The following is a 72,089-nucleotide window of genomic DNA, read 5'->3' as shown; positions in this document are numbered from 1 at the left end:
ACACGACCCTCTACACTGCCCAAACACCACTGCACTGCCCTAACCCCTAAAACACCAGCCCCACACGACCCCCTAAGTCGCCCGAACACCACTGCATTCCCCTAAACCCTGAAAAACCACCCCTCTGCACGACCCCCTAAACTGCCCGAACACCACTGCACTGCCCTAAACCCTGAAACACCACCCCTGCACGACCCCCTACACTGCCCGAAAACCACTGAAATGCCCTAATCACTGAAACTCCAGCTCCCATGCAACCCCCTACACTGCCCGAACACCACTGCACTGCCCTAAACCCTGAAACACCAACCCCAGCATGACACCCTACACTGCCCGATCACCACTTCACTGCCCGAAACCCTGAAACACCACCCCAGGACGAACCCCTAAACTGCCCGAACACCACTGCACTGCCCTAAACCCTGTAACACCTCCCACAGCATGACCTCCTACCCTGCCCGAACACAACTGCCCTGCCCTAAATGCTGAAACACTACCCCCAACAAGACCCCCTACACTGCCCGAACACCACTGCACTACCCTAACCCCTGAAACATCACCTCCAGCAAGACTCCCTACACTGCCCAAACACCACTGCAGTGCCCTAAACCCTGAAACACTACCACCAGCAAGACCCCCTATACTGCCCAAACACATCTGCACTGCCCTAACCCCTGAAGCACCAGCCCCAGCATGACCCCTTACACAGCCCGAACACCACTGCACTGCCCTAAATGCTAAAACACCACCCCACCACGATCCCCTACACTGCCCGAAAACCGCTGCTCTGCCCAAAAACCTGAAACACCAGCCCCAGCACGACCCCTACACTGCCCGAACACCACTCCACTGCCCTAAACCCTGAAACACCAGCCCCAGCATGACACCTACACAGTCCGAACACCACTGCCATCCCCTAAACCCTGAAACACTAGCAAGCACTACCCCCTATACTGCCCAAAAACCACTGCCCTGCCCTAAACCCTGAAACACCAGCCCCCGCACTACCCCCATAACTGCCCTAACACCACTTCAGTGCCCTAAACCCTGAAAAACTACCCCTCTGCACGACCCCCTAAACTTCCCGAACACCACTGCACTCCCCTAAACCCTGAAACACCAGCCCATGCATGACCCCCTACACTGCCCGAACACCACTGCACTGACCTAAACCCTGAAACACCACCCCCCTGCATGACCCCCTACACTGCCCGAAAACCAATGCCCTAAACCCTGAAACACCAGCCACGTGTGACCCCCAACACTGCCCGAAAACCACTGAACTGCCCTAATCCCTGAAACATCAGCCCCCATGCGACCCCCTACACTGCCCGAACACCACTGCACTGCCCTAAACCCTGAAACACCACCCTCAGCATTACACCCTACTCTGCCCGAACACCACTTCACTGCCCTAAACCCTGAAACACCACCCCCAGTATGACCCCCGACATTGCCCGAACACCACTGCACTGCCCTAAATCCTGTAACACCTCCCCCAGCACGACCTCCTACACTGCCCGAACACAACTGCACTGCCCTAAACCCTGAAACACTAATCCCAACAAGACCCCCTACACTGCCCGAACAACACTGCACTGCCCTAACCCCTGAAACATCACCTCCAGCAAGACCCCCTACACTGCCCGAACACCACTGCCCTAAATGCTGTAACACCACCCCCAGCACGATTCCCTACACTGCCCAAACACCACTGCAGTCCCCTAAACCCTGAAACACTACCTCCAGCAAGACCCCCTACACTGCCCGAACACCACTGCCCTAAACGCTGTAACACCACCCCCAGCAAGATTCCCTACACTGCCCAAACACCACTGCAGTTCCCTAAACCCTGAAACACTACCACCAGCAAGACCCCCTACACTGCCCAAACACAACTGCACTGCCCTAACAACTGAAGCACCAGCCCCAGCATGACCCCCTACACTGCCCGAACACCACTGCACTGCCCTAGACTCTAAAACACCACCCCCAGCATGACCCCCTACACTGCCAGAACACCACTGCTCTGCCCAATACCCTGAAACACCAGCCAAAAGCATGACCCCCTACACTGTCCGAACACCACTGCACTCCCCTAAACCCTGAATCACCAGCGAGCATGACCCCCTATACAGCCCAAACACCACTGCCCTGCCCTAAACCCTGAAACACCAGCCCCAGCACGACCCCCTACACTGCCCGATCACCACTGCAATGCCCTAAACCCTGAAACATCAGCATCAGGACGACCCCCAACACTGCCCGAACACCACTGCACTGCCCTAAACCCTGAAACACCAGCCCCCGCACGACCCCCATAACTGCCCGAACACCACTGCATTGCCCTAAACCCTGAAAAACCACCCCTCTGCACGACCCCCTAAACTTCCCGAACACCACTGCACTGCCCTAATCCCTGAAACACCAGCCCCCGCACGACCCCCTACACTGCCCGAACACCACTCCACTGCCCTAAACCCTGAAACACCACCCCCATGCACGGCCCCCTACAAAGCCCGAAAACCAATGCCCTAAAACCCTGAAACACCAGCCATGTGCGACCCCCAACAGTGCCCGAAAACCAATGAACTGCCCTAATCCCTGAAACATCAGCCCCCATGCGACCCCCTACACAGCCCGAACACCACTGCACTGCCCTAAACCCTGAAACACCACCCCCAGCATTACACCCTTCTCTGCCCGAACATCACTTCACTGCCCTAAACCCTGAAACACCACCCCCAGCATGACCCTCTACACTGCCCGAACACCACTGCACTGCCCTAAACCCTGTAACACCTCCCACAGCACGACCTCCTACACTGTCCGAACACAACTGCACTGCCCTAAACCCTGAAACACTACCCCCAGCAAGACCCCCTACACTGCCCGAACAAAACTACACTGCCCTAACCCCTGAAACATCACCTCCAGCAAGACCCCCTACACTGCCCGAATACCACTGCCCTAAAAGCTGATACACCACCCTCAGCAAGACTCCCTACACAGCCCAAACACCACTGCACTGCCCTAAAACCTGAAACACCAACCCCAGCATGACCCCCAACACTGCCCGATCACCACTGCTGTGCACTAAACCCTAAAACACCACCCCCAGCATGTCCCCCTACACTGCCCGAACACCACTGCACTGCCCAAAACCCTGAAACACCACCACTAGCATGACCCCCTGCACTGCCCGAACACCACTGCACTGCCCGAAACCCTGAAACACCACCCCAGTACGATCCCCTACACAGCCCGAACACCACTATACTGCCCTAAACCCTGAAACACCAGCCCCCACACGACCCTCTACACTGCCCGAACACCACTGCACTGCCCTAAACCCTAAAACACCACCCCCACACGACCCCCTAAATCGCCCGAACACCACTGCATTCCCCTAAACCCTGAAAAACAACCCCTCTGCACGACCCAGGCATTTACGATTGGCTCCTGAGGCGAAAAGCCGGGAGCAGGGGCAAACTACTTTTTAAAATTATTGTGTTTTTATATTGTGTTTTTAACTGGCATCTTCACCTACCAGCATCTCTTGGCTTCCCACAAACAGCGCTACTCGCTGCAACGATTCCCTTCCTTCAGCCGCCATTCCCGAGGGCGAGGCGAGACACGCCCCCTCGGCTGGCCACGCCCCCCCGCCATACCTACAAATAGAGCGCGCCGGTGCCAGGCGTCGCATTTACAATTGGCTCCTGAGGCGAAAAGCCGGGAGCAGGGGCAAACTACTTTTTAAAATTATTGTGTTTTTATATTGTGTTTTTAACTGGCATCTTCACCTACCAGCATCTCTTGGCTTCCCACAAACAGCGCTACTCGCTGCAACGATTCCCTTCCTTCAGCCGCCATTCCCGAGGGCGAGGCGAGACACGCCCCCTCCGCTGGCCACGCCCCCCCACCATACCTACAAATAGAGCGCGCCGGTGCCAGGCGTCGCATTTACAATTGGCTCCTGAGGCACAAAGCCGGGAGCAGGGGCAAACTACTTTTTAAAATTATTGTGTTTTTATATTGTGTTTTTAACTGGCATCTTCACCTACCAGCATCTCTTGGCTTCCCACAAACAGCGCTACTCGCTGCAACGATTCCCTTCCTTCAGCCGCCATTCCCGAGGGCGAGGCGAGACACGCCCCCTCGGCTGGCCACGCCCCCTCCAACCTCCCGACCCACCGGCATAAAGCATGTGTCTTAGTAGGAAGCGCAGCGGACGAGCGCAGCGGGCGCGACTTTTGCGCGCCGAAGGCGCGCCTAAGGCAAGCCCGTCTGCGCCCGTCCGCGGCCGGACAGGGCTAGGGGCACGACATTATGCCAAAATGATGTCTTATTCCTCAAAAGAACTCATTGCCCTTCAAGGCCACTGGCCACTTCCCGATCCCACCCGCAGGCTCGTCTCCGCATTAGGCCTCGCTTCTTCCTCTTCCTCCCCTACGACACCACACCCTCCGTTGCATACCCCCCCGTCACCATGTCCCCTCCCACCCGACCCTCACCCCACTACCCCGCCTTTGTCTGTATTCCTACTCAACACCAGGTCAGCGGTCAAGCACCACCACGAGCTGTTCGTCCTACTCGATTCAGAGAAACCTGACCTACTGCTCCTGACCGAAACCTGGTATTGTGATTCCTCCCTTCCTGTTCTCCTGGCCACCCTACCCCCCTCCTATGTGGCCTTACGTGCCGACCGCCCAGCAGGCAGGGCCGGTGGTGGGGTCGCCTTAATCGCCCGGTCGGAATTGAACTTTCAATCACTTCCCTTTTCCCCTATCCTCTCTGCTGACTTTTTGGTTGTCCGTTCTCTTCTATCCTCCCCTCCTATTATTTGCCTTTTAATGTACCGCCCTCCTCAGCCTTCGCCCTCATTCCTACCGGCATTTCAAGACCTGTTGGCCAACTTGGTGGTCAACTATGCCTCGGTCTTGGTGCTGGGAGACTTCAATTATTGGCCCTCAGACCCACATGAGTGTACGGCCTCTAAAGAATTCACAGAATCTCTCCTGTCTCTCAACTTTGCTCCGCATATAACTGTCCCTACTCACTCCCATGGGCATATACTCGACCAGGTCTGGTCCCTCAACCTCCCAGTGGCTTCGGCAGCAGTCTCTCCCTGCCCCTGGTCTGACCATGCCCTCATTTCCCTCTCCATTCTCCGCAACCCGGTATCAAAAACTCCGCATGCCAAAAACACCTGCGCGCGGAACTGGAACAAACTGGATTTTCCCTCCCTGACCTCCCTGCTTCGAAACTCCACTCCCACCCTCTCCGGCTTATCATCTACCTCTCAAGCCAAGGCCATAAACACCTGGCTGGCTAGTGGCTGTGATTCAGTGGCTCCCTTATGTCGCATTTCCATCCGTCGACCTAAGGATTCCAACAGATGGTTTAACGACCACCTGAAAGAGCTTAAACTGAGCGTCCGACGGGCGGAGAGGCAATGGAGGAAAAATTACTGTCCTTTATCAAAAACTCACTTCCTCACATCACTGGCCAAATATAAAATAGCAATTCTCGCCGCAAAAACCACCCATTTCTCTGCAAAAATAACGTCCGCTGAAAATAAACCCAGGGAAATTTTTGGCATAGTGAATGACCTGGCATTCTCAGATCGAACCTTACCCCAAATCCCCCCCTCCCAGCCTCTTTGTGATCAACTTAACGCCTAATTCCTGGATAAGATTGTTACCATCAAGGCCAACATTCCACCACCTTCACCTGCATTCGTTGATCCTTCCCCTCCCACCGTTCAATGCCCTCTCACCTCCATTCCCCCCCTTTCTCAGGAATCATTTCTGGAGATCCTTCCCAAAGTGAAGTCGGGGTCTCCGGCGGATGTCTGCCCGGCACGTATTCTGCAGCAAATTTACTCCTGCTGTTCTGAACCCCCCATCGCCTTCCTCAACAGCTCCCTAGCACAGGGTGTAGTGCCCCCCCGCGCTAAAGGCAGCTACTATAGTACCCATTTTGAAGAAACCTGGCGCGGACCCTTCCATCTCGGCCAACTATCGCCCCATCTCCTTGCTGCCCTTCTTGGGCAAGGTGATGGAACGCCACGTCACCGTGGTACTCAGCGCCCATATTGAGACCAATGGGGGTCTGGCATCTCGCCAGGCCGGTTTCCGTCCCAGACATTCGACTGAATCGGTTGTGGTCTCAGTCCTAGACAACCTCAGAAAGGGTATGGATGATAACAAACACCAGGCACTGGTCCTCCTTGACTTGTCCGCCGCCTTTGACACGGTGGACCATACCATCTTACTGTCCCGTGTCAGGGCGGCTGGAATCGGGGGATCAGCCCTGGTTTGGCTCTCCTCCTTTCTGAGGGACCGCACCCAGGCAGTGCGGCTAGGCGTCTTCTCTGCCACTCCCCTCCCTGTCACTTGCGGCGTTCCCCAGGGATCCTCTCTTTCCCCCCTGCTTTTTAATCTCTATATCTTCCCTCTTATCTTCGCGCTTCAGCAGCTGGAGGTCACCGTGTACAACTACGCGGATGATCTCCAGCTCATCTTTGATCTGTCCTCGTCTCCCCTTTCTGTCTCTAATTTCCAGTCTACCATGACATTCATCAGGGACTGGATGAACCACAACCACCTTAAGCTGAACCCGGATAAAACCGAGTTGGTTCTCACCGGTGGTTCATCCAGCCCCTGGAACTCTCTTTTTTGGCCCCCCTCTCTTGGGCCCGCACCTTCCCCCTCAACCACGGTCAAAACACAGGGTGTCAAAATGAATAATCAGCTCACCCTTCACCCACAAATCAGCTCCGTGGTCTCCTCTTGTTTCCTCACTCTCCGCACCATCCGCTCTGTTTCCCGCTTCTTTTCCCCTCAGCCACTCAAGATCATCATGGCCGCCCTGGTGATATCAAAACTGGATTATGCCAACGCCCTCTATCATGGCATTCCAGCTTACAGCCTGCGAAGACTTCAGTCAATCCAGAACCAGGCGGCCCGGCTGGTTTACGGCCTCCCACGCTATCACCATTCCACCCCCCTTCTCAGGGAGCTTCACTGGCTTCCCGTAAAAGAACGCTCCCTTTTTAAGACGGGCTGCATGGTCTTCCAGGCCCGCCAAGGCACTGCCCCCGCCTTCATCTCTTCTTTAATAAAACCCTATGTTCCCACAAGAGAGCTCCGGTCTTCCTCTAAGTCCCTTCTTCAGATCCCCCGCTTCACACGTAAAAAGTGGGGTGGGGCCAACTTCTCCACCTTGGCTCCAACACTCTGGAACTCCCTTCCTGACCATCTCCGTTCTGCTACCCAGTACCTCTCTTTTCGCAAAGATTTAAAAACCTTCCTCTTCAATCAGGCTTTCCCCGCTTAGCTCTTCATTCTTATCACTCTTGTCTTTTCCCTCAGTTGCCGATCCTGCCTACTAGCGCCAAGAAACCGCATGGTGTACGCTGCGCTTTAGAAATGTTTTAAATTAGAAATTAAATTAAATTAGACCCCCTAAACTGCCCGAGCACCACTGCACTGCCCTAAACCCTGAAACACCACCCCTGCACGACCCCCTACACTGCCCGAACACCACTGCACTGTCCTAAACCCTAAAACACCACCCCACCACGACCCCTACACTGCCCGAGAACCACTGCCCTAAACCCTGAAACACCAGCCCCACGCGACCCCCAACACTGCCCGAAAACCACTGAACTGCCCTAATCACTGAAACTCCAGCTCCCATGCGACCCCCTACACTGCCCGAACACCACTGCACTGCCCTAAACCCTGAAACACCACCCCCAGCATGACACCCTACACTGCCCGATCACCACTTCACTTCCCTAAACCCTGAAACACCACCCCCAGCACGACCCCCTAAACTGCCCGAACACCACTGCACTGCCCTAAACCCTGTAACACCTCCCCCAGCATGACCTCGTACACTGCCCGAACATAACTGCCCTGCCCTAAACGCTGAAACACTACCCCCAACAAGACCCCCTACACTGCCCGAACACCACTGCACTACCCTAACCCCTGAAACATCACCTCCAGCAAGACCCCCTACACTGCCCAAACACATCTGCACTGCCCTAACCGTTGAAGCACCAGCCCCAGCATGACCCCCTACACTGCCCGAACACCACTGCACTGCCCTAAAAGCTAAAACACCACCCCCACCACGACCCCCTACACTGCCCGAACACCGCTGCTCTGCCCCAAACCCTGAAACACCAGCCCCAGCACAACCCCTACATTGCCCGAACACCACTCCACTGCCCTAAACCCTGAAACACCAGCCCCAGCATGACCCCCTACACAGTCCGAACACCACTGCACTCCCCTAAACCCTGAAACACCAGCAAGCACGACCCCCTATACTGCCCAAAAACCAGTGCCCTGCCCTAAACCCTGAAACACCAGCCCCAGCACCACCCCCTACACTGCCCGAACACCACTGCAATGCCTTAAACCCTGAAACATCAGCCTCAGGACGACCCCCAACACTGCCCGAACACCACTGCACTGCCCTAAACCCTGAAACACCAGCCCCGCGTGACCCCAAACACTGCCCAAAAACCACTGAACTGCCCTAATCCCTGAAACGCCAGCTCCCATGCGACCCCCTACACTGCCCGAACACTACTGCACTGCCCTAAACCCTGAAACACCACCCCCAGCATGACACCCTACACTGCCCGATCATCACTTCACTGCCCTAAACCCTGAAAAACCACCCCCAGCACGACCCCCTACACTGCCCGAACACCACTGCACTGCCTTAAACCCTGAAACATCAGCCTCAGGACGACCCCCAACACTGCCCGAACACCACTGCACTGCCCTAAACCCTGAAACACCAGCCCCGCGTGACCCCAAACACTGCCCGAAAACCACTGAACTGCCCTAATCCCTGAAACGCCAGCTCCCATGCGACCCCCTACACTGCCCGAACACTACTGCACTGCCCTAAACCCTGAAACACCACCCCCAGCATGACACCCTACACTGCCCGATCACCACTTCACTGCCCTAAACCCTGAAACACCACCCCCAGCACGACCCCCTACACTGCCCGAACACCACTGCACTGCCCTAAACCCTGAAACACCACCACCAGCACGACTCCCTACACTGCCCAAACACCACTGCACTGCCCTAAACCCTCAAACACCACACCCAGCACAACCCCCTACACTGCCCGAACACCACTGCTCTAAACCCTCAAACACCACCCCCCTGCAAGACCCCCTACACTGCACAAACACAACTGCACTGCCCTAAACCCTGAAACACCACCCCCAGCACGACCCCCTACACTGCCCGAACACCACTGCCCTAAACCCTGAAACACCACCCCCTGCAAGACCCCATACACTGCCCGAACACCAGTGCACTGCCCTTAACCCTGAAGCACCAACCCCAGGAAGACCCCCTACACTGCCCGAAAACCAATGCCCTAAACCCTGAAATACCAGCCCCGCGTGACCCCAAACACTGCCCGAAAACCCCTGAACTGCCCTAATCCCTGAAACGCCAGCTCCCATGCGACCCCCTACACTGCCCGAACACTACTGCACTGCCCTAAACCCTGAAACACCACCCCCAGCATGACACCCTACACTGCCCGATCACCACTTCACTGCCCTAAACCCTGAAACATCAGCCTCAGGACGACCCCCAACACTGCCCGAACACCACTGCACTGCCCTAAACCCTGAAACACCAGCCCCGCGTGACCCCAAACACTGCCCAAAAACCACTGAACTGCCCTAATCCCTGAAACGCCAGCTCCCATGCGACCCCCTACACTGCCCGAACACTACTGCACTGCCCTAAACCCTGAAACACCACCCCCAGCATGACACCCTACACTGCCCGATCATCACTTCACTGCCCTAAACCCTGAAACACCACCCCCAGCACGACCCCCTACACTGCCCGAACACCACTGCACTGCCTTAAACCCTGAAACATCAGCCTCAGGACGACCCCCAACACTGCCCGAACACCACTGCACTGCCCTAAACCCTGAAACACCAGCCCCGCGTGACCCCAAACACTGCCCGAAAACCACTGAACTGCCCTAATCCCTGAAACGCCAGCTCCCATGCGACCCCCTACACTGCCCGAACACTACTGCACTGCCCTAAACCCTGAAACACCACCCCCAGCATGACACCCTACACTGCCCGATCACCACTTCACTGCCCTAAACCCTGAAACACCACCCCCAGCACGACCCCCTACACTGCCCGAACACCACTGCACTGCCCTAAACCCTGAAACACCACCACCAGCACGACTCCCTACACTGCCCAAACACCACTGCACTGCCCTAAACCCTCAAACACCACACCCAGCACAACCCCCTACACTGCCCGAACACCACTGCTCTAAACCCTCAAACACCACCCCCCTGCAAGACCCCCTACACTGCACAAACACAACTGCACTGCCCTAAACCCTGAAACACCACCCCCAGCACGACCCCCTACACTGCCCGAACACCACTGCCCTAAACCCTGAAACACCACCCCCTGCAAGACCCCATACACTGCCCGAACACCAGTGCACTGCCCTTAACCCTGAAGCACCAACCCCAGGAAGACCCCCTACACTGCCCGAAAACCAATGCCCTAAACCCTGAAATACCAGCCCCGCGTGACCCCAAACACTGCCCGAAAACCACTGAACTGCCCTAATCCCTGAAACGCCAGCTCCCATGCGACCCCCTACACTGCCCGAACACTACTGCACTGCCCTAAACCCTGAAACACCACCCCCAGCATGACACCCTACACTGCCCGATCACCACTTCACTGCCCTAAACCCTGAAACACCACCCCCAGCACGACCCCCTACACTGCCCGAACACCACTGCACTGCCCTAAACCCTGAAACACCACCACCAGCACGACTCCCTACACTGCCCGAACACCACTGCACTGCCCTAAACCCTCAAACACCACCCCCAGCACAACCCCCTACACTGCCCGAACACCACTGCTCTAAACCCTGAAACACCACCCCCCTGCAAGACCCCCTACACTGCACAAACACAACTGCACTGCCCTAAACCCTGAAACACCACCCCCAGCACGACCCCCTACACTGCCCGAGAACCACTGCCCTAAACCCTGAAACTCCAGCCCCACGCGACCCTTAACACTGCCCGAAAACCACTGAACTGCCCTAATCACTGAAACTCCAGCTCCCATGCGACCCCCTACACTGCCCGAACACCACTGCACTGCCCTAAACCCTGAAACACCACCCCCAGCATGACACCCTACACTGCCCGATCACCACTTCACTTCCCTAAACCCTGAAACACCACCCCCAGCACGACCCCCTAAACTGCCCGAACACCACTGCACTGCCCTAAACCCTGTAACACCTCCCCCAGCATGACCTCCTACACTGCCCGAACATAACTGCCCTGCCCTAAACGCTGAAACACTACCCCCAACAAGACCCCCTCCACTGCCCGAACACCACTGCAGTACCCTAACCCCTGAAACATCACCTCCAGCAAGACCCCCTACACTGCCCAAACACATCTGCACTGCCCTAACCGTTGAAGCACCAGCCCCAGCATGACCCCCTACACTGCCCGAACACCACTGCACCGCCCTAAAAGCTAAAACACCACCCCCACCACGACCCCCTACACTGCCCGAACACCGCTGCTCTGCCCCAAACCCTGAAACACCAGCCCCAGCACAACCCCTACATTGCCCGAACACCACTCCACTGCCCTAAACCCTGAAACACCAGCCCCAGCATGACCACCTACACAGTCCGAACACCACTGCACTCCCCTAAACCCTGAAACACCAGCAAGCACGACCCCCTATACCGCCCAAAAACCACTGTCCTGCCCTAAACCCTGAAACACCAGCCCCAGCACCACCCCCTACACTGCCCGAACACCACTGCAATGCCTTAAACCCTGAAACATCAGCCTCAGGACGACCCCCAACACTGCCCGAACACCACTGCACTGCCCTAAACCCTGAAACACCAGCCCCGCGTGACCCCAAACACTGCCCGAAAACCACTGAACTGCCCTAATCCCTGAAACGCCAGCTCCCATGCGACCCCCTACACTGCCCGAACACTACTGCACTGCCCTAAACCCTGAAACACCACCCCCAGCATGACACCCTACACTGCCCGATCACCACTTCACTGCCCTAAACCCTGAAACACCACCCCCAGCACGACCCCCTACACTGCCCGAACACCACTGCACTGCCCTAAACCCTGAAACACCATGTGAGAAGTTGGCCTGGTATATGATGCTCACTAGTTAAAGTGATCACCTTGTACCATGCCAAGCAACCCTTATGGTGTGGTTGTAAGTCAACCTTTTCGGACTAGCTGCCCTAGTGGTAGCGTAGGCTAAGCAGTCTTTGAGGCTAAACTCGTGAAGCGTGTTAAGCCAGCTGTTTTACCAAATGTAACCCCCTTTTATACCAATGAAAGGACACCACACAGATATATATTCAAAATATATATGTATTTATTTCTCAAAGTAACCCCTAGTCTCTTTATGAGCACAGGAGCCCAAATCGTCAAACAAGATTATCACAGAATACACAGAAGTTGCACGTTATATGGATAGGCCCTGGTGGCCACTCAAACCATATACTAAAATAGTGGTATAAGTACCACGAACAGAAAAGGAAAAAGGCCTAGGGCCTCTAGAATCGCTGGGCCTACAAGGAGCTAACGTCAGTTAGTGACCAGGAGGTCCACGGGTGGCGTGTGCAGAGCAAATAGTCACACGCGTGCTCCCATAGGTTTCAATGGGTGCGTAAAAAGTACAAAGTTACTGCAAAGGAGATCTTCCGGGTTGACTAGGAACTTAAGATTTGGAACACAGGCACTAGAGATGTATTACTACACATGGGCACCGGAGTACCAGCTTTACCTCACCCACAGGAAGCTGGTGCATAGGCCTCAAAGTGCGTCGGGTTTCTTCTATCTGTTCCGTGGAGCTTGAAGACAAAGATGCTGCAGGCGGTCGGTCCGGGAGAGATGCAGTGGATCCAAGAGTGGATCAGAGATGTTGAAGACCTGTAAGCAGAGGGGACAGTGTTCACAGTCACTAGCCAGTGACCAGCGTGGCACCAGGTGGGTACCAGGCGATGTCGGGTGCAAACAGGTGATGAGGGGTAGCTTGTCTCCGCAGCCACGTGGTCCCTGAAGGTCGACGACGTCCAGGAGTCGGCTCACGAGCTGTCCCACGCAGGCTCTCGCTGTCGGCGGTGTCGGCGACTTGATCGAAGCAAACAAGCCTTGGCAAAAGCAATTGTAGGAGGATTCGGAAATCAGCTGTTGGTTCTGACCAGCAAGGTCAGAGGGATTGCTCCTTTGGAGGGGAGCAAGGGCCAGTCTGGAGCAACCAGACCAGCGGTGTTTGTTGTAGATTTCGTCGCCAAGATGGCCACTAGCCAGCGGGCCAGCAACCGGTTAGGCGCGTCGAGTGGCAAAATGCAGAAGGGCCCCACGCAGATCGTGGAGATGCTGGAGGGCTCACCTTTGGTGCTGATGCTGCTCGAGGGTTGGGCTTCTCAGGACCCAAAGCACAACTTGGAGGGAGCCTCGGTTGTTGCACTTGTCAGCTTGTCGTAGTCGTTCCAAGATGGCTGGCTCCACGTGTCTCGGTGCCTCCACGGGTCTCCTCTTTTCAGGGACTGTGGATCAGGCGGTGAGAGGTCTGGAGGTCCAGGTCTTGTCAGTCTCTGGGCTCGGGCTCCGGCGGGAGGCGGCGGCAAAGCAGACGGTGATTCGCTGGATGGTGCTTGCGTTAGCAAGGTGGTCACTCCCTGACCACAGGGGAGATTTTCTTCAGTCTTCTGTGCAGCAGAATGTCGAAGTTCCCGTCTTCTTCTTAGTTTCAAGTTGATTCCAGGATGTCTGAAGTCTTAGGACACAGCTCCTACCTTTAAGCGGATTCTAGGGGCCGGACTACCTGCTAGGTCCCTCCCTAAGGGTGGGACCAGGAAGGGGGGTGGTTACACCCCCAATCCTTTGTCCAGCTCGCCCCAGGCCCGGGACTGGTGTGCCCCAGGACCGGTTTGAACTGGCATATGCACCGAGGCTCCTTGTGAGCCACAGGCATGTCTGGTTTCTTTCAAGCCCTACCTGACCAATACACAAAATCCTGTCTGGGGTGGTGCACGCACCTCCCCTGGCAGGAAACCCTTTGTCCACACCTCCCAAGCTGGAAGGACTCCCAGCAGCAGGAGGGCAGACTTGTGTCTGTGGTGGCAGCATCCATTTTGTGGAGCTGAGGCTATGTCTGATTTTACCCGGGTTTCAGGTACTGTACATGTTGTGTCCCTCTAGAAGGGTGGAATGCTAACCCCGTCGCCAGAATTGGCGAGGGGTTAGTATTCCAATTCGTATGACACCTTACTCGACATGTTTTGATAAAGCCAAACCAAAGATAGCATTTAACCGCGAGGTTCATAATGCACTTAAGAGTATATGGTATGACGATATCTGAAAACAGTAGAAGGAAGTTGTTCCGACCACTGCAGACAGGCTCAGCTCATGCCAGAGCACCATCTCACATGGAACCAAGCACTCTGCCTTCAGGATTGTTAAGGCCTGCCATAGGAGTGACTTATAGGTTAACATGTGTCCCATTTAAGGTTAGGTATAGGTATACTACACCTAAGTAAGAGGTGGTTACACCAACTTACCCCAGCTGAGGGATCAGCCAGTTGTGTCAAATTTGTTAGGCCAGGCCAGGGGTGGCATAATACATGCTTCAGCCCCTGGTAGGCCTTAGATACACCAATGCCCTGGGTACCTAGTGTACACTGGTACAGGGGCTCACAGGGTGATCTAACCAATTGGGTATGTACCTAGGGTACATGGAGTCCATTTTAAAGAGAGAACAGCCAGGCTGAGATCCTGAATGGCAGGATCTCAGGCCAACTAAGTCGAAAAACCAGCTAGACACTAGGCAAAAATTTGGGGGTAACCATAGTCAGATATCCACCTTCCTACACAACCCCCCCCCAAACGAAGGGAGATAAGGCTGACCTTGACCAGGTAAGCCTATATTGCCCAAGTGGCCATATAAGGAGGAACCAGCACTGGCATGGTTACCCCCTGTCTCATGGTCCACTAAGCAATCCCTCACCCTAAGGGTATCAGAGGGTCTCCACCATAGGGAATCTCTACCTTTGGTGTGTCTTGGCAAAGTAAAAGGCTGGTGTTGAGATGGAGTACTGAAGTGAGTGTCCTCAAAGTGAGGTCTCAGCTTCCTCCAATCATTCTCCACCATGGATGCCTTTCTTTCCTTAACTGAGTTGCACTGTGCTCTCAGGGTCAGCCTCTGGCTACCTAAAGCTGGAGGCTGGGTCCCTTTTGTGGACTTACTGGAGGGACAGGTCAGGTCTGGGGCCCTAAGGTCCCATGTTTGCCTGTACACAACAGAATCCCTCTGGGGGAGGTCCCTAACTACCTGTAAAGGAGATCCCTCAGGAATGTTTTTACCCATCACCTGACTAGGGCTACTAGCCAGGCAATCCTCATTCTTTTGATGGGGGGGTTCTTGTGGACAGGGGCCCTCTTGGGGTCCACTGGCCTCCCTGACCTCTGCAGCCCTGGGCTGACTGAGGCAGGGTAGAGAGAGGCAGGCTACCTGCACCAGACTGGGTCCCACCTTGGAAGGGGCCACTGACATCAGAGGCTCTGCCAGGCCAGGCCTGGCTACCTCTGGGGCAGTTCCTTCACAAGGGGTGAGGTCAGCTCCCTGAGGAGGCTGACTTTTTCCTAATGTCTGGGGAGAGGGAGACTTTTCTTCCTCCCCACTACTCTCTGTTTGTGTGGAGTGATCCATAGTTTCAGGCTTCACTACACCTATGTCAGTCTGAGTATAGGCTGAGACCATTACAGCCTTGCCAACCTTTTCAGGGGGGCACTCAGTTTGTGTTTGAGCTGTGACTGTCACAGCTCTGCCAGTCTCTACAGGGAAGTCTGTCTGTGCCTGGGCTGTGGCTACCACTGCCCTTCCAACCTTTCCAGGGAGGAAATCTATTTGGACAGGGGTTGTGAATGGCACAACCCCACTACCCTTTTGTGAAAGGCCTACCATTTTAGAATGGGTGTCTTGTTCAACTCCAGCCCAAGCTGAGAGTTCTAAGTCATTCCCCAGTAAGCAGTCTACAGGCAAGGTTGGGGACACTGCCACCCTTTTAGGGCCAGTGACACCTCCCCAGCTGAGACATACCTCTGCCATGGGATGACTGTTCTGTTTGCCATCAATGTTGGTCACCTGGTAGGAGAAACCAGGCAAAAGCTGCTCAGAGGGAACTAGCCAATGGGCCACCATTGTGATGCTAGCTCCAGTGTCTCTGTAGGCCTCAGCTTTTGTACCATTGATGTAGGGCTCCTGTCTGTACCTACCCAAAGTGTTGGGACAGGCAGTGAAGTTGGCAAACCCCATGCCACCATCATAGACAAGAGTATCTGCTGCAGGGGAATTGGCTAAGCCAGGGTCCTCCTGTGTTCCCCAAGTAAACCCACCCAAATTTTTGGGGGCACTCCCACCACCTGGGCGATTACTGCTGACAGTAATAGGTGGTGTGACAGGAGTAATTGGAGGAACAGTTTTGTTTGTAGCCCTTGGGCAACTGCTGTCAGTTTTCCAATGCCCAGGAGTTTTACACTCATGGCAGTAAGGCTTTTTAGCTGTGGTAGAGGAGGGAGCTTGGGACCCACCACCCTGTGTGGAGTTTTGGGGCCCTGAGGAAGATTTCTCTTTTGCTTTATCCCCACCCTTCTCTTGAGGTTTGGTGGTATCTTTCTTTTGGTCACCACCCTGATTCTTAGGCCTGATCCTGGTCCTGACCCATTTATCTGCCCTCTTTCCCAATTCTTGGGGAGAGGTCAAATCTGAGTCTACCAGGTGTTGATGGAGGAGCTGGTTTTGACAGTTACTTAAAATCTGTTCTCTCATCATCAAATTGTACAATCCTGTATAATCAGATACCTTACTTCCCAGCAACCAACCCTCCAAAGCCTTAGTGGCACATTCAACATATTCAGACCAGTCCTGAGTCTGTGTCTTTTGGGTGTCTCTGAACATTAACCTGTACTGTTCAGTGGTTAAGCCTAACCCATCTACCAGAACACTCTTCAGGACTCTGTAGTTTCTGACATCCTCTTCTCTAACAGTGAGGAGTCTGTCTCTGCCTCTTCCTTCAAAGGAGAGCCAGAGGATTGCTGCCCACTGGTCTTCAGGAACCTGCTGTACTTTGCAGGCTCTCTCAAGAGCAGTTATCCATTTGTGGATGTCATCCCCACTTTTGTAGGGGGGCACAACCTTAGACAGGTTCCTATTGTCAAAGACCCTATCTTTGTCCTTAGGGACAATGCTGCCACCAGTGGGTATAGACCCACTCTCTCTAGGTTGCCTAGCCTTGTTCAGTTTTTCTTCCATCAGGGCTACTTCTAGCTCCTGCTTCCTGATCCTCAGCTGGGCTTCCTGCATTCTGGCCTCATGTTCCCTCCTCTGAGGGGTGGTCATCCTTTTCCTGGAGTGACCTTGAGAGCCTCTAGAGCCATGAGAAGCATTGGAGTCACCTGAGCGATTCCTTTGCCTCCCAAGCCCTGTGTTAAGTCCACTGGGGAGATCCAATGGGGTGAACCCATTGTCAGTCCCCAATAGCCTTAGTTTAGCTGGGCCAAGTATAATACTTGGCACTGGGCTAGTTCTCCCTTCATCATCACTACTTTCTGTATCCTCACCACTTTCCTCCCCTGTAGTATGGTTCTCATCTAAGGGATGGTTATTGGAACTGGGTACCTCTGTAGCATCTTCAGAAGGGGGGCCTCCTGTTCCTGACCCTAAGGGGGCTAACTGGGAAGCTTTCTTGAGTGCTCTCTGATTCTCATCATTCTGTAAGAGCTCTCTGAGCTCAGCAGAGTTTGGGTTCTTGGGCTGTTTAAGGCCTCTAAGAGTTGCCAAATGCCTGAGCTCATTCTGATTAAGGGTAGCAAAGCTGGATGTTGCCCTCTGGGGGTCACTCTCAACAGAGATGGGTACAGTGGACCCCTCTGCCCCGGCCATTGCTCTTAAGTGTGGGTGGATGTGTTGCAATCTACCTACACTTGGGTTTACCTACTAAACCTATCTAGTAGTTGTAGTCAGGGTGTGCTACTCCCTTTGCTCTACAACAACTAAGTTCAGTAGAACTTATGTATATCTAATCTTGTTTTAATATGTACCTACAGGTACCTATGTGATCTTTCAATTGGTAACCAAGAGATTACAATGGTAAAACACAGCAAGCTCAAATCCAACCGCTGCTCACCAATGTGAGAAGTTGGCCTGGTATATGATGCTCACTAGTTAAAGTGATCACCTTGTACCATGCCAAGCAACACTTATGGTGTGGTTGTAAGTCAACCTTTTCGGACTAGCTGCCCTAGTGGTAGCGTAGGCTAAGCAGTCTTTGAGGCTAAACTCGTGAAGCGTGTTAAGCCAGCTGTTTTACCAAATGTAACCCCCTTTTATACCAATGAAAGGACACCACACAGATATATATTCAAAATATATATGTATTTATTTCTCAAAGTAACCCCTAGTCTCTTTATGAGCACAGGAGCCCAAATCGTCAAACAAGATTATCACAGAATACACAGAAGTTGCACATTATATGGATAGGCCCTGGTGGCCACTCAAACCATATACTAAAATAGTGGTATAAGTACCACGAACAGAAAAGGAAAAAGGCCTAGGGCCTCTAGAATCGCTGGGCCTACAAGGAGCTAACGTCAGTTAGTGACCAGGAGGTCCACGGGTGGCGTGTGCAGAGCAAATAGTCACACGCGTGCTCCCATAGGTTTCAATGGGTGCGTAAAAAGTACAAAGTTACTGCAAAGGAGATCTTCCGGGTTGACTAGGAACTTAAGATTTGGAACACAGGCACTAGAGATGTATTACTACACATGGGCACCGGAGTACCAGCTTTACCTCACCCACAGGAAGCGGGTGCATAGGCCTCAAAGTGCGTCGGGTTTCTTCTATCTGTTCCGTGGAGCTTGAAGACAAAGATGCTGCAGGCGGTCGGTCCGGGAGAGATGCAGTGGATCCAAGAGTGGATCGGAGATGTTGAAGACCTGTAAGCAGAGGGGACAGTGTTCACAGTCACTAGCCAGTGACCAGCGTGGCACCAGGTGGGTACCAGGCGATGTCGGGTGCAAACAGGTGATGAGGGGTAGCTTGTCTCCGCAGCCACGTGGTCCCTGAAGGTCGACGACGTCCAGGAGTCGGCTCACAAGCTGTCCCACGCAGGCTCTCGCTGTCGGCGGTGTCGGCGACTTGATCGAAGCAAACAAGCCTTGGCAAAAGCAATTGTAGGAGGATTCGGAAATCAGCTGTTGGTTCTGACCAGCAAGGTCAGAGGGATTGCTCCTTTGGAGGGGAGCAAGGGCCAGTCTGGAGCAACCAGACCAGTGGTGTTTGTCGTAGATTTCGTCGCCAAGATGGCCACTAGCCAGCGGGCCAGCAACCGGTTAGGCGCGTCGAGTGGCAAAATGCAGAAGGGCCCCACGCAGATCGTGGAGATGCTGGAGGGCTCACCTTTGGTGCAGATGCTGCTCGAGGGTTGGGCTTCTCAGGACCCAAAGCACAACTTGGAGGGAGCCTCGGTTGTTGCACTTGTCAGCTTGTCGTAGTCGTTCCAAGATGGCTGGCTCCACGTGTCTCGGTGCCTCCACGGGTCTCCTCTTTTCAGGGACTGTGGATCAGGCGGTGAGAGGTCTGGAGGTCCAGGTCTTGTCAGTCTCTGGGCTCGGGCTCCGGCGGGAGGCGGCGGCAAAGCAGACGGTGATTCGCTGGATGGTGCTTGCGTTAGCAAGGTGGTCACTCCCTGACCACAGGGGAGATTTTCTTCAGTCTTCTGTGCAGCAGAATGTCGAAGTTCCCGTCTTCTTCTTAGTTTCAAGTTGATTCCAGGATGTCTGAAGTCTTAGGACACAGCTCCTACCTTTAAGCGGATTCTAGGGGCCGGACTACCTGCTAGGTCCCTCCCTAAGGGTGGGACCAGGAAGGGGGGTGGTTACACCCCCAATCCTTTGTCCAGCTCGCCCCAGGCCCGGGACTGGTGTGCCCCAGGACCGGTTTGAACTGGCATATGCACCGAGGCTCCTTGTGAGCCACATGCATGTCTGGTTTCTTTCAAGCCCTACCTGACCAATACACAAAATCCTGTCTGGGGTGGTGCACGCACCTCCCCTGGCAGGAAACCCTTTGTCCACACCTCCCAAGCTGGAAGGACTCCCAGCAGCAGGAGGGCAGACTTGTGTCTGTGGTGGCAGCATCCATTTTGTGGAGCTGAGGCTATGTCTGATTTTACCCGGGTTTCAGGTACTGTACATGTCGTGTCCCTCTAGAAGGGTGGAATGCTAACCCCGTCGCCAGAATTGGCGAGGGGTTAGTATTCCAATTCGTATGACACCTTACTCGACATGTTTTGATAAAGCCAAACCAAAGATAGCATTTAACCGCGAGGTTCATAATGCACTTAAGAGTATATGGTATGACGATATCTGAAAACAGTAGAAGGAAGTTGTTCCGACCACTGCAGACAGGCTCAGCTCATGCCAGAGCACCATCTCACATGGAACCAAGCACTCTGCCTTCAGGATTGTTAAGGCCTGCCATAGGAGTGACTTATAGGTTAACATGTGTCCCATTTAAGGTTAGGTATAGGTATACTACACCTAAGTAAGAGGTGGTTACACCAACTTACCCCAGCTGAGGGATCAGCCAGTTGTGTCAAATTTGTTAGGCCAGGCCAGGGGTGGCATAATACATGCTTCAGCCCCTGGTAGGCCTTAGATACACCAATGCCCTGGGTACCTAGTGTACACTGGTACAGGGGCTCACAGGGTGATCTAACCAATTGGGTATGTACCTAGGGTACATGGAGTCCATTTTAAAGAGAGAACAGCCAGGCTGAGATCCTGAATGGCAGGATCTCAGGCAAACTAAGTCGAAAAACCAGCTAGACACTAGGCAAAAGTTTGGGGGTAACCATAGTCAGATATCCACCTTCCTACACACCACCACCAGCACGACTCCCTAAACTGCCCAAACACCACTGCACTGCCCTAAACCCTCAAACACCACCCCCAGCACAACCCCCTACACTGCCCGAACACCACTGCTCTAAACCCTCAAACACCACCCCCCTGCAAGACCCCCTACACTGCACAAACACAACTGCACTGCCCTAAACCCTGAAACACCACCCCCAGCACGACCCCCTACACTGCCTGAACACCACTGCCCTAAACCCTGAAACACCACCCCCTGCAAGACCCCATACACTGCCCGAACACCAGTGCACTGCCCTTAACCCTGAAGCACCAACCCCAGGAAGACCCCCTACACTGCCCGAAAACCAATGCCCTAAACCCTGAAACACCAGCCCCGCGTGACCCCAAACACTGCCCGAAAACCACTGAACTGCCCTAATCCCTGAAACGCCAGCTCCCATGCAACCCCCTACACTGCCCGAACACTACTGCACTGCCCTAAACCCTGAAACACCACCCCCAGCATGACACCCTACACTGCCCGATCACCACTTCACTGCCCTAAACCCTGAAACACCACCCCCAGCACGACCCCCTACACTGCCCGAACACCACTGCACTGCCCTAAACCCTGAAACACCACCACCAGCACGACTCCCTACACTGCCCGAACACCACTGCACTGCCCTAAACCCTCAAACACCACCCCCAGCACAACCCCCTACACTGCCCGAACACCACTGCTCTAAACCCTCAAACACCACACCCCTGCAAGACCCCCTACACTGCACAAACACAACTGCACTGCCCTAAACCCTGAAACACCACCCCCAGCACGACCCCCTACACTGCCCGAACACCACTGCCCTAAACCCTGAAACACCACCCCCTGCAAGACCCCATACACTGCCCGAACACCAGTGCACTGCCCTTAACCCTGAAGCACCAACCCCAGGAAGACCCCCTACACTGCCCGAAAACCAATGCCCTAAACCATGAAACACCATCCCCGCGTGACCCCAAACACTGCCCGAAAACCACTGAACTGCCCTAATCCCTGAAAGGCCAGCTCCCATGCGACCCCCTACACTGCCCGAACACTACTGCACTGCTCTAAACCCTGAAACACCACCCCCAGCATGACACCCTACACTGCCCGATCACCACTTCACTGCCCTAAACCCTGAAACACCACCCCCAGCACGACCCCCTACACTGCCCGAACACCACTGCACTTCCCTAAACCCTGTAACACCTCCCCCAGCACGACCTCCTACACTGCCAGAACACAACTGCCCTGCCCTAAACCCTGAAACATCACCTCCAGCAAGACCCCTACACTGCCCAAACACCACTGCCCTAAACGCTGAAACACCACCCCCAGCAAGACTCCCTACACTGCCCAAAAACCACTGCAGTGCCCTAAACCCTGAAACATTACCACCAGCAAGACCCCCTATACTGCCCAAACACATCTGCACTGCCCTAACCGCTGAAGCACCAGTCCCAGCATGACCCCCTACACTGCCCGAACACCACTGCACTGCCCTAAAGCTAAAACACCACCCCCACCACGACCCCCTACACTGCCCGAAAACCGCTGCTCTGCCCAAAACCCTGAAACACCAGCCCCAGCACGACCCCTACACTGCCCGAACACCACTCCACTGCCCTAAACCCTGAAACACCAGCCCCAGCATGACCCCCTACACAGTCCGGACACCACTGCCATCCCCTAAACCCTGAAACACCAGCAAGCACGACCCCCTATACTGCCCAAAAACCACTGCCCTGCCCTAAACCCTGAAACACCAGCTCCAGCACCACCCTCTACACTGCCCGAACACTACTGCAATGTCCTAAACCCTGAAACATCACCCTCAGGATGACCCCCAACACTGCCCGAACACCACTGCACTGCCCTAAACCCTGAAACACCAGGCCCCGCACGACCCCCATAACTACCCTAACACCACTTCATTGCCCTAAACCCTGAAAAACCACCCCTCTGCACGACCGCCTAAACTTCCCGAACACCACTGCACTGCCCTAAACCCTGAAACACCAGCCCATGCACGACCCCCTACACTTCCCAAACACCACTGCACTGCCCTAAACCCTGAAACACCACCCCCCTGCATGACCCCCTACACTGCCCGAAAACCAATGCCCTAAACCCTGAAACACCAGCCACGTGTGACCCCCTACACTGCCCGAACACCACTGCACTGCCCTAAATCCTGTAACACCTCCCCCAGCACAACCTCCTACACTGCCCAAACACAACTGCACTGCCGTAAACCCTGAAACACTAAACCCAACAAGACCCCCTACACTGCCCGAACAACACTGCACTGCCCTAACCCTTGAAACATCACCTCCAGCAAGACCCCCTTCACTGCCCGAACACCACTGCCATAAACGCTGTAACACCACCCCCAGCACGATTCCCTACACTGCCCAAACACCACTGCAGTCCCCTAAACCCTGAAACACTACAACCAGCAAGACCCCCTACACTGCCCAAACACAACTGCACTGCCCTAATAACTGAAGCACCAGCCCCAGCATGACCCCCTACACTGCCCGAACACCACTGCACTGCCCTAGACGCTAAAACACCACCCCCAGCACAACCCCCTACACTGCCCGAACACCACTGCTCTGCCCAATGCCCTGACACACCAGCCCCAGCATGACCCCCTACACTGTCCGAACACCACTGCACTCCCCTAAACCCTGAAACACCAGCGAGCATGACCCCCTATACTGCCCAAACACCACTACCCTGCCCTAAACCCTGAAACACCAGCCCCAGCACGACCCCCTACACTGCCCGAACACCACTGCAATGCCCTAAACCCTGAAACATCAGCATCAGGACGACCCCCAACACTGCCCGAACACCACTGCACTGCCCTAAACCCTGAAACACCAGCCCCCGCACGACCCCCATAACTGGCCGAACACCACTGTATTGCCCTAATCCCTGAAAAACCACCCCTCTGCACGACCCTCTAAACTTCCCAAACACCACTGCACTGCCCTAAACCCTGAAACACCAGCCCCCGCATGACCCCCTACACTGCCCGAACACCACTGCACTGCCCTAAACCCTGAAACACCACCCCCGTGCACGGCACCCTACACTGCCCGAAAACCAATGCCCTAAACCCTGAAACACCAGCCATGCGTGACCCCCAACACTGCCCGAAACCACTGAACTGCCCTAATCCCTGAAACATCAGCCCCCATGCGACCCCCTACACAGCCCGAACACCACTGCACTGAACTAAACCCTGAAACACCACCCCCAGCATTACACCCTTCTCTGCCCGAACACCACTTCACTGGCCTAAACCATGTAACACCTCCCACAGCACGACCTCCTACACTGTCCGAACACAACTGCACTGACCTAAACCCTGAAACACTACCCCCAGCAAGACCCCCTACATAGCCCGAACAAAACTACACTGCCCTAACCCATGAAACATCACCTCCAGCAAGACCCCCTACACTGCCCAAATACCACTGCCCTAAAAGCTGATACACCACCCCCAGCAAGACTCCCTATACAGCCCAAACACCACTGCACTGCCCTAAAACCTGAAACACCAACCCCAGCATGACCCCCAACACTGCCCGATCACCACTGCTGTGCACTAAACCCTAAAACACCACCCCCAGCATGTCCCCCTACACTGCCCGAACACCACTGTACTGCCCAAAACCTTAAAACACCACCACTAGCATGACCCCCTGCACTGCCTGAACACCACTGCACTGCCCGAAACCCTGAAACACCACCCCAGTACGACCCCCTACACAGCCCGAACACCACTATACTGCCCTAAACCCTGAAACACCAGCCCCCACACGACCCTCTACACTGCCCGAACACCACTGCACTGCCCTAAACCCTAAAACACCACCCCCACACGACCCCCTAAGTCACCCGAACACCACTGCATTGCCCTAAACCCTGAAAAACCACCCCTCTGCACGAACCCCTAAACTGCCCGAACACCACTGCACTTCCCTAAACCCTGAAACACCACCCCTGCACGACCCCCTACACTGCCCGAACACCACTGCACTGCCCTAGACCCTAAAACACCACCCCCCCACGACCCCTACACTGCCCGAAAACCACTGCCCTAAACCTTGAAACACCAGCCCTGCACGACCCCCAACACTGCCCGAAAACCACTGAACTGCCCTAATCACTGAAACTCCAGCTCCCATGCGACCCCCTACACTGCCCGAACACCATTGCACTGCCCTAAACCCTGAAACACCACCCCCAGCATGACACCCTACACTGCCCGATCACCACTTAACTGCCCTAAACCCTGAAACACCATCCCCAGCACGACTCCCTAAACTGCCCGAACACCACTGCACTGCCGTAAACCCTGTAACACCTCACCCAGCATGACCTCCTACACTGCCCGAACACAACTGCCCTGCCCTAAATGCTGAAACACCACCCCCAACAAGACCCCCTACACTACCCGAACACTACTGCACTACCCTAACCCCTGAAGCACCTGCCCCAGCATGACTCCCTACACTGCCCAAACACCACTGCACTGCCCTAAAAGCTAAAACACCACCCCCACCACGACCCCCTACACTGCCCGAACACCGCTGCCTTGCCCAAAACCCTGAAACACCAGCCCCAGCACAACCCCTACACTGCCCGAACACCACTCCACTGCCCTAAACCCTGAAACACCACCCCCAGCATGCCCCCTATCAGTCCGAACACCACTGCACTCCCCTAAACCCTGAAACACCAGCAAGCACGACCCCCTATACTGCCCAAAAACCACTGCATTGCCCTAAACCCTGAAACACCAGCCCCAGCACCACCGCCTACACTGCCCGAACACCACTGCAAAGCCCTAAACCCTGAAACACCAGCCCCAGCACGACCCCCATAACTGCCCGAACACCACTGCATTGCCCTAAACCCTGAAAAACCACCCCTGTGCACGACCCCCTGAACTTCCCGAACACCACTGCACTGCCCTAAACCCTGAAACACCAGCCCCCGTACGACCCCCTACACTGCCTGAACACCACTGCCCTGCCCTAAATCCTATAACACCTCCCCCAGCACGACCTCCTACACTGCCCGAACACAACTGCACTGCCCTAAACCCTGAAACACTACCCCCAACAAGACCCCCTACACTGCCTGAACAACACTGCACTGTCCTAACCCCTGAAACATCACCTCCAGCAAGACCCCCTACACTGCCCGAACACCACTGCCCTAAACGCTGTAACACCACCCCCAACAAGATTCCCTACACTGCCCAAACACCACTGCAGTCCCCTAAACCATGAAACACTACCACCAGCAAGACCCCCTACACTGCCCAAACACAACTGCACTGCCCTAACAACTGAAGCACCAGCCCCAGCATGACCCCCTACACTGCCCGAACACCACTGCACTGCCCTAGACGCTAAAACACTACCCCCAGCACAACCCCCTACACTGCCCGAACACCACTGCTCTGCCCAATACCCTGAAACACCAGCCCCAGCATGACCCCCTACACTGTCTGAACACCACTGCACTCCCCTAAACCCTGAAACACCAGCGAGCATGACCCCCTATACTGCCCAAACACCACTGCCCTGCCCTAAACCCTGAAACATCAGCATCAGGACGACCCCCAACACTGCCCGAACACCACTGCCCTAAACCCTGAAACACCAGCTCCCGCACGACCCCCATAACTGCCCGAACACCACTGCATTGCCCTAAACCCTGAAAAACCACCCCTCTGCACGACCCTCTAAACTTCCCAAACACCACTGCACTGCCCTAAACCCTGAAACACCAGCCCCCGCATGACCCCCTACACTGCCCGAACACCACTGCACTGCCCTAAACCCTGAAACACCACCCCCGTGCACGGCACCCTACACTGCCTGAAAACCAATGCCCTAAACCCTGAAACACCAGCCATGCGCGACCCCCAACACTGCCCGAAACCACTGAACTGCCCTAATCCCTGAAACATCAGCCCCCATGCGACCCCCTACACAGCCCGAAACCACTGCACTGAACTAAACCCTGAAACACCACCCCCAGCATTACACCCTTCTCTGCCCGAACACCACTTCACTGCCCTAAACCCTGAAACACCACCCCCAGCATGACCCTCTACACTGCCTGAACACCACCGTACTGCCCTAAACCCTGTAACATCTCCCACAGCACGACCTCCTACACTGTCCAAACACAACTGCACTGCCCTAAACCCTGAAACACTACCCCAGCAAGACCCCCTACATAGCCCGAACAAAACTACACTGTCCTAACCCATGAAACATCACCTCCAGCAAGACCCCCTACACTGCCCGAATACCACTGCCCTAAAAGCTGATACACCACCCCCAGCAAGACTCCCTATACAGCCCAAACACCACTGCACTGCCCTAAAACCTGAAACACCAACCCCAGCATGACCCCCAACACTGCCCGATAACCACTGCTGTGCACTAAACCCTAAAACACCACCCCCAGCATGTCCCCCTACACTGCCCGAACACCACTGTACTGCCCAAAACCCTGAAACACCACCACTAGCTTGACCCCCTGCACTGCCTGAACACCACTGCACTGCCCGAAACCCTGAAACACCACCCCAGTACGACCCTCTACACTGCCCGAACACCACTGCACTGCCCTAAACCCTAAAACACCACCCCCACCACGACCCCCTACACTGCCCGAACACCGCTGCTCTGCCCAAAACCCTGAAACACCAGCCCCAGCACAACCCCTACACTGCCCGAACACCACTCCACTGCCCTAAACCCTGAAACACCAGCCCCAGCATGCCCCCTATCAGTCCGAACACCACTGCACTCCCCTAAACCCTGAAACACCAGCAAGCATGACCCCCTATACTGCCCAAAAACCACTGCCCTGCCCTAAACTCTGAAACACCAGCCCCAGCACCACCCCCTACACTGCCCGAACACCACTGCAAAGCCCTAAACCTTGAAACACCAGCCCCCGCACTACCCCCATAACTGCCCGAACACCACTGCATTGCCCTAAACCCTGAAAAACCACCCCTGTGCACGACCCCCTGAACTTCCCGAACACCACTGCACTGCCCTAAACCCTGAAACACCAGCCCCCGTACGACCCCCTACACTGCCTGAACACCACTGCCCTGCCCTAAATCCTGTAACACCTCCCCCAGCACGACCTCCTACACTGCCCGAACACAACTGCACTGCCCTAAACCCTGAAACACTACCCCCAACAAGACCCCCTACACTGCCTGAACACTGCACTGTCCTAACCCCTGAAACATCACCTCCAGCAAGACCCCCTACACTGCCCGAACACCACTGCCCTAAACGCTGTAACACCACCCCCAACAAGATTCCCTACACTGCCCAAACACCACTGCAGTCCCCTAAACCATGAAACACTACCACCAGCAAGACCCCCTACACTGCCCAAACACAACTGCACTGCCCTAACAACTGAAGCACCAGCCCCAGCATGACCCCTACACTGCCCGAACACCACTGCACTGCCCTAGCCGCTAAAACACCACCCCCAGCACAACCCCCTACACTGCCCGAACACCACTGCTCTGCCCAATACCCTGAAACACCAGCCCCAGCATGACCCCCTACACTGTCCGAACACCACTGCACTCCCCTAAACCCTGAAACACCAGCGAGCATGACCCCCTATACTGCCCAAACACCACTGCCCTGCCCTAAACCCTGAAACACCAGCCCCAGCATGACCCCCTACACTGCCCGAACACCACTGCAATGCCCTAAACCCTGAAACATCAGCATCAGGACGACCCCCAACACTGCCCGAACACCACTGCCCTAAACCCTGAAACACCAGCTCCCGCACGACCCCCATAACTGCCCGAACACCACTGCATTGCCCTAAACCCTGAAAAACCACCCCTCTGCACGACCCTCTAAACTTCCCAAACACCACTGCACTGCCCTAAACCCTGAAACACCAGCCCCCACATGACCCCCTACACTGCCCGAACACCACTGCACTGCCCTAAACCCTGAAACACCACCCCCGTGCACGGCACTCTACACTGCCAGAAAACCAATGCCCTAAACCCTGAAACACCAGCCATGCGCGACCCCCAACACTGCCCGAAACCACTGAACTGCCCTAATCCCTGAAACATCAGCCCCCATGCGACCCCGTACACAGCCCGAAACCACTGCACTGAACTAAACCCTGAAACACCACCCCCAGCATTACACCCTTCTCTGCCCGAACACCACTTCACTGCCCTAAACCCTGAAACACCACCCCAAGCATGACCCTCTACACTGCCTGAACACCACTGCACTGCCCTAAACCCTGTAACACCTCCCACAGCACGACCTCCTACACTGTCCGAACACAACTGCACTGCCCTAAACCCTGAAACACTACCCCAGCAAGACCCCCTACACTGCACGAACACCACTGCACTGCCCTAAACCCTAAAACACCACCCCCACACGACCCCCCTAAGTCACCCGAACACCACTGCATTGCCCTAAACCCTGAAAAACCACCCCTCTGCACGAACCCCTAAACTGCCCGAACATCACTGCACTGCCCTAAACCCTGAAACACCACCCCTGCATGACCCCCTACACTGCCCGAACACCACTGCACTGCCCTAAACCCTAAAACACCACCCCCCCACGACCCCTACACTGCCCGAAAACCACTGCCCTAAACCCTGAAACACCAGCCCCGCACGACCCCCAACACTGCCCGAAAACCACTGAACTGCCCTAATCACTGAAACTCCAGCTCCCATGCGACCCCCTACACTGCCCGAACACCATTGCACTGCCCTAAACCCTGAAACACCACCCCCAGCATGACACCCTACACTGCCCGATCACCACTTAACTGCCCTAAACCCTGAAACACCATCCCCAGCACGACCCCCTAAACTGCCCGAACACCACTGTACTGCCCTAAACCCTGTAACACCTCCCCCAGCATGACCTCCTACACTGCCCGAACACAACTGCCCTGCCCTAAATGCTGAAACACCACCCCCAACAAGACCCCCTACACTGCCCGAACATTACTGCACTACCCTAACCCCTGAAGCACCTGCCCCAGCATGACTCCCTACACTGCCCAAACACCACTGCACTACCCTAAAAGCTAAAACACCACCCCCACCACGACCCCCTACACTGCCCGAACACCGCTGCTCTGCTCAAAACCCTGAAACACCAGCCCCAGCACAAGCCCTACACTGCCCGAACACCACTCCACTGCCCTAAACCCTGAAACACCAGCCCCAGCATGCCCCCCTATCAGTCCGAACACCACTGCACTCCCCTAAACCCTAAAACACCAGCAAGCAAGACCCCCTATACTGCCCAAAAACCACTGCCCTGCCCTAAACCCTGAAACACCAGCCCCAGCACCACCCCCTACACTGCCCAAACACCATTGCAAAGCCCTAAACCCTGAAACACCAGCCCCCGCACGACCCCCATAACTGCCCGAACACCACTGCATTGCCCTAAACCCTGAAAAACCACCCCTGTGCATGACTCCCTGAACTTCCCGAACACCACTGCACTGCCCTAAACCCTGAAACACCAGCCCCCGTACGACCGACTACACTGCCTGAACACCACTGCCCTGCCCTAAATCCTGTAACACCTCCCCCAGCACGACCAACTACACTGCCCGAACACAACTGCACTGCCCTAAACCCTGAAACACTACCCCCAACAAGACCCCCTACACTGCCTGAACAACACTGCTCTGTCCTAACCCCTGAAACATCACCTCCAGCAAGACCCCCTACACTGCCCGAACACCACTGCCCTAAACGCTGTAACACCACCCCCAACAAGATTCCCTACACTGCCCAAACACCACTGCAGTCCCCTAAACCCTGAAACACTACCACCAGCAAGACCCCCTACACTGCCCAAACACAACTGCACTGGCCTAACAACTGAAGCACCAGCCCCAGCATGACCCCCTACACTGCCCGAACACCTCTGCACTGCCCTAGACGCTAAAACACCACCCCCAGCATGACCCCCTACACTGCCAGAACACCACTGCTCTGCCCAATACCCTGAAACACCAGCCCCAGCATGACCCCCTACACTGTCCGAACACCACTGCACTCCCCTAAACCCTGAAATACCAGCGAGCATTACCCCTATACTGCCCAAACACCACTGCCCTGCCCTCAACCCTGAAACACCAGCCCCAGCACCACCTCCTACACTGCCCGAACACCACTGCAATTCCCTAAACCCTTAAACACCAGCCTAAGGACGACCCCCAACACTGCCCGAACACCACTGCACTGCCCTAAACGCTGAAACACCACTCCCAGCAAGACTCCCTACACTGCCCGAACACCAATGCAAAGCCCTAAACCATGAAACACCAGCCCCCGCTCACCCCCTAAACTGCCCTAACACCACTGCACTGCTCTAAACCCTGAAACACCAAACCCACATGACCCCCTAAACTGCCCGAACACCACTGCATTGCCCTAAACCCTGAAAAATCACCCCTCTGCATGACCCCCTAAACTGCCCGAATACCACTGCACTGCCCTAAACCCTGAAAAACCACCCCTCTGCATGACCCCCTAAACTGCCCAAACACTACTGCACTGTCCTAAACCCTGAAACACCACCCCCCTGAACGACCCCCTACTCTTGCTGAACACCACTGCACTGCCCTAAACCCTGAAACACCAGTGAGCACGACCCCCTACACTGCCCAAACACCACTGCACTCCCCTAAACCCTGAAACACCAGCAAGCATGACCCCCTATACTGCCCAAAAACCACTGCCCTGCCCTAAACCCTGAAACACCAGCCCCAGCACCACCCCCTACACTGCCCGAACACCACTGCAAAGCCCTAAACCCTGAAACACCAGCCCCCGCACGACCCCCATAACTGCCCGAACACCACTGCATTGCCCTAAACCCTGAAAAACCACCCCTGTGCATGACCCCCTGAACTTCCCGAACACCACTGCACTGCCCTAAACCCTGAAACACCAGCCCCCGTACGACCGACTACACTGCCTGAACACCACTGCCCTGCCCTGAATCCTGTAACACCTCCCCCAGCACGACCTCCTACACTGCCCGAACACAACTGCACTGCCCTAAACCCTGAAACACTACCCCCAACAAGACCCCCTACACTGCCTGAACAACACTGCTCTGTCCTAACCCCTGAAACATCACCTCCAGCAAGACCCCCTACACTGCCCGAACACCACTGCCCTAAACGCTGTAACACCACCCCCAACAAGATTCCCTACACTGCCCAAACACCACTGCAGTCCCCTAAACCCTGAAACACTACCACCAGCAAGACCCCCTACACTGCCCAAACACAACTGCACTGCCCTAACAACTGAAGCACCAGCCCCAGCATGACCCCCTACACTGCCCGAACACATCTGCACTGCCCTAGACGCTAAAACACCACCCCCAGCACGACCCCCTACACTGCCAGAACACCACTGCTCTGCCCAATACCCTGAAACACCAGCCCCAGCATGACCCCCTACACTGTCCGAACACCACTGCACTCCCCTAAACCCTGAAATACCAGCGAGCATGACTCCCTATACTGCCCAAACACCACTGCCCTGCCCTCAACCCTGAAACACCAGCCCCAGCACCACCTCCTACACTGCCTGAACACCACTGCAATGCCCTAAACCCTTAAACACCAGCCTCAGGACGACCCCCAACACTGCCCGAACACCACTGCACTGCCCTAAACGCTGAAACACCACCCCCAGCAAGACTCCCTACACTGCCCGAACACCAATGCACAGCCCTAAACCATGAAACACCAGCCCACTGCCCTAACACCACTGCACTGCTCTAAACCCTGAAACACCAAACCCACATGACCCCCTAAACTGCCCGAACACCACTGCATTGCCCTAAACCCTGAAAAACCACCCCTCTGCATGACCCCCTAAACTGCCCGAACACCACTGCACTGCCCTAAACCCTGAAAAACCACCCCTCTGCATGACCCCCTAAACTGCCCAAACACTACTGCACTGTCCTAAACCCTGAAACACCACCCCCCTGAACGACCCCCTACTCTTGCTGAACACCACTGCACTGCCCTAAACCCTGAAACACCAGCGAGCACGACCCCCTACACTGCCCAAACACGACTGCAATGCCCTAAACCCTGAAACATCAGCCTCAGGACGACCCCCAACACTGCCCGAACACCAATGCACTGCCCTAAACCCTGAAACACCAGCCCCCGCACAACCCCCATAACTGCCCGAACACCACTGCATTGCCCTAAACCCTGAAAAACCACCCCTCTGCACGACCCCCTAAACTTCCCGAACATCACAGCACTGCCCTAAACCCTGAAACACCAGTCCCCGCACGACCCCCTACACTGCCCGAACACCACTGCACTGCCCTAAACCCTGAAACACCACCCCCCTGTACGACCCCCTACACTGCCCGAAAACCAATGCCCTAAACCCTGAAACACCAGCCACGTGCGACCCCCAACACTGCCCAAAAACCACTGAACTGCCCTAATCCCTGAAACATTAGCCCCCATGAGACCACCTACACTGCCCGAACACCACTGCACTGCCCTAACCCCTGAAACACCACCCACAGCATTACACCCTACACTGCCCGAACACCACTTCACTGCCCTAAACCCTGAAACACCACCCCCAGCACGACCCACTACACTGCCCGAACACCACTGCACTGCAGTAAACCCTGTAACACCTTCCACAGCACGACCTCCTACACTGCCAGAACACAACTGCACTGCCCTAAACCCTGAAACACTACCCCCAGCAAGACCCCCTACACTGCCCGAACACGACTACACTGCCGTAACCCCTGAAACATCACCTCCAGCAAGACCCCCTACACTGCCCGAACACCATTGCACTAAAAGATGAAACACCACCCCCAGCAAGACTCCCTACACAGCCCAAACACCACTGCACTGACCTAAAACCTGAAACACCAACCCCAGCATGACCCCCAACACTTCCCGATCACCACTGCTGTGCACTAAACCCTAAAACACCACCCCCAGCATGTCCCCCTACACTGCCCGAACACCACTGCACTGCCCAAAACCCTGACACACCACCACTAGCATGACCCCCTGCACTGCCCGAACACCACTGCACTGCCCTAAACCCTGAAACACCACCCCAGTACGCTCCTCTACACAGCCCGAACACAAATATACTGCCCTAAACCCTGAAACACCAGCCCCCACACGACCCTCTACACTGCCCGAACACCACTGCACTGCCCTAAACCCTGAAACACCACCCCCACATGACTCCTTACACTGCCCGAACACCACTGCACTGCCCTAAACCCTAAAACACCACCCCCCTGCACGACCCCTACACTGCCCGAAAACCACTGCCCTAAACCCTGAAACACCAGCCCCGCGCGAGCCCCCAACAATGCCCGAAAACCACTGAACTGCCCTAATCCCTGAAACACCAGCTCCCATGCGACCCCCTACACTGCCCGAACACCACTGTACTGACCTAAACCCTGAAACACCACCCCAGCATGACACCCTACACTGCCCGATCACCACTTCATTGCCCTAAACCCTGAAACACCATCCCCAGCACGACCCCCTACACTGCCCGAACACCACTGCACTGCCCTAAACCCTGTAACACCTCCCCCAGCACGACCTCCTACACTGCCCGAACACAACTGCCCTGCCCTAAACCCTGAAACACTACCCCCAACAAGACCCCCTACACTGCCTGAACAACACTGCACTACCCTAACCCCTGAAACATCACCTCCAGCAAGACCCCCTACACTGCCCAAACACCACTGCCCTAAACGCTGAATACCACCCCCAGGAAGACTCCCTACACTTTCCAAACACCACTGCAGTGCCCTAAACCCTGAAACACTACCACCAGCAAGACCCCCTACACTGCCTAAACACATCTGCACTGCACTAATCGCTGAAGCACCAGCCCCAGGATGACCCCCTACACTGCCCGAACACCACTGCACGGCCCTAAAAGCTAAAACACCACCTCCACCACGACCCCCTACACTGCCCGAACACCGCTGCTCTGCCCAAAACCCTGAAACACCAGCCCCAGCACGACCCCTACACTGCCCGAACACCACTCCACTGCCCTAAACCCTGAACCACCAGCCCCAGCATGACCCCCTACACAGTCCGAACACCACTGCACTCCCCTAAACACTGAATCTCCAGCAAGCACGACCCCCTATACTGCCCAAAAACCACCGCCCTGCCCTAAACCCTGAAACACCAGCCCCAGCACCACCCCCTACACTGCCCGAACACCACTGCAATGCCCTAAACCCTGAAACATCAGCCTCAGGATGACCCCCAACACTGCCCAAACACCATTGCACTGCCCTAAACCCTGAAACACCAGCACCCACACAACCCCCATAACTGCCCGAACACCACTGCATTGCCCTAAACCCTGAAAAACCACCGCTCTGCACGACCCCCTAAACTTCCCGAACACCACTGCACTGCCCTAAACCCTGAAACACCAGCCCACGTACGACCCCCTACACTGCCCGAACACCACTGCACTGCCCTAAACCCTGAAACACCACCCCCCTGCACGACCCCCAACACTGCCCAAAAACCAATGCCCTAAACCCTGAAACAGCTGCCACGCGCGACCCCCAACACTGCCCGAAAACCACTGAACTGCCCTAATCCCTGAAACATCAGCCCCCATGCGACCCCCTACACTGCCCGAACACCACTGCACTGCCCTAAACCCTGAAACACCACCCCCAGCATTACACCCTACTCTGCCCAAACACCACTTCACTGCCCTAAACCCTGAAACACCACCCCCAGTACGACTCCCTACACTGCCCGAACACCACTGCACTGCCCTAAATCCTGTAACACCTCCCCCAGCACGACCTCCTACACTGCCCGAACACAACTGCACTGCCCTAAACCCTGAAACACTACCCCCAACAAGAACCCCTACACTGCCCGAACAACACTGCACTGCCCTAACCCCTGAAACATCACCTCCAGCAAGACCCCCTACACTGCCCAAACACCACTGCCCTAAACACTGTAACACCACCCCCAGCAAGATTCCCTACACTGCCCAAACACCACTGCAGTCCCCTAAACCCTGAAACACTACGACCCGCAAGACCCCCTACACTGCCCAAACACGACTGCACTGCCCTAACAACTGAAGCACCAGCCCCAGCATGACCCCCTATACTGCCTGAACACCACTGCACTGCCCTACACGCTAAAACACCACCCCCAACACGACCCCCTACACTGCCCGAACACCACTGCTCTGCCCAATACCCTGAAACACCAGCCCCAGCATGTCCCCCTACACTGTCTGAACACCACTGCACTCCCTTAAACCCTGAAACACCAGCGAGCATGACCCCCTATACTGCCCAAACACCACTGCCCTGCCCTAAACACTGAAACACCAGCCCCAGCACCACCCCCTACACTGCCCGATCACCACTGCAATGCCCTAAACCCTGAAATATCAGCCTCAGGGCGACCCCCAACACTGCCCGAACACCACTGCACTGCCCTAAACCCTGAAACACCAGCCCCCGCGCGACCCCCATAACTGCCCGAACACCACTTCATTGCCCTAAACCCTGAAAAACCACCCCTTTGCACAACCCCCTAAACTTCCCGAACACCACTGCACTGCCCTAAACCCTGAAACACTACCCCCAACAAGACCCCCTACACTGCCTGAACAACACTGCTCTGTCCTAACCCCTGAAACATCACCTCCAGCAAGACCCCCTACACTGCCCGAACACCACTGCCCTAAATGCTGTAACACCACCCCCAACAAGATTCCCTACACTGCCCAAACACCACTGCAGTCCCCTAAACCCTGAAACACTACCACCAGCAAGACCCCCTACACTGCCCAAACACAACTGCACTGCCCTAACAACTGAAGTACCAGCCCCAGCATGACCCCCTACACTGCCCGAACACCTCTGCACTGCCCTAGACGCTAAAACACCACCCCCAGCACGACCCCCTACACTGCCAGAACACCACTGCTCTGCCCAATACCCTGAAACACCAGCCCCAGCATGACCCCCTACACTGTCCGAACACCACTGCACTCCCCTAAACCCTGAAATACCAGCGAGCATGACCCCCTATACTGCCCAAACACCACTGCCCTGCCCTCAACCCTGAAACACCAGCCCCAGCACCACCTCCTACACTGCCCGAACACCACTGCAATGCCCTAAACCCTTAAACACCAGCCTCAGGACGACCCCCAACACTGCCCGAACACCACTGCACTGCCCTAAACGCTGAAACACCACCCCCAGCAAGACTCCCTACACTGCCCGAACACCAATGCACAGCCCTAAACCATGAAACACCAGCCCCCGCTCACCCCCTAAACTGCCCTAACACCACTGCACTGCTCTAAACCCTGAAACACCAAACCCACATGACCCCCTAAACTGCCCGAACACCACTGCATTGCCCTAAACCCTGAAAAACCACCCCTCTGCATGACCCCCTAAACTGCCCGAACACCACTGCACTGCCCTAAACCCTGAAAAACCACCCCTCTGCATGACCCCCTAAACTGCCCAAACACTACTGCACTGTCCTAAACCCTGAAACACCACCCCCCTGAACGACCCCCTACTCTTGCTGAACACCACTGCACTGCCCTAAACCCTGAAACACCAGCGAGCACGACCCCCTACACTGCCCAAACACGACTGCAATGCCCTAAACCCTGAAACATCAGCCTCAGGACGACCCCCAACACTGCCCGAACACCAATGCACTGCCCTAAACCCTGAAACACCAGCCCCCGCACAACCCCCATAACTGCCCGAACACCACTGCATTGCCCTAAACCCTGAAAAACCACCCCTCTGCACGACCCCCTAAACTTCCCGAACATCACAGCACTGCCCTAAACCCTGAAACACCAGTCCCCGCACGACCCCCTACACTGCCCGAACACCACTGCACTGCCCTAAACCCTGAAACACCACCCCCCTGTACGACCCCCTACACTGCCCGAAAACCAATGCCCTAAACCCTGAAACACCAGCCACGTGCGACCCCCAACACTGCCCAAAAACCACTGAACTGCCCTAATCCCTGAAACATTAGCCCCCATGAGACCACCTACACTGCCCGAACACCACTGTACTGCCCTAACCCCTGAAACACCACCCACAGCATTACACCCTACTCTGCCCGAACACCACTTCACTGCCCTAAACCCTGAAACACCACCCCCAGCACGACCCACTACACTGCCCGAACACCACTGCACTGCAGTAAACCCTGTAACACCTTCCACAGCACGACCTCCTACACTGCCAGAACACAACTGCACTGCCCTAAACCCTGAAACACTACCCCCAGCAAGACCCCCTACACTGCCTGAACACGACTACACTGCCCTAACCCCTGAAACATCACCTCCAGCAAGACCCCCTACACTGCCCGAACACCATTGCACTAAAAGATGAAACACCACCCCCAGCAAGACTCCCTACACAGCCCAAACACCACTGCACTGACCTAAAACCTGAAACACCATCCCCAGCATGACCCCCAACACTTCCCGATCACCACTGCTGTGCACTAAACCCTAAAACACCACCCCCAGCATGTCCCCCTACACTGCCCGAACACCACTGCACTGCCCAAAACCCTGACACACCACCACTAGCATGACCCCCTGCACTGCCCGAACACCACTGCATTGCCCTAAACCCTGAAAAACCACCGCTCTGCACGACCCCCTAAACTTCCCGAACACCACTGCACTGCCCTAAACCCTGAAACACCAGCCCACGTACGACCCCCTACACTGCCCGAACACCACTGCACTGCCCTAAACCCTGAAACACCACCCCCCTGCACGACCCCCAACACTGCCCAAAAACCAATGCCCTAAACCCTGAAACAGCTGCCACGCGCGACCCCCAACACTGCCCGAAAACCACTGAACTGCCCTAATCCCTGAAACATCAGCCCCCATGCGACCCCCTACACTGCCCGAACACCACTGCACTGCCCTAAACCCTGAAACACCACCCCCAGCATTACACCCTACTCTGCCCAAACACCACTTCACTGCCCTACACCCTGAAACACCACCCCCAGTACGACTCCCTACACTGCCCGAACACCACTGCACTGCCCTAAATCCTGTAACACCTCCCCAGCACGACCTCCTACTCTGCCCGAACACAACTGCACTGCCCTAAACCCTGAAACACTACCCCCAACAAGAACCCCTACACTGCCCGAACAACACTGCACTGCCCTAACCCCTGAAACATCACCTCCAGCAAGACCCCCTACACTGCCCAAACACCACTGCCCTAAACACTGTAACACCACCCCCAGCAAGATTCCCTACACTGCCCAAACACCACTGCAGTCCCCTAAACCCTGAAACACTACGACCCGCAAGACCCCCTACACTGCCAAAACACGACTGCACTGCCCTAACAACTGAAGCACCAGCCCCAGCATGACCCCCTATACTGCCTGAACACCACTGCACTGCCCTACACGCTAAAACACCACCCCCAACACGACCCCCTACACTGCCCGAACACCACTGCTCTGCCCAATACCCTGAAACACCAGCCCCAGCATGTCCCCCTACACTGTCTGAACACCACTGCACTCCCTTAAACCCTGAAACACCAGCGAGCATGACCCCCTATACTGCCCAAACACCACTGCCCTGCCCTAAACACTGAAACACCAGCCCCAGCACCACCCCCTACACTGCCCGATCACCACTGCAATGCCCTAAACCCTGAAATATCAGCCTCAGGGCGACCCCCAACACTGCCCGAACACCACTGCACTGCCCTAAACCCTGAAACACCAGCCCCCGCGCGACCCCCATAACTGCCCGAACACCACTTCATTGCCCTAAACCCTGAAAAACCACCCCTTTGCACAACCCCCTAAACTTCCCGAACACCACTGCACTGCCCTAAACCCTGAAACACTACCCCCAACAAGACCCCCTACACTGCCTGAACAACACTGCTCTGTCCTAACCCCTGAAACATCACCTCCAGCAAGACCCCCTACACTGCCCGAACACCACTGCCCTAAATGCTGTAACACCACCCCCAACAAGATTCCCTACACTGCCCAAACACCACTGCAGTCCCCTAAACCCTGAAACACTACCACCAGCAAGACCCCCTACACTGCCCAAACACAACTGCACTGCCCTAACAACTGAAGTACCAGCCCCAGCATGACCCCCTACACTGCCCGAACACCTCTGCACTGCCCTAGACGCTAAAACACCACCCCCAGCACGACCCCCTACACTGCCAGAACACCACTGCTCTGCCCAATACCCTGAAACACCAGCCCCAGCATGACCCCCTACACTGTCCGAACACCACTGCACTCCCCTAAACCCTGAAATACCAGCGAGCATGACCCCCTATACTGCCCAAACACCACTGCCCTGCCCTCAACCCTGAAACACCAGCCCCAGCACCACCTCCTACACTGCCCGAACACCACTGCAATGCCCTAAACCCTTAAACACCAGCCTCAGGACGACCCCCAACACTGCCCGAACACCACTGCACTGCCCTAAACGCTGAAACACCACCCCCAGCAAGACTCCCTACACTGCCCGAACACCAATGCACAGCCCTAAACCATGAAACACCAGCCCCCGCTCACCCCCTAAACTGCCCTAACACCACTGCACTGCTCTAAACCCTGAAACACCAAACCCACATGACCCCCTAAACTGCCCGAACACCACTGCATTGCCCTAAACCCTGAAAAACCACCCCTCTGCATGACCCCCTAAACTGCCCGAACACCACTGCACTGCCCTAAACCCTGAAAAACCACCCCTCTGCATGACCCCCTAAACTGCCCAAACACTACTGCACTGTCCTAAACCCTGAAACACCACCCCCCTGAACGACCCCCTACTCTTGCTGAACACCACTGCACTGCCCTAAACCCTGAAACACCAGCGAGCACGACCCCCTACACTGCCCAAACACGACTGCAATGCCCTAAACCCTGAAACATCAGCCTCAGGACGACCCCCAACACTGCCCGAACACCAATGCACTGCCCTAAACCCTGAAACACCAGCCCCCGCACAACCCCCATAACTGCCCGAACACCACTGCATTGCCCTAAACCCTGAAAAACCACCCCTCTGCACGACCCCCTAAACTTCCCGAACATCACAGCACTGCCCTAAACCCTGAAACACCAGTCCCCGCACGACCCCCTACACTGCCCGAACACCACTGCACTGCCCTAAACCCTGAAACACCACCCCCCTGTACGACCCCCTACACTGCCCGAAAACCAATGCCCTAAACCCTGAAACACCAGCCACGTGCGACCCCCAACACTGCCCAAAAACCACTGAACTGCCCTAATCCCTGAAACATTAGCCCCCATGAGACCACCTACACTGCCCGAACACCACTGTACTGCCCTAACCCCTGAAACACCACCCACAGCATTACACCCTACTCTGCCCGAACACCACTTCACTGCCCTAAACCCTGAAACACCACCCCCAGCACGACCCACTACACTGCCCGAACACCACTGCACTGCAGTAAACCCTGTAACACCTTCCACAGCACGACCTCCTACACTGCCAGAACACAACTGCACTGCCCTAAACCCTGAAACACTACCCCCGGCAAGACCCCCTACACTGCCTGAACACGACTACACTGCCCTAACCCCTGAAACATCACCTCCAGCAAGACCCCCTACACTGCCCGAACACCATTGCACTAAAAGATGAAACACCACCCCCAGCAAGACTCCCTACACAGCCCAAACACCACTGCACTGACCTAAAACCTGAAACACCATCCCCAGCATGACCCCCAACACTTCCCGATCACCACTGCTGTGCACTAAACCCTAAAACACCACCCCCAGCATGTCCCCCTACACTGCCCGAACACCACTGCACTGCCCAAAACCCTGACACACCACCACTAGCATGACCCCCTGCACTGCCCGAACACCACTGCACTGCCCTAAACCCTGAAACACCACCCCCAGTACGCTCCTCTACACAGCCCGAACACAAATATACTGCCCTAAACCCTGAAACACCAGCCCCCACACGACCCTCTACACTGCCCGAACACCACTGCACTGCCCTAAACCCTGAAACACCACCCCCACATGACCCCCTAAACTGCCCGAACACCACTGCATTGCCCTAAACCCTGAAAAACCACCCCTCTGCATGACCCCCTAAACTGCCCGAACACCACTGCACTGCCCTAAACCCTGAAAAACCACCCCTCTGCATGACCCCCTAAACTGCCCAAACACTACTGCACTGTCCTAAACCCTGAAACACCACCCCCCTGAACGACCCCCTACTCTTGCTGAACACCACTGCACTGCCCTAAACCCTGAAACACCAGCGAGCACGAACCCCTACACTGCCCAAACACGACTGCAATGCCCTAAACCCTGAAACATCAGCCTCAGGACGACCCCCAACACTGCCCGAACACCAATGCACTGCCCTAAACCCTGAAACACCAGCCCCCGCACAACCCCCATAACTGCCCGAACACCACTGCATTGCCCTAAACCCTGAAAAACCACCCCTCTGCACGACCCCCTAAACTTCCCGAACATCACAGCACTGCCCTAAACCCTGAAACACCAGTCCCCGCACGACCCCCTACACTGCCCGAACACCACTGCACTGCCCTAAACCCTGAAACACCACCCCCCTGTACGACCCCCTACACTGCCCGAAAACCAATGCCCTAAACCCTGAAACACCAGCCACGTGCGACCCCCAACACTGCCCAAAAACCACTGAACTGCCCTAATCCCTGAAACATTAGCCCCCATGAGACCACCTACACTGCCCGAACACCACTGCACTGCCCTAACCCCTGAAACACCACCCACAGCATTACACCCTACACTGCCCGAACACCACTTCACTGCCCTAAACCCTGAAACACCACCCCCAGCACGACCCACTACACTGCCCGAACACCACTGCACTGCAGTAAACCCTGTAACACCTTCCACAGCACGACCTCCTACACTGCCAGAACACAACTGCACTGCCCTAAACCCTGAAACACTACCCCCAGCAAGACCCCCTACACTGCCCGAACACGACTACACTGCCGTAACCCCTGAAACATCACCTCCAGCAAGACCCCCTACACTGCCCGAACACCATTGCACTAAAAGATGAAACACCACCCCCAGCAAGACTCCCTACACAGCCCAAACACCACTGCACTGACCTAAAACCTGAAACACCAACCCCAGCATGACCCCCAACACTTCCCGATCACCACTGCTGTGCACTAAACCCTAAAACACCACCCCCAGCATGTCCCCCTACACTGCCCGAACACCACTGCACTGCCCAAAACCCTGACACACCACCACTAGCATGACCCCCTGCACTGCCCGAACACCACTGCACTGCCCTAAACCCTGAAACACCACCCCAGTACGCTCCTCTACACAGCCCGAACACAAATATACTGCACTAAACCCTGAAACACCAGCCCCCACACGACCCTCTACACTGCCCGAACACCACTGCACTGCCCTAAACCCTGAAACACCACCCCCACATGACCCCTTACACTGCCCGAACACCACTGCACTGCCCTAAACCCTCAAACACCACCCCCCTGCACGACCCCTACACTGCCCGAAAACCACTGCCCTAAACCCTGAAACACCAGCCCCGCGCGAGCCCCCAACAATGCCCGAAAACCACTGAACTGCCCTAATCCCTGAAACACCAGCTCCCATGCGACCCCCTACACTGCCCGAACACCACTGTACTGACCTAAACCCTGAAACACCACCCCAGCATGACCCCCTACACTGCCCGAACACCACTGCACTGCCCTAAACCCTGTAACACCTCCCCCAGCACGACCTCCTACACTGCCCGAACACAACTGCCCTGCCCTAAACCCTGAAACACTACCCCCAACAAGACCTCCTACACTGCCCGAACACAACTGCCCTGCCCTAAACCCTGAAACACTACCCCCAACAAGACCCCCTACACTGCCTGAACAACACTGCACTACCCTAACCCCTGAAACATCACCTCCAGCAAGACCCCCTACACTGCCCAAACACCACTGCCCTAAACGCTGAATACCACCCCCAGGAAGACTCCCTACACTTTCCAAACACCACTGCAGTGCCCTAAACCCTGAAACACTACCACCAGCAAGACCCCCTACACTGCCTAAACACATCTGCTTTGCACTAACCGCTGAAGCACCAGCCCCAGGATGACCCCCTACACTGCCCGAACACCACTGCACGGCCCTAAAAGCTAAAACACCACCTCCACCACGACCCCCTACACTGCCCGACCACCGCTGCTCTGCCCAAAACCCTGAAACACCAGCCCCAGCACGACCCCTACACTGCCCGAACACCACTCCACTGCCCTAAACCCTGAACCACCAGCCCCAGCATGACCCCCTACACAGTCCGAACACCACTGCACTCCCCTAAACACTGAATCTCCAGCAAGCACGACCCCCTATACTGCCCAAAAACCACCGCCCTGCCCTAAACCCTGAAACACCAGCCCCAGCACCACCCCCTACACTGCCCGAACACCACTGCAATGCCCTAAACCCTGAAACATCAGCCTCAGGATGACCCCCAACACTGCCCAAACACCATTGCACTGCCCTAAACCCTGAAACACCAGCACCCACACAACCCCCATAACTGCCCGAACACCACTGCATTGCCCTAAACCCTGAAAAACCACCGCTCTGCACGACCCCCTAAACTTCCCGAACACCACTGCACTGCCCTAAACCCTGAAACACCAGCCCACATACGACCCCCTACACTGCCCGAACACCACTGCACTGCCCTAAACCCTGAAACACCACCCCCCTGCACGACCCCCAACACTGCCCAAAAACCAATGCCCTAAACCCTGAAACAGCTGCCACGCGCGACCCCCAACACTGCCCGAAAACCACTGAACTGCCCTAATCCCTGAAACATCAGCCCCCATGCGACCCCCTACACTGCCCGAACACCACTGCACTGCCCTAAACCCTGAAACACCACCCCCAGCATTACACCCTACTCTGCCCAAACACCACTTCACTGCCCTAAACCCTGAAACACCACCCCCAGTACGACTCCCTACACTGCCCGAACACCACTGCACTGCCCTAAATCCTGTAACACCTCCCCCAGCACGACCTCCTACACTGCCCGAACACAACTGCACTGCCCTAAACCCTGAAACACTACCCCCAACAAGAACCCCTACACTGCCCGAACAACACTGCACTGCCCTAACCCCTGAAACATCACCTCCAGCAAGACCCCCTACACTGCCCAAACACCACTGCCCTAAACACTGTAACACCACCCCCAGCAAGATTCCCTACACTGCCCAAACACCACTGCAGTCCCCTAAACCCTGAAACACTACGACCCGCAAGACCCCCTACACTGCCCAAACACGACTGCACTGCCCTAACAACTGAAGCACCAGCCCCAGCATGACCCCCTATACTGCCTGAACACCACTGCACTGCCCTACACGCTAAAACACCACCCCCAACACGACCCCCTACACTGCCCGAACACCACTGCTCTGCCCAATACCCTGAAACACCAGCCCCAGCATGTCCCCCTACACTGTCTGAACACCACTGCACTCCCTTAAACCCTGAAACACCAGCGAGCATGACCCCCTATACTGCCCAAACACCACTGCCCTGCCCTAAACACTGAAACACCAGCCCCAGCACCACCCCCTACACTGCCCGATCACCACTGCAATGCCCTAAACCCTGAAATATCAGCCTCAGGGCGACCCCCAACACTGCCCGAACACCACTGCACTGCCCTAAACCCTGAAACACCAGCCCCCGCGCGACCCCCATAACTGCCCGAACACCACTTCATTGCCCTAAACCCTGAAAAACCACCCCTTTGCACAACCCCCTAAACTTCCCGAACACCACTGCACTGCCCTAAACCCTGAAACACTACCCCCAACAAGACCCCCTACACTGCCTGAACAACACTGCTCTGTCCTAACCCCTGTAACACCACCCCCAACAAGATTCCCTACACTGCCCAAACACCACTGCAGTCCCCTAAACCCTGAAACACTACCACCAGCAAGACCCCCTACACTGCCCAAACACAACTGCACTGCCCTAACAACTGAAGTACCAGCCCCAGCATGACCCCCTACACTGCCCGAACACCTCTGCACTGCCCTAGACGCTAAAACACCACCCCCAGCACGACCCCCTACACTGCCAGAACACCACTGCTCTGCCCAATACCCTGAAACACCAGCCCCAGCATGACCCCCTACACTGTCCGAACACCACTGCACTCCCCTAAACCCTGAAATACCAGCGAGCATGACCCCCTATACTGCCCAAACACCACTGCCCTGCCCTCAACCCTGAAACACCAGCCCCAGCACCACCTCCTACACTGCCCGAACACCACTGCAATGCCCTAAACCCTTAAACACCAGCCTCAGGACGACCCCCAACACTGCCCGAACACCACTGCACTGCCCTAAACGCTGAAACACCACCCCCAGCAAGACTCCCTACACTGCCCGAACACCAATGCACAGCCCTAAACCATGAAACACCAGCCCCCGCTCACCCCCTAAACTGCCCTAACACCACTGCACTGCTCTAAACCCTGAAACACCAAACCCACATGACCCCCTAAACTGCCCGAACACCACTGCATTGCCCTAAACCCTGAAAAACCACCCCTCTGCATGACCCCCTAAACTGCCCGAACACCACTGCACTGCCCTAAACCCTGAAAAACCACCCCTCTGCATGACCCCCTAAACTGCCCAAACACTACTGCACTGTCCTAAACCCTGAAACACCACCCCCCTGAACGACCCCCTACTCTTGCTGAACACCACTGCACTGCCCTAAACCCTGAAACACCAGCGAGCACGACCCCCTACACTGCCCAAACACGACTGCAATGCCCTAAACCCTGAAACATCAGCCTCAGGACGACCCCCAACACTGCCCGAACACCAATGCACTGCCCTAAACCCTGAAACACCAGCCCCCGCACAACCCCCATAACTGCCCGAACACCACTGCATTGCCCTAAACCCTGAAAAACCACCCCTCTGCACGACCCCCTAAACTTCCCGAACATCACAGCACTGCCCTAAACCCTGAAACACCAGTCCCCGCACGACCCCCTACACTGCCCGAACACCACTGCACTGCCCTAAACCCTGAAACACCACCCCCCTGTACGACCCCCTACACTGCCCGAAAACCAATGCCCTAAACCCTGAAACACCAGCCACGTGCGACCCCCAACACTGCCCAAAAACCACTGAACTGCCCTAATCCCTGAAACATTAGCCCCCATGAGACCACCTACACTGCCCGAACACCACTGTACTGCCCTAACCCCTGAAACACCACCCACAGCATTACACCCTACTCTGCCCGAACACCACTTCACTGCCCTAAACCCTGAAACACCACCCCCAGCACGACCCACTACACTGCCCGAACACCACTGCACTGCAGTAAACCCTGTAACACCTTCCACAGCACGACCTCCTACACTGCCAGAACACAACTGCACTGCCCTAAACCCTGAAACACTACCCCCAGCAAGACCCCCTACACTGCCCGAACACGACTACACTGCCCTAACCCCTGAAACATCACCTCCAGCAAGACCCCCTACACTGCCCGAACACCATTGCACTAAAAGATGAAACACCACCCCCAGCAAGACTCCCTACACAGCCCAAACACCACTGCACTGACCTAAAACCTGAAACACCAACCCCAGCATGACCCCCAACACTTCCCGATCACCAGTGCTGTGCACTAAACCCTAAAACACCACCCCCAGCATGTCCCCCTACACTGCCCGAACACCACTGCACTGCCCAAAACCCTGACACACCACCACTAGCATGACCCCCTGCACTGCCTGAACACCACTGCACTGCCCTAAACCCTGAAACACCACCCCCAGTACGCTCCTCTACACAGCCCGAACACAAATATACTGCCCTAAACCCTGAAACACCAGCCCCCACACGACCCTCTACACTGCCCGAACACCACTGCACTGCCCTAAACCCTGAAACACCACCCCCACATGACCCCTTACACTGCCCGAACACCACTGCACTGCCCTAAACCCTAAAACACCACCCCCCTGCACGACCCCTACACTGCCCGAAAACCACTGCCCTAAACCCTGAAACACCAGCCCCGCGCGAGCCCCCAACAATGCCCGAAAACCACTGAACTGCCCTAATCCCTGAAACACCAGCTCCCATGCGACCCCCTACACTGCCCGAACACCACTGTACTGACCTAAACCCTGAAACACCACCCCAGCATGACACCCTACACTGCCCGATCACCACTTCATTGCCCTAAACCCTGAAACACCATCCCCAGCACGACCCCCTACACTGCCCGAACACAACTGCCCTGCCCTAAACCCTGAAACACTACCCCCAACCAGACCCCCTACACTGCCTGAACAACACTGCACTACCCCAACCCCTGAAACATCACCTCCAGCAAGACCCCCTACACTGCCCAAACACCACTGCCCTAAACGCTGAATACCACCCCCAGGAAGACTCCCTACACTTTCCAAACACCACTGCAGTGCCCTAAACCCTGAAACACTACCACCAGCAAGACCCCCTACACTGCCTAAACACATCTGCACTGCACTAACCGCTGAAGCACCAGCCCCAGGATGACCCCCTACACTGCCCGAACACCACTGCACGGCCCTAAAAGCTAAAACACCACCTCCACCACAACCCCCTACACTGCCCGAACACCGCTGCTCTGCCCAAAACCCTGAAACACCAGCCCCAGCACGACCCCTACACTGCCCGAACACCACTCCACTGCCCTAAACCCTGAAACACCAGCCCCAGCATGACCCCCTACACAGTCCGAACACCACTGCACTCCCCTAAACACTGAAACACCAGCAAGCACGACCCCCTATACTGCCCAAAAACCACCGCCCTGCCCTAAACCCTGAAACACCAGCCCCAGCACCACCCCCTACACTGCCCGAACACCACTGCAATGCCCTAAACCCTGAAACATCAGCCTCAGGATGACCCCCAACACTGCCCAAACACCATTGCACTGCCCTAAACCCTGAAACACCAGCACCCACACAACCCCCATAACTGCCCGAACACCACTGCATTGCCCTAAACCCTGAAAAACCACCGCTCTGCACGACCCCCTAAACTTCCCGAACACCACTGCACTGCCCTAAACCCTGAAACACCAGCCCACGTACGACCCCCTACACTGCCCGAACACCACTGCACTGCCCTAAACCCTGAAACACCACCCCCCTGCACGACCCCCAACACTGCCCAAAAACCAATGCCCCAAACCCTGAAACAGCTGCCACGCGCGACCCCCAACACTGCCCGAAAACCACTGAACTGCCCTAATCCCTGAAACATCAGCCCCCATGCGACCCCCTACACTGCCCGAACACCACTGCACTGCCCTAAACCCTGAAACACCACCCCCAGCATTACACCCTACTCTGCCCAAACACCACTTCACTGCCCTAAACCCTGAAACACCACCCCCAGTACGACTCCCTACACTGCCCGAACACCACTGCACTGCCCTAAATCCTGTAACACCTCCCCCAGCACGACCTCCTACACTGCCCGAACACAACTGCACTGCCCTAAACCCTGAAACACTACCCCCAACAAGAACCCCTACACTGCCCGAACAACACTGCACTGCCCTAACCCCTGAACCATCACCTCCAGCAAGACCCCCTACACTGCCCAAACACCACTGCCCTAAACACTGTAACACCACCCCCAGCAAGATTCCCTACACTGCCCAAACACCACTGCAGTCCCCTAAACCCTGAAACACTACGACCCGCAAGACCCCCTACACTGCCCAAACACGACTGCACTGCCCTAACAACTGAAGCACCAGCCCCAGCATGACCCCCTATACTGCCTGAACACCACTGCACTGCCCTACACGCTAAAACACCACCCCCAACACGACCCCCTACACTGCCCGAACACCACTGCTCTGCCCAATACCCTGAAACACCAGCCCCAGCATGTCCCCCTACACTGTCTGAACACCACTGCACTCCCTTAAACCCTGAAACACCAGCGAGCATGACCCCCTATACTGCCCAAACACCACTGCCCTGCCCTAAACACTGAAACACCAGCCCCAGCACCACCCCCTACACTGCCCGATCACCACTGCAATGCCCTAAACCCTGAAATATCAGCCTCAGGGCGACCCCCAACACTGCCCGAACACCACTGCACTGCCCTAAACCCTGAAACACCAGCCCCCGCGCGACCCCCATAACTGCCCGAACACCACTTCAATGCCCTAAACCCTGAAAAACCACCCCTTTGCACAACCCCCTAAACTTCCCGAACACCACTGCACTGCCCTAAACCCTGAAACACCACCCCCCGCACGACCCCCTACACTGCCCGAACACCACTGCACTGCCCAAAACCCTGAAACACCACCCCCCTGCACGACCCACTACACTGCCCGAAAACCAATGCCCTAAACCCTGAAACACCAGCCACGCGCGACCCCCAACACTGCCTGAAAACCACTGAACTGCCCTAATCCCTGAAACATCAGCCCCCATGCGACCCCCTGCACTGCCCGAACACCACTGCAATGCCTTAAACCCTGACACACTACCCCCAGCAAGACCCCCTACACTGCCCGAACACAACTACACTGCCCTAACCCCTGAAACATCACCTCCAGCAAGACCCCCTACACTGCCCGAACACCACTGCCCTAAAAGCTGAAACACCACCCCCAGCAAGACTCCCTACACAGCCCAAACACCACTGCACTGCCCTAAAACCTGAAACACCAACCCCAGCATGACACCCAACACTGCCCGAACACCACTGCACTGCCCAAAACCCTGAAACACCACCACTAGCATGACCCCCTGCACTGCCCGAACAACACCGCACTGCCCTAAACCCTGAAACACCACTCCCAGTACGACCCCCTACACAGCCCGAACACCACTATACTGCCCTAAACCCTGAAACACCAGCCCCACACGACCTCTACACTGCTCGCACACCACCGCACTGCCCTAAACCCTGAAACACCACCCCCACACGACCCCCTAAGTTGCCCGAACACCACTGCATTGCCCTAAACCCTGAAAAACCACCCCCTGCACGACCCCCTACACTGCCTAAACACCACTGCACTGCCCTAAACCCTGAAACACCACCCCTCTGCATGACCCCCTACACTGCACGAACACCACTGCACTGCCCTAAACCCTGAAACACCACCCCCAGCATTACACCCTACACTGCTCGAACACAACTGAACTGCCCTAAACCCTGAAACACTACCCCCAGCAAAACCCCCTATACTGCCCGAACACTACTGCCCTAAACGCTGAAACACCACCCCCAGCAAGACTCCCTACACTGCCCAAACACCACTGCACTGCCCTAAACCTTGAAACACTTCCACCAGCAAGACCCCCTACACTGTTCAAACACTACTGCACTGCCCTAACCCTTGAAGCACCAGACCCAGCATTACCCCCTACACTGTCCGAACACCACTGCACTGCCCAAAACCCTGATACACCAGCCGCAGCACGAGACCTACACTGCCCGAACACCACTCCACTGCCCTAAACTCTGAAACACCAGCCCCAGCACGACCCCCTACACTGTCCGAACACCACTGCTCTGCCCAAAGCCCTGAAACACCAGCGAGCACGACCCTCTATACTGCCCGAACATCACTGCCCTGCCCTAATCCCTGAAACAGCAGCCCCAGCACTACCCCCTACAGTGCCCGAACACCACTGCACTGCCCTAAACAATGAAACATCAGCCCCAGCAAGACCCCCTACACTGCCCGAACACCACTGCACTATCCAAAACCCTGAAACACCAGCCCCAGAAAGACCCCATACACTGCCCGAACACCATTGCACTGCCCTAAACCCTGAAACACCAGCCCCAGCATCACCCCTACACTGCCCGAACACCACTGCCCCAAAGCCTGAAACACCATCCCCTACACAACCCTCTACACTGCCCGATCACCAATGCACTGCCCTAAAACGTGAAACACCAGCCCCCGCTCGACCCCCTAAACTGCCCGAACACCACTTCATTGCCCTAAACTCTGAAACTCCACCCCCCTGCACGACCCCCTACACTGCTCGAACACCACTGCACTGCCCTAAACCCTGAAACACCAGCCCACATGCGACCCCCTACACTGCCCACACACCAATGCACTGCCCTAAACCCTGAAACACAACCCCCAGCATGACACCATACACAGCCCGAACACCACTTCACTGCCCTAAACCCTGAAACACCACCCCCAGCAAGACCCCCTACACTGCCCAAACACCACTGCCCTAAACCCTGAAACACCACCCCCAGCACGACCCCCTACACTGCCCGAACACCACTGCACTGCCCTAAACTCTGAAACATCACCCCCAGCATGACCCCCTACACTGCCCGAACACCACTGCACTGCCCTAAACCTTGAAACACCAGCCCCCGCATGACCATCTACACTGCCCGAACACCAATGCACTGCCCTAAACCATGAAACACCAGCCCCCACTCAACCCCCTAAACTGCCCTAACACCACTGCACTGCTCTAAACCATGAAACACCAAACCCACATGACCCCCTAAACTGCCCGAACACCACTGCATTGCCCTAAACCCTGAAAAACCACCCCTCTGCATGACCCCCTAAACTGCCCGAACACCACTGCACTGCCCTAAACCCTGAATCACCACCCCCTGCATGACCCCCTACACTGCCCAAACACCACTGCATTGCCCTAAGCCCTGAAACACTACCCCCAGCAAGACCCCCTACACTGCCCGAACACAACTACACTGCCCTAACCCCTGAAACATCACGTCCAGCAAGACCCCCTACACTGCCCGAACACCGCTGCCCTAAAAGCTGAAACACCACCCCCAGCAAGACTCCCTACACAGCCCAAAAACCACTGCACTGCCCTAAAACCTGAAACACCAACCCCAGAATGACCCCCAACACTGCCCGAACACCACTACACTGCCCAAAACCCTGAAAAACCACCACTAGCATGACCCCCTGCACTGCCCGAACACCACTGCACTGCCCTAAACCCTGAAACACCACCCCCAGTACGACCCCCTACACAGCCCGAACACCACTATACTGCCCTAAACCCTGAAACACCAGCCCCACACGACCTCTACACTGCTCGCACACCACTGTACTGCCCTAAACCCTGAAACACCACCCCCACACGACCCCCTAAGTTGCCCGAACACCACTGCATTGCCCTAAACCCTGAATAACCACCCCGTGCACGACCCCCTACACTGCCCAAACACCACTGCACTGCCCTAAACCCTGAAACACCACCCCCTGCACGACCCCCTATACTGCACAAACACCACTGCACTGCCCTAAACTCTGAAACACCACCCCCAGCATTACACCCTACACTGCTCGAACACAACTGAACTGCCCTAAACCCTGAAACACCACCCCCAGCAAGACCCCCTAAACAGCCCGAACACCACTATACTGCCCTAAACCCTGAAACACCAGCCCCACACTACCTCTACACTGCTCGCACACCACTGCACTGTCCTAAACCCTGAAACACCACCCCCACACGACCCCGTAAGTTGCCCGAACACCATTGCACTGCCCTAAACCCTGAAACACCAGCCCCAGCATCACCCCTACACTACCCGAACACCACTGCCCTAAAGCCTGAAACACCATCCCCTGCACGACCCTCTACACTGCCCGATCACCAATGCACTGCCCTAAAACGTGAAACACCAGCCCCCGCTCGACCCCCTAAACTGCCCGAACACCACTGCATTGCCCTAAACCCTGTAACTCCACCCCCCTGCACGACCCCCTACACTGCCCGAACACCACTGCACTGCCCTAAACCCTGAAACACCAGCCCACATGCGACCCCCTACACTGCCCAAACACCACTGCACTTCCCTGAACTAAGCCTGGGCGTTGAACTACGCTCCGTTCGCGGAGCTTGCGAAGTTTAGGCAACTTCGCGATTCGCATAGAGCGCGAAGTTGCAGATTGCTACGCAATCAAGCGCGTAGCGTAGTAGTTTTGCTTCCTCGCGCGCTCAATATTCATTCTCGCGCGCGCGGTAACGTCTTACCGTGATTCTGCGATTGCCAACTTTTCTGTCCGTTCGCGAGCGCTACGAGATTTGTACTATGGCTGCCCAATCCCGCGAGAGTGTGCGAACGCGAACACGTCATTCGGGAGTGCGAGCTGACTTCCGGCGGCTGTCTTGGTAAGATCACGATCCCGAACATGCAAAAACTACAATCTGGCGAAGAATATCTCTCGATCTTCATAAAACCTTCTCTAAAATGATCATTTAGCTCATTAAACTCCTCAGATTGTGATTTTGCTGTAGTCTTTTGTGTAAGGAGGAGTCCTTTAATTTTTTTAAACTCTTTTTTTCAAGAGGAAGGAAGTGCCCCTGAGTCTACAACTTCCTGTTCCTGTCCAGCAGGCTCCTCCTAGTGCTATGTGCATGTGCTGTTCACTTTCATTTGGATTTGGAGCTGGAAGGATCACTTTTTGTGTCTGTCTGCTCATACCATTGGATTGGATTTATTTGAGGACTTTTTGATTTGAGATTTAATTTACTACAAGTAAGATGGAGAATTGGTGTGTTTGTTTCATTGGGGCTTGTATTTGTATTACCTACATTTTTCTGGGTTTTTCATTGTTTTTTAAAATAATTGTTGTGGCGGGTGGCCTGTGCTTTCAATAGGGGCCTAGTTGTTTTTCTCTGCAATTTCAGCCAGTAGGGTACCCATGGGTTCATGTTTCGTGGTGTCTGTAGAATTTTCAACATCATGTAGGGCATGGATGGCATAGGATTATTTGAAATGCTAAATATGGATGTGGTGTATTTCTCTGTTGGTGTGTGTGTGAAATACCTTTGTGGGATGTGTGTGCTTGATGTGTAACTTCTTTCCAATCCTTTCGTAGCCCTGTTCATTTTCATTTGTGGATTAAAGCTGTGTTGTTTAGCAGGCCTCCTTTGTCCGGTCATATATTATAGGCCTGCTTCAGTTCATTGTTTTCCATGGCCTGTTGTGACTGTGAGTGCCCATGTGGCTTGTGGCAATTTTGTGGTGGTAGTTTAGTAGTGTGTGCTTCTTTTTCCATAAAGGCCTGTATTTCTTTTCTTTGTTCCCCTTGGATTATGCTTGTTGCTGTGTCCTCCTGGCCATGTGTGTGGCGGCCATTTTGTTAAGGCAGGCATTGTGCTTTTGCCATAGGCTTACATTGAGTGTTCCAAGCTTGTGGCCTAGTCTGCCAGTAGGCCCAGAGGTAGTCAGCCTCAAATCTTTGGTGTGTTATTTAAATTTACAGTTTGTGTTGTCTGTTGATTTTCTTTTACACCATGGATGGCTTTGGATTTTATTGCAAAAGGTGTTTTTTGGGGTGGAATAGCATTTTGTGGGTGTGTGTTAAATAAATAGGGCTTTTTAGGCAGTATGTAAGCCTAGGGATTCAGCTCGCGTACTTTTGGTAACTCTGCACAGCGCGACAACGCGGACTTACAGTTTTCGTCATTTTCGCGCTCGCAATATGCGTGTTCGCGCACGCGATAAAGCCTTTTTGTACAGTTCGCGATCCCGAACACGCAGCTTTTGCAATCTGGCAAACAATATCTCGCGAGCAACATAGATCCTTCTCGAAAACGCTTTTTTGTGCATTTCTGCTAAAAAAACTCAGGTTATCATTGAGCTGTAGGTTTGGAGCACGGAGAAGCTTTTATTTTTTTCAAAATATTTTTATGAGAGGAAGTAAGTTCCACAGACACTAAAACTTCCTGTTCCTGTCCTTTGTCATCACTTTTTGGTTATTTGTGGTGGGTGGCCTGTGCATGTGTGTGGCGGCCATTTTAGGAAGGCAGGCATTGTGCTTTTGCCATAGGCGTACATTGACTGTCTTCCATTTCTTGTTGTTTTGGGTGTGTGGCGGCCATTTTGTGGAGCCATCCAAGCAGTATGCTTGCTTTTGCCATTCTGTTCCAAGCTTGTGGCCTAGTCTGCCAGTAGGCCCAGAGGTAGTCAGCCTCAAATCTTTGGTGCGTTATTTAAATTTACAGTTTGTGTTGTCTGTTGATTTTCTTTTTCACCATGGATGGCTTTGGATTTTATTGCAAAAGGTGTTTTTTGGGGTGGAATAGCATTTTTTGGGTGTGTGTTAAATAAATAGGGCTTTCTAGGCAGTATGTAAGCCTAGGGATTCAGCTCGCGTACTTTTGGTAACTCTGCACAGCGCGACAACGCGGACTTACAGTTTTCGTCATTTTCGCGCTCGCAATATGCGTGTTCGCGCATGCAATAAAGCCTTTTAGTACAGTTCGCGATCCCGAACACGCAGCTTTTGCAATCTGGCAAACAATATCTCGCGAGCAACATAGATCCTTCTCGAAAACGCTTTTTTGTGCATTTCTGCTAAAAAAACTACTCAGGTTGTCATTCAGCTGTAGGTTTGGAGCACGGAGAAGCTTTTCTTTTTTTCGAAATATTTTTATGAGAGGAAGTAAGTTCCACAGACACTAAAACTTCTTGTTCCTGTCCTTTGTAATCACTTTTTGGTTATTTGTGGTGGGTGGCCTGTGCATGTGTGTGGCGGCCATTTTAGGAAGGCAGGCATTGTGCTTTTTGCATGGGCCTCCAAGCTTGTGGCCTAGTTTAATAATTGTGATGACCACCCACCAGACACTAATAAGTTATATATTATATTATGGATCTTTTGACTGATGTTCTTCTGGCTTTTTTGCTTTTAGGTGCACAAAAGACAGAGGAGGTGTGTCATCATCATCCACTGTTGTGGTGCCAGACCGACGTCCTGCTGCTGTACACAACGTGACGTGTGAGTGACCTGACCAGGCATCTCTGCAACTTGTGCAACTGAGTGCTGTTTTGACATTTGTTGAAGATGCCCCCAAAGAAAGCAGGTAGCAGGTCCTCCAGTACCAAGAAAGTTGCCATGGAGAAGAAGGAACAGAAGAAGAAGGAAGTGTTACTTAAGACTGGTGTGCCTCCCAAAACCTTTTTTGGTACACCAAAAATGACGCCTGCATCAGCGGTGTCGGGGGGCCAAGTAGGGGGCAGCACCTCCACATCAGTGGGCCCAACCCACCAACCCAGGCCCAAGCAGATGAGTATGGAAGAGGAAGCCAGCCATATGGTGGAAAGCAGTGATGCTGAGCCTGAACTAAACTTATCGCTATCTCAAAGTAGTACACAATCAATGCAGGAGGGAACACCATCAACACAGCAGATAAGTGGTCAACAGCCGCAGCCACCGCCCGCAATAGTAGCTGTTGTTCCTCCCAAAGTAGGGGCAGTTCAGGAAATTGAGCCTCATGCAGAGGAAGAAGAGGAAGCCACTCCTTTAGAAGTTCCATTGGCTTCCAAATCCCCAGCAAGGAAAAGGAGGGTTAGTACATCAAGTTCTTCACCAAGCCCCTCTTCTGATGATCTAGATGCCACTTGGAAGCCACAAACTGAGTCTGAGAGGGAAACACATCACAAGAGCAGGCATGGGAAAAGGAAAGTTCCAGAAAGCCTTACACTTATGGATGTTAATGTAGAAGAGCAGGATGATGATGATGATGATGAGCCAGTCATCACAAACATCACTCCCGGGCCTGAGGAGATGGAGACCAACATTTTTACACTATCCAAAATGGATGTGAGGGATGTAGCACGCATACCTCCAACACAGGTAACACCAACACGACCTCCAGCTTCCATATTTACATTAGCAAAGGGCCGGCAGCGTCCTACATCCAGCACAACAAGCACCACCTCAGCAGAAGTAGGTAGTGGTCCTACACAGAGTCAAATTCACCACACACCCTCCAGTTCATCCGGCATTGGAAGTGGGAGTGGCACCTCCAGCAGGAGACAAAAGTTAAGCTCCCCAGTGTGGGACTTCTTTACGGTTAGCGGAAAGGAGGAGAACATCGCTATATGCTCCGTTTGTCATACCTCCGTTAGTCGTGGTAAGCTTGGTACAAACTATGGTACCGGAGGCCAAATGACCCATCTGAAAAAACACCACGCAATCCAGTGGGAGGAGCACCTTAGTCGCTTCAAAACTGGAACCATTGGCCATAAACGAGTAGAAAGTCCACTCCCGGTGGAACAGGAAGAAGAGGGAGACGTTCTCTGTGGTAGTGGTACACAAAGTAGCCCTGTCCCCAGCACTGCAGTGGTAACGCCCACATCCTCAGCCACATCTCATTGGCACAAGAGTAAGAGTCAGCCTGAGACACCAAGGAGTACTGCTGGCCCAAAAAGTGCGACGTTGACCACAGGAAGGAATACCATGCAGCCTACCATTCTTAGCATGTTTAGTAGGCCGGAGGGGCAGTACGAACGCAACCACCCAATAGTACGTTTGTACAATGCAAAGCTGGCAAAAATGTTAGCACTGGACCTTCTCCCTTTTTCTTTTGTTGAAGGGGTGGGTTTTCTTGAGTTTGTGACCACCATCTGCCCAAAATGGAAAGTTCCCAGCCGCTACTATTTCGCAAGAGTTGCTGTTCCAGCACTACATCACGACGTGCTGGAATTGCTTGGAAAAGCCTTAAAACAGAGTGCTGTTCAGAGTATACACCTGACAACAGACATGTGGACCAGTTGCCAAGCCACTGATTACATGTGCATCACTGCACACTGGGTCTCTTTTTCGGGTGTTAAAGATAAGATATCTGACGGTGTTGTTGACCCCGCTGAGATTTTTAAAGACACTCGCAAACATGCAACTGTAGCCATGTTTGCTATGGAGAAATCTCATACTGCTGCTAACATTTTGGATGAGTTTAACAGCAAGGTGTTTGAGTGGCTGCGACCAAGAGGTCTTACCATTGGTTTTGTTGCCACGGACAATGGCAGTAATGTAGTTAGGGCCATGAAAGATGGTGGCTATTTCAGGATGCCATGTTTGGCACACTGCATTAACATTGTTGTTCAAGACTTTCTGAAAAATGAAAGCAAAGTCAGCAGCTTACTGACCACCTGCAGAAGAATATGCACACATTTCAACCATTCTTTTAAAGCCCGGAAGGAGCTGAGGGTCATTCAACGTGACCATAAAATGCCAGTCAAAGCACTCATCTAAGAGGTGCCAACACGTTGGAACTCAACGTATTACATGCTTGAGCGTCTGTTTGAGCAGTACATACCACTTAATGCTTATGTCATGAAAAGGTCAGGGGATCCTACTGTGAAAGGCATGAGAGTTGAGATGGCCCAATGGGACCTTGTCAAAAGCCTGACAGAGATGCTACTTCCTTTTGAGGTCTTCACGCGTTAAGTGAGCAGGGAGGACTGTACTATGGGCCAAGCTATCCCATTGTTGTACATGCTAGAGCAAGAGCTGAAGGAGGTGTCAGAAATGTACGCAGGTGTGGATGACAAAGTAGATGCATAATATTTGGCAGACACCTTATCCGCTAGCTTATCTCACAATACAAGGATTCAAAATAACATTGTGTCACATCCACATTACATTACTGCCTCAATTTTGGATCCACGTTACAAATTATTGCTGCGCAGTAATGAAGTCATTCCTTTTTCAGAAGTGAATGTTGCCCAGTACAAAACTTTGATAGCTGAGGAAGCCACTGAGTTTGAAAACGAAAGGATCTTCATTAAAGGCCCGCCCCCCCAGGGCAGAAAAAGTACTGCAGGGCACCCAGAGCCAAGTTCTACTTCAGAGGCCAAGAGCAGTGCGTTTGCCTCCCAGCAGTCAACAACACTGCCAGCAATAACATCAACAGCACCAACAGGATCATCAGGCACATTTAAAAAAACGGCAGGTGATTGGTTTCTACGGAAAGGGCATTGTACGTCCATGACTGATGCAAAGGCAAAAGAGGCCCAGGAAATTGGAGCACCCCGGAACATTGAGCGGATGGTTCAGGCCTATCTAGATGACACAACAGAGGTCTTCATGGAGCAAAGCCCATTGGTGTATTGGCATGGGAAAAGAAGCCAATGGCCAGTGCTCAGCAGGCTGGCGATAAAGTATGTGGCTTGACCTGTTGCAAGTGTCTCTTCAGAGCGTGTTTTAGTGCTGCTGGTGCCATTGTTACTGTCAAAAGGACCAGTCTCTCGCCCAAAAGCGTTGAGAGGTTAACCATGATTAAAATGAATCAACACCTTATACCACCGGAGTACAAAATACGTGAATCACAGCAGGAAGAGGAGAGCGACTTCGATGACATAAGTAGTGGGTTGTTAGACATACTTCTGTCTGAACCACCAGAGTTTGAGGACGAGCTCCTATTCCCTGACAACTAGGCTTACAAATTGTTCTCCCTTCCTTTATTTGTGTGTGACTGTGTATCTGTTTTTCTGGTTCAAAATCTTATCACAACAAATCTATCAACAGTCTCCTCTTTTTATTTCCCTATTGAGGTTGCACGTCTGTGCATAACTGTCCACTCCACTCCTCAGGGTCCTGCTCCATTCTTCCTTACTCTCCCGAAGTACATTTCAAGCAAGCCAGACATTGGATGGAGATGGAGAATAGTACAATACATGTTGCCTCTAACAGTACCACCATAAGAAGTGAAACGTGACTCCAGCTATATTCCATTTTGTTTCCAAGCCGAAAGAAACTCATCACTGACTGGCAGAAGGCTAGGCAGGCATCAGATCAGACAGCCAAAGAGAACACCAAGACAGGTAATGAGTGATTATTGTGAATGTTTGATGGTGGCATGCATTGCATTGGACCACATTGTACTCCTACCATTGCAGGTGCCGGCCAATATCCGTTGCAATTTTGTAATATGGAATATATTCTAAACTTAATCAGTCACTACAGACTGAGTTGGTGTTGGAGAAGACGTACCACACGGTCATCATCATGATGCTGCTGAGCATACTATCTTTGCACACAGTCAGTTGGATCGGAGAAAATTGATGGAATAACTGCGTTTCATGGGCTGACTTAAAAGGTAAACAGTTTGAACAAGGACTACAGCACAGACCTAGGCTAGATGTCCGTGTAGTGGTGTGGACTGGAGTAGAGTGTAGTGGCATGAGGGACAGTGGCGCATTGATTTATTCACTTCGTTTGGAAAATGCTCGGTTGCTGCAGTGCATATGACATTTCTCTGGCTCGCTCAAAATGTAATTAAGGGGTAGGGTGCCTGGCCTGTGCCGCGGTTCTCCTGTTCTGTGGCTGTGCTGGCTCCTGAGTCCTGTCCCGTTGTTGTTGTACCTTAATGCTGTAGAGTAGACACTTATGTATCCTATTCAAGCTGCCTCAGTCTGAAAGTGTTCTCTCTAGAGTGTTGTCTTCTCGTCTTGCACTCCACTGTAATTGAGTTTATTGTTTTAAATGCAGTAATTTTTCAATACCCCGTTTGTTTTTTCATCTACACTTACAGGCCGGCCTTTAACCTGTGCTATAGTGGGAGAAACGACTCACACTTACCCTACCAATCCGCATCAGGCAGGCAGTGGTACCCAAGATTGATGTGCGGAGTGTCCATGGAAGGGAGGACCAAGAGGAATGACGATAATGATGCAACTCCACATATGGACCAGGATAATACAGTAACTTTAGTATCATTCATCATTCGTCTTTAAATTTATTTGATTGCTTTTTTCTCTTCAATCATTATGACTGTGTCTTGTGGTTTGTTTGGTAATTGATCCCTACAACTATTTTTTAATTTCCTTTGCTTGCTTGAAAAATAAAAGTAAGCCCGGTACAGCATGTAATTGGGTTCGGTCTGAGCACTGAGGGCGGCAGACAGGCAAGGCAAATTTCAATTTCTTCCCTGACTCTACTGTCTCATTGGGTAATAGGTATAGTAAGTACAACTCATTATCATTACCATCAAGTTCTCTTCCTCAGCATGCATGCATTTGCTTTTTCTCACTGTATACTTTGATTTCTTTGATAATGGATCATGGTCGTCTTACAAGATTGTGTTTTACTTTTGTTGTGTCCATGCATACTGTCTGTTTTTCTTTCTCAAACCTTTCCCAAAACCCCACTTCCCATCCATTCATCAATCCCTAACCCTCTTCCCCCGGGCTGTGTGATTTATATTGAGGTGTGATGTGATGACTACATTATGTACACCAATTGATCACACACTTGCTGGGGCAGATGTGGTGAAAGCAACACTAATTGAATTTCAACTGAGGCTGTGCAAGGACCTTCTTCTGCTAGCCCACCCATGCTGTAGTTTACTTTGTGTTCTGTTCTACTACTCCTCTCAAAGTCTCTCAGTCAAGTGACTTTCTCTTTCTTTTTTCAAATGCTATTGCCAGTGTCTACTACTACCACCAAAATAATGGCATCTTGTCCGTTAATTTGGGAAACCAACCATGCAGCCATCAGTGTGCCGAACTTCATCATCAATTGCAGCTAAGATAAGTTTTGTGGGAGGTATGGACTAGGAGGAGAGACTGACAGTACTATTATGACAATTAAAATAACTCAGTGAGGGGTACTGCATCTATCGGTTTGCGTGTTACAAAATCGGCAGATCTTTTAAATCAAACACTGGCTGTGGGCATGCAGCAGCACGGAAACAAAGTAAACAACCATGTAACTTAGATTGAATTCAGAAAACTGTAACCCACCACAAAACATTAACATCGTATAAGTAAATAATGGTATATATTTAATACCCCTAACAAAAATAAACTATCCCACTCTGACCTAACCCACCCCCCTCCCTAACCCCAACCAATGTCCAAAACGAAAGTTGCGAGTCCCAAATGTCCGGAAAAATCCCCAACGCCCACAAACCCACCCACCAACAAAAGGAATTAAAAAAGGGGCAAATGACGAGGTCCTCTATCGTCGGCGGGCCTTGAGGTGTTTATCCACCAGGATCTTTACCTGCTCCTCCAGGTTCTCCTCCAAGCGGGCCACCCGGCAGAGCAGCTGGCGGCGAAATGCCCTGCAGTTACATGCAGGGTGGGGGGCAGCAGTGCTTGAAATAGATGGGCGCCGGCGGCCGGCTGCCGGACCACGGCGCCGTGAAAGTGGAGGCAGGGCCTGACTGGGGCCCGGGGCATTGGAGGAGGCTGCAGCTGCAGCCGCCTCCTCCTCCTCCTCCACCTGAGCCACCAGCCGGCGATAATGTTCACAGATGGCCTCCAGTTTCCGGCGCCGGGCCCTAGCGGCCAACTCCTTCCGAGATGGTTTTGTTGGTGTGGAAGGAGTATCTAGAATCAAGAAAGAAAAAGAACATGTTGTAGCCAATACTCTTAACACTGAAATCCTTCAACACATAGTGTCACAGTATCACTAGCAAGCACAGTTCATAACATTTGTGATTTGGTGGTAAGTATCTCTACTCCCACTTCCTTGGACTCTAACATTTGTGGGAGTTTCCGACATTATAAATATAATCGTACTATGTACTCCGGAACACCAGTCGTGTTGTTGTTATCTGTAGTTTAGCCCAATTACATAACCTTGTTGTAGCCGGCATGCCAGCTCAGTCAGCTAAGCTTGCACCCAAGAGAAACAGATATGAGCCACATGATGCAGACTCACGTTAGTTTTATTTACTACTACTGTCTGCAGGTGGGGAAGCTCATATTTTTGTATGACACCTTACGGCCGTTGGCACTGGCCATACTCTGTTACATGGGGGCAAATGGCATGCACAATTTTACTTACACCCTGCCATGGGTACTACAAAAAGGCTGATTATTTATCTGATCCAATGATCATTGCTTAAATTCATATTATAGATGCTAATACGATACGACATCAGGCCAGTAGCGGTCAGTGGTGGGAGTGCTGCGGGGCGGTGAGTCGGTGACGTGGGAAGGTGCAGGGTGGGAATAGTAAACTATGGATTAAGGACAATCACAGGTAATTAAACAATACATTAAAAAAATAAAAATTGTTGCACGCACTGCATCGCATTCGGCGGTGCAGCGCGCACATTGAAAATAATGTTATTTATTTTTATGTTGATTACCTGTATTTGGCCGTAATACACAGTTTACTCGCCAGTGCCACCCACCCGTCCCCTCCCCATGTCGCCGCCCGCAAACGCTCCCACCACCAACTGCTACTGCAGAGGGTACTTTGCTTTCATTGATTGTGTAACCAATAACCATAAACAACAGATAGGCCACCCTTTGCAGGCTGGCTGCCACAATTCGAAAATAAATTAATAATAATAGGTAGGGAGTGGTCCCCAGAGTGGGAGGAAGGGGCTTCCACTTGATAATGTATATATATATTAATATATATGACGTGCTTGCAAACTACTGCAAGTGTACTGTATTCTGATAATACTACTTATTTTCCCCTAGGCTTTGCTACTGTCGCGCAGTTTCTTTTATATTTTCTTCAAAGTAAGAATCTCCAGTGACACTTTCCAATCCTATACTGTCTATAGTACATCCAGGAAAACATCCATTCAAGTAAACGTTTATCCTTCTTTTTATATCTCTCATACTTAGTTGGTTTCACCAACAACCACCCATGCTTCCGCTCCTTCCTTGCTTGCCTTGGCTTTGAGTTTGAATTTGAACCAAACAACGCTGATTTTTGGTATCTAGCACTATCCACCCATACTTTGTCACCCACCCAGGCAGGCATTCTTTCTCCTTCCACCCATCCTTCAACAACCCTTGCATCTGATCTGATTACTATCAGCCACCTATGCATGCTTCCAACAACATATCCTTCTCTGCCAGTCAGTCATATTATTTATCTCGCCCGTCCTTCCACCCTTAGTTCTTTCCCTCTTTGTTCAACACATCCATCATGGTCATCTGATCTGAGTTTGTCTTCTCCATAAAACCTTCACACAGCTGATTTTGGAGTCAAATCGAAGAGGCCATTGGTTACTCTAATCACGCTGCTAATGCTAAGTAAAGGGTGTCTTCTTCAACCGTTGTATAATAATAAGTCGCACAGTACAGTGAAATAGTGAACACACTTCCATCTAGTAGTAATGTCAAGAATTAATGAATATAACTTACCGCCGCCGGCCACTGCTGCTGCATCCCCCCCTGTCTCGTCTGCAGGTGCCGCCACTTCGCCTGCCCCCTCCGGAATGGCTGCATCGCTGGCCCCGACGGCACTGGTGGATGGTAGTGTGCCTATAAAAAAACATCACAAATTTTTAGATGCCTGGAAACCTCCCCCTATTTTAAGTGTTGTTCACTTGGAACATTGAAAAAAAAGTTAATACAACATACATCAGCACTAGACAGTATGTACAGTCAGTAGACAGACACTAGTGGTGATATGGTTCCACTTCCTAGGGTCATCTAGTCCTACTCTACTCTTTTGAAAGTTAGCCTGAGCCATGTGTAACCCTTTTAGATTCATCATGTCGACTACTACTCTTTTGGCGCATATTTAATTATACCTGCAAGTTTAGTGAGATGTGCAGTAGAGTAGATGCCTTTGAGGCCACTTGACTGTTGCGTACAAGTGACGAGGTCGGAAAAAAACAAACTTATTGAGTTTGTTTAGTTCATATTACTTAGCCATCACATACATGTTACAATTTTTGCCATGACTGCAAAATGCTTCCATTCACCAGTATCCTATCTAACGGCTAACTCGCAGCATTTTTCTCATATAATAGGCGGATGATTCCCTTCTACAAACCAGAGATTTACAGAACATATTATGATGCAAGATTATGTAACCACTATTTCTACGTTCTACGGTGAGGGGTCTTCCAGAATTTTAAAGATCTTGGCTCTTGTTCTTGTTGTCATGCACTTGTAAATGTTTACTGTTTTAATGTTAGGCTTTTTGCTGGCTTATTGACTATGGCTGTAGTAAAATAAATTTCATCTTAACGATGTACAGAGTTTGATACTTGTTTCAAATAAACCTTTTGAACTTACACATAGACTCTGTGGTATTTGGTGTGGTGGGGTGGACTTACACAAGTGAGTGTGCAAAATGGTATTATTATGTTCTGGGTTGTCTGTCTCAGTCATCATCAACATTTTGTATCTTCTTCGTGGGGGGGTTCGGGAGTGGGACCCTAATGTGAGACACTATAGCTAGTTGGTCAGGGGATCCTGGGTTCTTCGGACTTGAGGTGTGATCAGTAAGGTCCAACCTCCCATCAGCAACATCCTATTTTGTTGTGCTTAGTTCTGTATGTGGCTCTGCAGAATCACTAGACAATAGTAGTATCATGTACTATCCGATCAAAAATACTAGTAAATATCTGGTTGGCCATTTTGTTTGTGGTAATTGTCAAAACCTCAACATTGAGAAGACTTGAAGAGGACAACCCAAAGGACAGGAGGACATAGTGGCTAGAGCTATTGGTCAATCAGAGTTTTATTATTCCAAAGAAAACCTTCTATAAAGAGTGGGCAGCTGTGCAAGCTTCTCTACAGACAGAGTAATATAATAGTAATAGTAGTAGTAGTAGTACAGTGAGTCATAGCAGAGGCAGTTAGAAACAACTTAGTTAGAGGCAGGGATAAACAGAATTTGGAAACAGATAGTCAAGGACAAAGAAGTAAGCTTTTGTAAAAATAGAATTAGAAAGTGGAACCATAATTTATAGTTCGGAAAAAAAAGATGCAGTAAAAGTTAGGGAAATATAAATGTCAATATAACCACTGGAGAACTTAATGGGGCCAGCAGCAGAAGCCTCGGTAGAGGAGCGGTCCTCCTGTGGGTCCACCGCCGACTCCGACCCCGTCTTCTTGCCCCTGGGTGGTGCTGATGATCATGTAAAATATAATAAAGAAAGAGACAAACATTAAGGAGTGCTGTGAAAGAAATAATAATAAATCATTTGGAAAAATAAGTCAAACAAGATTTTAGGAAACAACTATTGCAATAAAATTGAACTATCTAATCAGATGGATCAACTACTGGCTTCTTCCTGCATTCACGGATCGTCTACTTATTTATGAACACTCCAGTGTTCCATAATCATTCTGATTACAAATACTAACGAAGCCTAGTAAGTACCACCTGACCTACACTACCTATTCCAGACGGGCCAATTGTTCACTAAGTCTGCATTTCCATTTTTTTTCAGCCATCAAATGCATAGATGAGATGGAGGACACATGCATACATTAGTGCATACATAGAAGATACAACAAATTGTGGGTTGGTTGCATGATTCTGATCTGGTTCTGCTACTGACTGACCATGCTAAGCCTACCACTCACTAAACAAAGTACAAAACGTTCGGAGGACTGGGGTAAGCAGCACTCAGTGACAGAGGAGGCATCACGCAGACTGTATAAAACAATTATTAACTAATACTAACAAACTAAACCTAGTATCCAATATCCATCCACCACTATGTCACAGTAGGACAATGGAAGGACTAGTCTCTCTAAAAAATCGCATTACCTAACTTCAGTTCTGTAAAATAAAATCTTATATAATCAGCATCAGCACAAGCTAGCGCAAACTAAGTTGCAAACAAGTAAGAGAGTACCACCGAGCACCTGGGTCCTTAAATCAAAGAAAATTTTGCTTTTTGGAACGTAATTTACCCGCAACGCCTGGCACGCAGCAGTAATCTTGTTGTTCATCAAATTTAATATACACAATAAGTTACTCACCAAGCCCGACGACCTCGACACCTAGCAGGTCCAACAGGTCCTGCGCCCGGTCCAGGATGTCGGACCACCGGTGGGCTAGTTGGTTGTGGGTGCGCCGGACCCCAGAGCACCGGAACACGGCCCGGCGCACCTTCGCCCACCGACGGTGCCGCTCCTGGGTAGCGTAGCCGGAGCCGGGCCTGCCGCCTGCTGCCAAGGTCAAGGGGAGGTGGCGCTGGATAAAAAAAACAAGGGCGGCCACCTCCTCCTCCCCAAATAGTTGCCGGGCCTGCACCCCTGCAGGACGCATTCTGCCGCAAGGCAGGCGGGCCTTCTGTGCTCCTGCAGGTCCCTTGCCCTTGCCACTGGGACTTGCTGTGCCCTTGGCCATGGCTCTGGGGTGGATGGGAGGCGGAAAAGAAAAGTTAGAAGGGGAAAAAAAGTTAGGGGGAACAAGATAGAAAGAACTTTATAAAAGTAACAAAAACACAGTAAAAGTAGAAATAAAATGGAAAATATAAACTTAGGCAAAGAGAGAGATAGATAATAATTAAAAAAAGTCAGAAAAAATGTTTTAAAGACAAAGGATGGCAAAGATAAAGGGAGGATACAAAAGTAGGCCCAGAACCATAGCATAGAGTGAAAAACAAAATGGCCGCGCCCATTCGCGACTGCGTGGGTAAGTTTGCGCGATATTTCTCGCGAACATGTACTATTCATCGTGAACAAGTCAAATGCGCTCCCGAACACGTCAATGCACATCGCGAACACGCTATCTGCGACCCGGAAGAGGAAATAAGGCATCGCGAGCGGGCGGGACAATAGAAAAACAAGATGGCCGCGCCCATTGGCGACCGCATGGGTAAGATCGTGAGATATATCCCCCGAGCATGCAAACAGCTCCCCGAACATGCTTACCGCGCTCACGCACAAGAAAAAGCCATAGCGAACAGGTTGCCACAAGCAACTACGCAAGCTCGCGAAGCTTCGTGAAGGTCGCGTAGTGCAATGACATCTTCGCGAAGCTTCGCGAAGCGCGGCTACGCGAACTACGCCCTGCCTTACCCTGAACCCTGAAACACCACCCCCAGCATGACACCTTACACAGCCCGAACACCACTTCACTGCCCTAAAACCTGAAACACCACCCCCAGCAAGACCCCCTACACTGCCCAAACACCACTGCCCTAAACCCTGAAACACCACCCCCAGCATGACCCCCTACACTGCCCGAACACCACTGCACTGTCCTAAACTCTGAAACATCACCCCCAGCACGACCCCCTACACTGCCCTAACACCACTGCACTGCTCTAAACCCTGAAACACCAAACCCACATGACCCCCTAAACTGCCTGAACACCACTGCATTGCCCTAAACCCTGAAAAACCACCCCTTTGCATGACCCCCTAAACAGCCCGAACACCACTGCACTGCCCTAAACCCTGAATCACCACCCCCTGCATGACCCCCTACACTGCCCAAACACTACTGCACTGTCCTAAACCCTGAAACACCACCCCCCTGATCGACCCCCTAGACTTGCCGAACACCACTGCATTGCCCTAAACCCTGAAAAACCACCCCCTGCATGACCCCCTACACTGCCCAAACACCACTGCACTGCCCTAAACCCTGAAACAAGCCATCAGCCAGCCCCAACAGCTGCAGGACGTCTCTGACTGCTCGGCCTCAGGCTCTCATTCACTGCCCTGTCGCCCCTCTAAAGAAAATATATTCTCCAGGCGGATCTATGTACTGCCAAGCTGCTTGTTTTCAAATCATTAACCTTTGAAGCCCCTGCCTCCCACTTTGGAGACTCTAGGAACTTTACGGGCAGTTTAACTTCAAAATACATGCTCACCACTGTCCTGAAGATGAACCCCAATAATTGGGTTCGAAACGCCGTCGACCACCCCACAACATGAATTCCTTATAAGTTGTAAAGATCAATTATGGAATTCAACTACTATATTGTTGTCAATGCGATGTCTTTTTAAAACTACTATCACTATTTCACACCACGCTTTCTTATTATGTGAGCATTCTAAAATTGACTTTGTTTAAATAAATACCTGTTTTCTTTTGACCTACATGACCCTTTATGTACTTTGTCTCCTGCTCCCTACGGAATTGATTTCACTTCTCTTAAAAAATAAGTGACCCTGCTTGGGTCACCTTTTCTATCGGACCCTTTTGGGCCATACTTGAACCATTGTTCTTAACTCTTCATTATCACCCCAGGTTCACATATCGGGGTACCCTTGTCTCCTAAAACCTAAACCCTGAAACAGCACCCCCTGCACGACCCCCTACACTGCCCGAACACCACAGCACTGCCCTAAACCCTGAAACACCACCCCCAGCAAGACCCCCTACACTGCCCGAACACCACTGCCCTAAACCCTGAAACACCACCCCCAGCACAACCCCCTACTCTGCCCAAACACCACTGCACTGCCCTAAACCCTGAAACACCACCCCCTGCATGACCCCTACACTGCCTGAACACCACTGCACTGCCCTAAACCCTGAAACACCACCCCCAGAACGACCCCCTACACTCCCCGAACACCACTACACTGCCCTAAACCCTGAAACATCACCCCAGCACGAACCCCTACACTGACCGAACACCACTGCACTGCCCTAAATACTGAAACACCAGCCCCCACACGACCCTCTACACTGCCCGAACACCAATGCACTGCCCTAAACCGTGAAACACCAGTCACCGCTCGACCCCCTAAACTGCCCGAACACTACTACACTGCTCTAAACCCTGAAACACCAACCCCGCATGACCCCCTAAACTGCCCGAACACCACTGCATTGCCCTAATCCCTGAAGCACCACCCCCCTGCACGACCCCCTACACTGCCCTAAACCCTGAAACACCACCCCCAGAACGACCCCTACACTCGCCGAACACCGCTACACTGCCCTAAACCCTGAAACACCAACCCCAGATGACCCCCTAAAGTGCCCGAACACCACTGCATTGCCCTAAACCCTGAAACACCACCCCGCTGCATGACCCCCTACACTGCCCGAACACCACTGCACTAAACCCTGAAACACGAGCCCCGTGCAACCCCCTACACTGCCGGAACACCACTGCACTGCCCTAATCCCTGAAACACCAGCCCCCATGCAACCTCCTACACTGCCCAAACACCACTGCACTGCCCTAAACCCTGAAACACCACCCCTAGTATGACACCCTACACTGCCCGAACACAACTGTACTGCACTAACCCCTGAAACATCACCTCCAGCAAGACTCACTACACTGCCCAAACACCACTGCCCTAAACGCTGAAACACCAACCCCAGCAAGACTCCCTACACTGCCCAAACACCACTGCACTGCCCTAAACCCTGAAACACCACCCCAGCACCACCCCCAACACTGCCCGAACACCACTGGAATGCCCTAAACCCTGAAACATCAGCCCCAGAACGAACCCCTACACTGCCCGAACACCACTGCACTACCCTAAACCACGAAACACCAGCCCCAGCATCGCCCCCTACACTGCCCGAAAACCACTGCACTGCCCTAAACCCTGAAACACCACCTCCAGCAAGACCCCCTACACTGCCCGAACACCACTGCCCTAAACCCTGAAACACCACCCCCAGCACAACACTCTACTCTGCCCAAACACTACTGCACTGCCCTAAACCCTGTAACACCTCCCACAGCACAACCTCCTACACTGCCCGAACACAACTGCACTGCCCTAAATCCTGAAACACTACCCACAGCAAGAACCCCTACACTGCCCGAACACCACTGCTCTGCCCCAACCCCTAAAGCATCACTGCCAGCAAGACCCCCTACACTGCCCGAACACCACTGCCCTAAACGCTGAAACACCACCCCCAACAAGACTCCCTACACCGCCCAAACACCACTGCAGTGCCCTAAACCATGAAACACTACCACCAGCAAGACCCCCTACACTGCCTAAACACAACTCCACTGCCCTAACTCCTGAGGCACCAGCCCCAGCATGACCCCCAACACTGTCAGAACTACCACTGCACTGCCCTAAATGCTAAAACACAACCCCCAGCACGTCCCCCTACACTGCCCGAACACCACTGCTCTGCCCAAAACCCTGAAACACCAGCCCCAGCATGATCCCTACA

Source organism: Triturus cristatus, chromosome 1_1 (assembly GCF_964204655.1).
Source record: "Triturus cristatus chromosome 1_1, aTriCri1.1, whole genome shotgun sequence".
NCBI classification, from domain to species: Eukaryota; Metazoa; Chordata; class Amphibia; order Caudata; family Salamandridae; genus Triturus; species Triturus cristatus.
The sequence above is the reverse complement of the archived record's forward strand: the minus strand, read 5'-3'. Positions refer to the sequence as shown.